A 57,663-nucleotide genomic window follows, 5' to 3' on the forward strand; every position below is an offset into this window, starting at 1 on the left:
CGACGCGCGACGTTGGGCAAACAATACAAGGAATTGCCGATTCCCGATTCCTGGTCCCAGTAAAGGAGGGGCTTCAGCAGGGCAAACATGTCGGTTCGCAGTGGTCCCTGCAAGTCGATTGTGTAATCGACATTAAGCCGACGTGGACTGGCTTAGGCTTGTCCAAGAAATTAGCATCCCGGGCGAACGAACACGGCTGCTTCATCAGGGAACTCAGGATGTTATGGAGACTTAGGAAAGGAACCCTATTGATGCGGCACACGAACAGATTGTGCTGACTGCATTTTGGATACCTATATATCTTACATTGAACATTGCATCAAATAATATTTAAAAAGGAAACAATCATTCGGTGAAGCACTTATGAGTTGTTTATTTTAAAAGTCAAAATTGTTTTTATAATATCTTTAACATGCGCTTCTAAAACTGCACTTTAGATTCTTATAACTCGAGTAATTTCATTCCGATTTAGACGTGGAATATCTTTATACATTTTTGGTCGAATTTTCTAATCACCTACATTCAAATATATATCTTTAGCGATGATCGAAATTTTAGGCCATTTTCATGTCCGATTTTTTGCTATTTCCAGGGGTTTCAGTACTGGAACCCAAATCTGCATTTCAAATTCTTATAACTCGAGTAATTTCATCCCGATTTAGACGTGGGATACCTTTTTGAATTTGTGGTGGACTTTTCTAAAAATCTGCATTCAAATATTGTTCTTCACCGGTGGTCGAAATTTTAGGCCATTTTCATGTCCGATTTTTTGCTATTTCCAGGGGATTTTGTACTGGAACCCAAAACTGCACTTCAAATTCTCATAACTCGAGTAATTTCATCCCGATTTAGACGTGGGATACCTTTTTGAATTTGTGGTGGAATTTTCTAAAAATCTTCATTGAAATATTTCTCATTAGCGGTGGTCGAAATTTTAGCCCACTTTCTTGTCCGATTTTTTGCTATTTCCAGGGGTTTCAGTACTGGAACCCAAAACTGCACTTCAAATTCTCATAACTCGAGTAATTTTATCCCGATTTAGACGTGGGATACCTTTATGAGTTTGTGGTCGCATTTTCTAATAATCTACGTTCAAATATTTATCTTTAGCGATGGTCGAAATTTTAGGCCATTTTCATGTCCGATTTTTTGCTATTTCCAGGGGATTTTGTACTGGAACCCAAAACTGCACTTCAAATTCTCATAACTCGAGTAATTTCATCCCGATTTAGACGTGGGCTACCTTTTTGAATTTGTGGTGGAATTTTCTAAAAATCTGCATTCAAATATTGTTCTTGACCGGTGGTCGAAATTTTAGCCCATTTTCATGTCCGATTTGTTGCTATTTCTAGGGGATTTTGTTCTGGAACCCAAAACTGCACTTCAAATTCTCATAACTCGAGTAATTTCATCCCGATTTAGACGTGGGATACCTTTATGAGTTTGTGGTCGCATTTTCTAATAATCTACGATCAAATATTTATCTTTAGCGATGGTCGAAATTTTAGGCCATTTTCATGTCCGATTTTTTGCTATTTCCAGGGGATTTTGTACTGGAACCCAAAACTGCACTTCAAATTCTCATAACTCGAGTAATTTCATCCCGATTTAGACGTGGGATACCTTTTTGAATTTGTGGTGGAATTTTCTAAAAATCTGCATTCAAATATTGTTCTTCACCGGTGGTCGAAATTTTAGCCCATTTTCATGTCCGATTTGTTGCTATTTCCAGGGGATTTTGTACTGGAACCCAAAACTGCACTTCAAATTCTCATAACTCGAGTAATTTCATCCCGATTTAGACGTGGGATACCTTTATGAGTTTGTGGTCGCATTTTCCAATAATCTACGGTCAGATATTTATCTTTAGCGATGGTCGAAATTTTAGGCCATTTTCATGTCCGATTTTTTGCTATTTCCAGGGGTTTCAGTACTGGAACCCAAATCTGCATTTCAAATTCTTATAACTCGAGTAATTTCATCCCGATTTAGACGTGGGATACCTTTTTGAATTTGTGGTGGAATTTTCTAAAAATCTGCATTCAAATATTTCTCTTCAGCGGTGGTCGAAATTTTAGCCCATTTTCATGTCCGATTTTTTTCTATTTCCAGGGGTTTCAGTACTGGAACCCAAAACTGCACTTCAAATTCTCATAACTCGAGTAATTCCATCCTGATTTAGACCTGGGATACCTTAATGAATTTGTGGTCGAATTTTCTAATAGTCTACATTCAAATATTTCTCTTTAGCGACGGTCGAAATTTTAACCTGGTTTGCGTGTTTGATTTTCCATAACGTCGATTTTCCGACAAGTCGGGAAGTAACTTTTTCTGATCAGTTCAAGACATGTATTGTTTTGTTTTGTATGTTATTTCAATGTTAATTCAGTGGAGTCTATTAAAGTAGGCTTAACGCAATCAACAGACAACGGTGGTGATTTTCTAACAGCTAAATTTTTTCGCTAAGGAAAAAAATCCGAGAGCACAATGATGTAGCTGATAATGAGGAAGTTGAGTCTAAGGAAGTTGCCAGTCAAAGGCGTCGATTCAAAAAAACAGAATAGGCTGTTCACGGACGTTATCCTGAGTTCCTCGAGATGTCGTATGAGTGTGCATCGAAAATTAAATTCACACTTTAATTCACAGTTGAATTCACGAGACCAAAACGTGTCCGCAACAAATGAGCAGCCACCGAGGCCATAAAAAACGGCTGGGAAAACGCGTACCTTCCGAAATCGGTTTCTGAACAAAGGGAAATCTTTGCGGAAAGGAAAACGTTGGGCATCATAATTCGATTGTCCACTCAAATGAAATCGAATGCACAAATCAGGAATCACATCGAGGGGAAGTACTTAGAGGGTGAAAAGTTCCCGACTCAGAAGGGATATGCTGCAGCTCCCGTTCCCAAGCAATAATAACAATAATTGTTGTGTTACTGCCTCGATAAGCATATTGCCACAGGAGTGATGGAGTGGGGAATGGCAGGGGACTCCCCCTAATGGACGGCCGGGAACTCCACTCAAGTGTTAAGTGTCAGATGCAGGATAAAAGCGTGCAGCGTGCAGCATGAGGCATGCAGCTCGGCAGGATGTTTGTGTGTTTGGCCTGTCCTCTGCGATTGCCAAACCCATCACAATCTCAATCGCAGCCCGGCCAGCAATCGCACTTTTAATGCATACTTCAAGGCAACTCGGGGCGTTGGCATTGGCATTGCCATCTCGATAAGGACCTCTAACAAATGACAGCCCGAAAATCAGAGTCCGTAATTTTGTTAGGCCGTGCGGGGGTGTAGCCAGGGCTCTGTTGACCCTTCCAAGGGGCATAGAACCAAAGTCAAGTTCAATTTTTGCAATGCACTTTAAATGTTATCTGAGCCTGCAGAACGGCAAGGACTCCGCAGGGTGGGAAAACGGGAGGGTTAGGGTTTTCAGGGGACAATGTGCCTGACGATAAGGATTAACCACAGAGTTGGGTTTATCCCAGCCACAAGAAAAATGAGTGGTTATCGAAAATGTGGGAAAATACAAGCGACAATCTTGTAAAATAACGAAATTACTTTTGCCACTATATATAAAAATATAAATGCATACCAATGATAAGAAACCAATCCTTAAATGTTTTTAATCCCAGAGAAACATTTACTTTTAGCATACTATTAACTAGATGTAAATAACTTTGGAATTACAAACAGGCGGGGCGATGGCCAAACAATTTGTCAACATTTATTCTAGATGGCATAATTTCCGAGTTAACAATTCCATCCGAAACCGAGGGGCAGCTCTCGAGCCAACGGGGATCCTATATCCTATGTCCTGACCAAGGACCTCTGCTACCCAGTTCAAAGTCTCGGAGTGTGTGTGTCTCATCCGCTTGCCATTGTCATTTAGTTAAGAGTTTCCTTAATTGCAAACATGTCATCCGGCCCCCGCCACTCCAGGCCTTCAGGATTTCGGAATTTCCAGCTTCCAGCTTCAGAAGAGGATGCAACAGTTGCCCCAGCAAAATGATGTGGAGCAGAAAATTGTGCAAACAGGACGCGGGAGGGCGGAGGATGTGGGGCGCTGGGAGGAGCATCTGGACGAGCAACTGTGTGTGCATCCTTGGCCACAGCGTAAATAAATAAACGCATATTTAGAATAACATTCGCCAAAAGCTCCCTCGGGAGGGGCAAACTCAGCCGGATGGGGGACGGTGGACAAAGTGAATTGCAATTGCGATTTGTGTTTTACCAGCTTGCCGCCCTGAACGGATTTGATAAAAAGTTAATCACATAAACTGCACTTGGCTGACTTCTCCCCCTCATAAATCCGAGTCACAGTACCCAGTCACTGTTACAGCAGTGACTCGTAGTACTCTTAGCACTCATAAATAATTGTCCAAAGCCCCAGCCAGATTAGCCGCCAGCAAGTTGTCACAGAAAGTTGGCTGGGTCGGTGTCAACTAATTGCCAGTAATTTGGTTTTGTGGCTCGGCACTTTCGCCCCTTCGAGGCTTAGAGCGGGATTTGGTGTTAGCTGGCAGTGTGTGGAAATTTATAATTGTCAAAAATCACATTAAAATATGGTAGAAGGTGTCTTACAAGCATAATTAGTTGGCCAAAAGTTAAGCGGACGGATTTGACAAGCTAAAGAAGTTTTAGTTGATAGCTTGGGAGTTTTAGTAACACAGTTTTCAAACTGATTAAATGGAGGATTAATTGAGTTACATTTATATAAGTTTTTCAGGTATAAATCAATAACTCTTTGGTATTATACTTAATGACTAATACCTCTTTTTTATATAAAATACAACTAGTACTTGACCTATTTAACACTTGATAAAAAAAACCTTTAAGAGCCCCATTTGTTTTTGCTTTTTTCTTTCCATTCAAACCAAGATTGATTAGCTGGCCGTACGAAATTGGTCCAACCAAAACTAAAGATCCACTCTCCAAACAGAACAATCACAGCCCATTAAAACCCTTCTCTTTTCCACTTGTCCATTCAAGACCCTCTGGTTAACAGGTTAATTTTACAAGAATCCAATTTTCTCCGGCGTTTCCTTTCTTTGATACGCTGCATTAAGTGCAATAAGCGCGGCCAAGTAACAACAAACAAATCTCTCACAAAATGAACCATAAAATTGTACTCAAGTCGGGCAGATAGAGAGTCTGAAGTTTCTGACAGACCATTAGAAGCCGGTCTGTCAGGTGTTTGGAAAAATATTAAGAAAAACGAAATTAGTGCAGGCAACCATTTTACGTTTAATGATGCTCGAATTGTATTTCTTTTACGAGAGATAAAATTCCAACTCTTAACGGATTGTGGCGATGGCCATTAAAATGTGAAGAGTCGTAAACTAAAAATTGGTAGTGGGCAGACGGACTGCCGAAGGGACAAAGGTGGGAACGAGTGGATCGCGTGGTAATTAGTATTAAAATGCATTAAAAAGAAGTTTGGGTGAAAAACTCACACAGTTCGTTCTCCGCTGGCCAATAAGTTGAGGTCGTAAATAAGGCCATAAAAATGTAAACCAACTACCAAAATGAAACTGTGGAAACTTAATTAGTTTCAGACGCTAACGGTGAACTTAAGGTTCCCAAAAGGTATAAGAAAAAACTGCAAGTTCCGAGCGATAAACTCCAAGTGATAACAATTAATTCTTTGGTGCTCCTCCGGGCTCTCGACTAATTTACGAGTGCAGCCTGTTGACATCTACCTTTTCGGACAGTTCGTTTAAAATGGGACTGGCATATAAAGCATTTTCGAGTGGCCATAAAACGATGACATCTGCGTGGGCGGAATCTTATGGGTTCCAGCGGAAGAATGCATTTCAAGCTCGATTGATTCGCAATGCCTGCCCCGTCCTCTGGTTAATTATATTCTACTTGCCGCCGCTGGGGAATTGCAAATAGCGAAATTGTGAATTGTTCGCTTCCTCGCAAAGGACCAGAACCTATCCCATCCTATCCCTATAGCCTGTCCCCTTTTTTGTCATCCCTAATCCCGGATCGAGCTGCACTGTAGGTGCACCAGGGGATAATCCTGACGGCCACAATGCGCTGACGTTTGTGCCAGAGCTGTTGACATGCAATTTGTTGAGTGTTCAACCCCACGGCACATCCTCTCTGCATCCCAGGACCTTGGTATACGGCATCCTTGGTCCTGGTCCTCAGTGCTCGATTCTCGCAACCTTAGTCCCCTATCCCAGGGGCGAACAATTGACATTGGCCCAGGCCAGGTGACAATGTGAGTCGTACTCGGTTCCTGATGCGGATGCGAGTGCAGCGACTCGAACTCGGCTTTGGATTTTGGATTTGCCCCCAGGCTTTGGCTTATTATTTGGGCATGTTTTTCCCATTTTTTGGCAATTTGTGTGCTCTATGCCGCTCTTGGATTTTTTTTTGACAAATTGAATACGTGATTTGTGCGGCTTGTTTGAGGTTTTTAAATAGCATAAACATTCGATGATAGCCAGAAATATGGAAAACTCAGGATCTCAGTAGTAAGTCTGAAAGATCTTTTCGGTATGAGAGCTAAGTTGGATTCAGCGGATTTTCTTTAAGTGGTTTATGGTAAGGTTTAAGGGGCCTATACATTATAATATTTTAAAGGAATCTTACTATTAGTCAAGTGGTTTATGGTAAGGTTTAGGGAATCTACGTATTTTTAATATTTTTAATGTATCTAACTACTTTCTAGGAAACCTTTTAAGCTGGTTTCTGCCCTCTAGCCAAGTTCTCATCTCTGAACTCCCCGAGGAGCTTATCCCACATCTGGTGATAAGGCTTCTTCTTCAAGCCTCCGCACCTCAAATCAGCCCCCAACTATTTACGACTTCATGTGCGATATTTATGAACTGTTAATTTGCTGGGCACACACCAACTGCAGCCACTGTAAATGGCCAGTGGAAAACTTAATTAATTGTAGCTAATGCGTTTCCCGACGAGGAAACTGAGGGCTCCAAGCCGCAAAAGTGAGCTGGACGCTCGGAGGACTAGAGATAGTAAGCCACGAGTGGAGGAGTCCTCGTGCAATTTAATAAATTATGAAAACTGCAGCATGTACAGCCACAGGCCGGGGGAGATGGAGATGGGTCAGCTGGGTGGCTTAAAAGTGAGAATTAAATAAAAGTATGTTTAATGTAATTTTTGAGGCAGCCAGCAGAAGAATCAGCCGGAAGCTGAAAGAACTGTGCAGTGGGAAAATATAGTTAGCAGGGGGAGTGGAAAATGAGTGGAAAAAACAACCTGCTGAGCTCGGTCAATTGGGTCAGATTAGAGGATGTTCCATTTCCCCATTTTCCAGGGCGAGAAAGTTAAGAGGTTGTTGGATTAGCGGCTTGGTTGCTTAAGAAAAACATGTTTATTTGAGAGATAACACCAGTTAGTGGATCATTTTATTTATTTAAAATTTTTAAAGCCCTAAGGTCAGGCTTAATTGCAAACTTTAATTCGGGTAAAGATGAAGATTATCTGCAGGCGCCTAAAAATATTATTCTGCTTGCCAGAAATAAGACCCAGAGCTTTAATGCCAAGTTAATGAAAACTTGGCAATATAAAACAAACATAAATGGGGAAAGTTTTATATAGTATATTTAAAGACGAAATACCTGGCTGGCCGAAACTGGCATTTCCACCCACCTCAAGCTCGGTCGACACTCAAAAACTCACTTGTTTCGCCATCGTTTGCGACTGCACTTCGAGGTGGAGGCCATCATTGGGAGATGGAAGCCGGGAACTGGGGTCCAGGACTTGAGCTGCCAGCTGCCATAATCATTAGTGGCAGAGTGCCAGGCGGGGGCCAGAGTCAAATCCCACCCACGCACATGATGCCTGATCAAATCACAACGCACTGCAGCACACGCTCGCCGGCGGAATAAAACATTTCCATGAGCTGACGATTTGACAGCCGGCAGTCGGGCAGCCGGGGAAAACGAAAAGAAAAGCTTTTGGCACTGCCACTTACCCAAGGAATGGAGGTAAGTTATGCGTAGTCGATGCTGTGTTGTTGGTTTTAAATTTCAAATGGCTTTCGTGCTCTTTTCCCGCGCTCCAAAAAAAAAGAAGGAAAAACCCACTCGCCGGGTAAACCTCCTCGAAAATACTCCAGAAAGCCACGCAACAACGAGTTGCATTCATTATACTCGCACACTCGTTTCCCCTCGAAATGCCATTCCGCCATTCGACGTTTTGGGCTGACTAATTTGCATTTTCAAGCCAAAAATGGCAAAAAAAAGTGCTACTTGACTAATGTTTTTGGCACTGGCTTTGTTGTTGCTCCCAGATCCACAGATTTAATAGGATTTTAGTTCATTGAAGTGATTCTCCAACACCACGCGCCATCAATGAAGAGATTTCCAAGTGGGGGTGCATGTGTGCATCGTATCTGCAGGATATGCGGATGTGGATGGGGATAATACTCTTTGATGCGTTTTGTTCCCTGCCATCCATTAATGAAAACGTACATACTGAGTGGGGTTTCCTTGGCCGGGGATGGGGCGAAAGTTTGCATGATTTGAGGATGGTTAATGCTAATGCAGTGCTAAAGAGTTCAGATTTATTTGTCAACTGCTCTCGTTTTCCTAATAGTTTTTCAATTTTGTTGTAGAAAATAAAATAAAATAGACATACAGCTAGAAGGCTAAAATATATTCCAACTCATAAATATTTATAAAATATATTTTTTACAATTCTAAAATTTAAATATTGAGGGAGTGCTGTTAATCCCCCATACTCTTTCTATCAAGCTGGCTCCTACAATCACATACCCTCTCAGGATGCCTGGGCACTTCTTCAACTTCAAGTCGACACTGACAGTTTAAGGAAGTTGGCTTTAACAGCATTTCCACGTGCCACAGGGCTCACAAAGATCCACAGCCAACGAAGGGCAGCCAGATGAGTTCTCGAGGGAAGAGGATCCAGAGTTGCTATTTGGTTTTGGTTGGTCTCTGGACTGTTTGTAAATTTATGACTTGCCGTTGGCTTCTAATGAGTTTGTCGGCATCACTCAGGGAGGTGGATACGTAGATAGGGACACTGGGAGAGGGCGGTGGCGCCCAAAAAGCAGCTTAGATCGGCGCGAGGGAGCTGGGTCGAGAGGTGAACATCGCATAATGGGTTAAAAATGCGTAAACGATTTCGGGCGTTCGTAAGCTTCTTAGACTTTTGCATGAGATTTCCCATAAATTGAGTGCCTGTGTATGGGGTGGTGGTGGTAGTCAACCTGCCCCGGCGGAAGTGTTTTGATTGATTTACACACGCACACGCTGGGGAATGTGGCCGAGTCCGAGATCTTTGCCTTTTCGGCCATGTGATGAAATTTGCCAGAACAGGGAGCCCGAAATGCGGCCGTATTTCTTCGACTTCCGGCATTAAGTGCACACTGAACTGATGGACAGCCGGCAAGCAGGCAAATTAATTAAGTGACGTTCTCGGAGAGTTTTAGCCGGGCCCTGTGGATAGGTCCGAGCTCCTCGGCTGGCGGAGCGGGGGTGTTGTCAAATTAATTAAACGCACACCAAAGACATCCAGTACATCCAACATCCTGCTCCTGCTGCTTTCTCCAGGCTCTGCAGTGGCTTTTGTTAAGCCTCGGCAATTTACACCTGTCAGTGTTGAGCCGGCATGAAGACAGACCATGTTTCCTGGGCTTTATGACTGGCCTGCCCGGCAATGCCAAAATGCCAAAATGTCGGAGAACTTCAAACTTGCAGAGGCGGAATCAGAATTCCCAGAATTCCGTTCTCAATGCTGTTTCACTTTCAAATCGCTAGTTTGGTTTGGGCGCCCTGCCAAAACCCTTTATTCAATTTCCTAATTGCACTTGATAGCACAGTTACCAACTTTCACCATAGTCAACATTTTTAACCCGATTTTCACGGCATCCGACCGAAGTCAGCAAAAATAGTACAGAAAATGCCAAAAATAGAAAAGGTCTGGTACTTCAAATGCTCTACATCACCTTAGGGCCATATGAATAATCATTATAAAATTAATTTTAATTCCTTTTGCACTAAAATAACTTATTTATTTGAAGGCAACAAAGTATTAAATGTTCAAAGAGCTAATGGCCTGCACTAATTCCAAAATGTGCTTTTGCAAAAGCATGCTTTTGGGCAATTTCCTGTTACCCCTTGGCAGTGTGGAAACACAAAATTTAAACACACAAAAATCCTTTTTGCTGACATAGTTTTCCATTGATCTGATGGCTTAGTTTGGATGCCTGGCAGCGGAAATTAGTGAGTTTTCCAGCGGCAATAGAGTGAAAGCGGGTGAAAGTGAGAGTGAGAGGAGCCGATGTGTGTGTGCCTTTCGCTCACTCCGATTGCCGGCGATGTGGCATTAAAAAGCAATTTTGCGGCTCAGTTTCATCGAAGGGTTTACCTTTAGCCAGTTTGCCTGCCTGCTATTTCGGGTCTCGGCTTTTCACAATATTCCCTTAGTTTTAGCTTTTTTATTTTCCTAGTATCACAGGGGATTTTGGCCAGTGACACTTGTAGGTGTTAGTTTTCAGTGTCGTGCTTTTATGGGTTAATGTTACCGGTGTGTCAACATGGAAATTGGTTTTCAACGGAATCATTTTGTTTCAAATGGTCTTGGGGGCTTAGGGGCAGTGTTTAATTGGTTGGGCAATGGGCTTACGTTTTAATGCCTTCGGGTGTATTCAAAACTGGTAACATTTATAGGGGTAGCTATGTAGTACATAGATTATACAAGCATAAATATAAGTGTTAGTACTTAAAATAATTTTACAATAATGTTATACCCAATTTGAAGCTTATAAATGGTAAGATATTCATTGTCATGTATAAAATTGACCCTATCACATATTTCTTAAATCATTTATCGTAACTTAAACTATAAAAAAAAATAGTTTAGTAACTTAACATGGGTAAAGCGTATCTTTTTTTATAAAAAGTAATCCAACTTGACCTGTGCTTAGTCACCCACTGCCAGCCCCCATTTGTAGCCACATATCTTGCTCCCCAGGTGAGCAAATGAAATGCTTGCCAAACTGTTCAAAGTGTTCCTGACTAATGCATTGGCACGAGAGCAGGTGGATAAATTGTCCTGTTGCCGCCTGTCCGTCGTCTGCTTCCCGTATCCTGCTGCTCCGGCTGCTCCTCCTGGTTAACATTGTCTGAAAGCATTTCCCAGTGACATGCAACCAAATTGCAACTTAAACGGGCAGCGGCGACGGTGGGAGGAGTGGCTGGAGCTGGTGCTGCTCATCCGGCGGAGGGCGTGACCACCCCCGGTTACAAGCTCCAACCCTCTGTTGTCTGTTCTATTTTGTATAATTTAGCGAAAGCGCCAGACAACGATGCGAAATGGCAGGGCGATGGGGGTGCGAACTTCTTTTTTAATGCAATTAGTGAATGCTGGAAAACATTCAAGACTCACACTCGCACACACACTCGTAGATGGCTCTAATTGAAGCTGAAAGGCGCTGCAAATGAAGTAAACGCCAAAATGTTGTACGAAAATTTTGCGACGTCTAAAATGCAATTACGTAATCAGCATTCACAGGCAAAAAGCTCAGGGGTTCCCCCATCCGGCCAGACATATGTATGGTCCAAGGAGAAAAAAGAACAAGTGAAGAAAACACAGTATCCGACTTAAAATCTATTTATCTCAAGTGGTTTGCACAAGTCCAAAATGAATGACTACGATAAGGATATTCCGGCAACTCCTTGACAACAATTTTGTTTGCTTGTTTGTCTGCCGCCCTTTCTTGTCCACATGTGTGTGTGTGTGTGTGTGTATTTTGGCCTAATTGAAAATTTGCATAAAATCAATTTTAATTGAAAATCCTGTCTTGGCCAGGGCAAAAAGTTAAGTGAACAACTCACTCGCTCCTCCACTCACTCGCTCAGTCACTCATTCAATCATTGGCCAACTGGGGCCAGACAAATATTGGCATTTGCCTTTCTGCCAAGATTTCCGATAAGCTTACAAATGCACACGGATATCCTTGTACAAGGCTTGTTTGCCAGCCGTATTTATTCATGCTGGCCAAAACTTAAGCATTAAAAATTGAATTAAAGCCTCAAGTTTGCCCCAAGATCCTTTTGACTCGGCCACTGCCTTTGGCCAGGCCTTTTCCGTCCGGTAGTTGGCAATTAGCAAAATTTCATTATTTAATTTATACATAAAGCAAATTGTCCTTCTCTCCGCCGGCAGACAGATAAATGCAGCACTTATCGCAGCTGTAGTTGCTGTTTGTCATCCTCGTTGACCTGTGCACTCGGGCAATTAGTTATTTAGTAGCTGCAATTGCCAGACTGTCGAAATTATTGGCCCTATCCCCGGGGACGGCCTCGGGGCATTGTCCATTAAGTGTAGAGCTAAGTGAATTTTTAATACCTTAATGAGTTGAATAATGAGAGCAGAGGTAAGCAAGACGAAGGCAGGATTGTTGGGCAAAAGGAATTGTACAGGTATAAAGTGGCAATGATTTATTCAGTATTTAAAGTAAGACTCTTTTTACAGTCAAATTTTGGTAAATGATTTTTCCTAACTCGATTAATCCTAATTACTATTCGAGACCTTTAAAGCATTTCGCATGCACTTTCGTAATGGATCACTCGGCTTTAAGAGCCCAACTATGTGCTTTCCAACCCATTTCAACCATCAGCAATCCACATCATCATCATCACGGGACGTATGACTTTTATGGAGCTCTCTCTTAAAAGTTCCTTCCCCGGGTCCCCAAAGGGACGGGACCCCTTCGTGTTGTCCATTGTTCTCAGCTGTTAGTTTAGTGCTCATGGGGCATGCCAAAAATGTGAATAATAATTTTATTTGCCTTTCAATTTGCATATACTCGTGTGTCTCCGGCAGAGCTTTTTTAACTCTGCGGCTTGAGGTTGTCCCTTCAACACGTCCCCTGGAGGTCCACAGGACTTACAGCTCTCTGGACTTTGCTCCTCGTCGGACTCCAATGCACTGAGAAAAATAACAACAAATAAAAAGAAAACAAGGAGTTATACAAAAATTAGATAATATTTAAAAAGCGTTTTTGTATGTAATTTGTAACAAGATGTTAGCATTAAATAAAATAATAATTTTAATCAATTTTTGTTTAAATGATAATACCTTATCTTCTTATCTTTAACTTAATAAAGTAGTCTTATCTTTTTTTAACCTAAAATGTATTCTATAATTCTCTCAGTGCACCCTTCACTTTGCTGAATACATCCCCCACCACCTCCTTTTCCACATAGTTTGCTTACAATGTAAGCTTCTGGGCAGTTTGACTTTTCGTCCATCAAGTTGTTAACATGTGTTGACCATGGGCGGGGGGTTGGTGGCTTGGCGGGGGGTTTTCGGGCGGCTTGGGTAGACGGAACTGGTGGACGGTGGTCAGAGCGTAGGTAGTAGTGCCGTCAAGTGTCTCTCGGTTTATTTATTCATGCACTTAGTGAGGCATTCAACGCTTCAGCTTCATTTCAGCCGGACCTTTCGGATGGATTTCTCTCTGCTAATTGCCCAGTCTCGCCGGACTCCCCCGGCCCACAGCTCCAGACTCCTTCTTGCCAATCAAAGCTCAAGTGTTGTCAGCTGTCCTGGCCAGCAGACGTCCTTCGGCTGTCCCGCCCCGTCCCAGCCAGGTCCAGGTCCAGGTCCAAGTCGAAGTCCCCGGTCAAATCAGTGCGTGCCATTGTTGTTTATCTTCCAACTGTTGTCACACCCCCTCCGAAACAACCTTCGCTTCCCCAGACCCCCCAGTCAAATGAAGCGTGTTCTTTGTATCTGCATCCCAGCCCCGACCTGCAGCTGAAGTCCAACTTATCGAACGCTTTGGCCAGTCAACTCCCAGGGACTTCCATGCAAATGAGCTCCGACTTGACTTCGATGAGTGGTTGTTGCTGTCGTCGGGGTCCCGGACATTTATTGAAAATGCAAGTGCTAATATTTGGACAACAAAAACCGTAACTTAATTGCGAAGTCATGTTTGTAGCTCGGAATTCGCCAGTTGGCCAGGAGGAGTTTAGCCATTGCAATGGACTCAGATTGCACGAATGGGTGCACATCGAAGAGAAATTTTTGGAATTTCCAGTGCTTAATTAAGTCAGACGAACTTCAGTTTCAGTAGGAACAGTCACTGCATGGTGTAGTATTTATTATAAATATTTACTGCAAGGGTTAAGCTAATTTAAAAGTTTACCTTTAGTTTAGCTAAGATACTTATATGTTACTCTAGATTGCTACAAGAAATCCTAGAAAATTTCAAAGAACCAAGGCGTCTCCCATGTCACCTGTCAATCATGGAAAGCCGCTAAAGGGATCTCCAAGAAATCCAAGCCCGACCATCTTTCAATGGTTTCACGGCTCCAGTCGAACCCATTAGCTTAGCCAAATGTCCTTTCCCACAGCGTAAAAAACGCAACCAGAAATCAAAGGCTAGACAACAAAAGAAGGTTGTCTTCCACAGACTAAATACCGTTACGCCCACAAATCACGCCCATCAGGCTAACCTCAGATACAAAAACTCAGATACAAAAACAAAACAGCAACAACACGCCAAATAAAACGAACCAGGAGTCGAAGCAGCAGCAGAAAAGAAACCGAAATTGCAAAAAAAATGACAGGAATTTTACAGGCAGTCAATTATGGAAGAGCCAGTCGAGGACAACACATAGATACGTACACTCAAAGAAATCGATATTCAAAAACAATTTAGAAATCTATAAAAATAATAGAATAAAAATAAGGTGGTATTATATTATGATAAGGTGGCATTTAATGATTCTTTCATTGCTGTCATAAGATTTGATAAAATTACACTTTCTTTTTATAGGTCCTTAAATTTACTTTAAGTATTAACTTTGAATAAGTTTAACCAATACAATTTTATGTATTTATATATCACCAGTTATTATTTTCAGTGCAGGAAAAGCTAAAACACAAGAAAAGCAAAAGTTGATATTGTTGCCGTTCCTAACTGATGTTGCTGTTGCAAGTGTTGCTGTTGTTCCTGTTGTTGCCGCCGTGGTAGTTGTAGCAACTTGTTGTTTTTGCTGGCGTGTTTGTAACCAAAACGCGCATTTTCCAGAGAAGAGAAGCCAAAAAAACAAAAAAAACTGGCAGGAGATGGAGGAGGTGGACAACAAGGCGGGGCAAATCGACATATTGACAGACTAAATGGAGTTGTGGGTTTTGAGTAGTAAATCAAGTTAGGCACTCACACCGGACACACACAGACATTTCTGTGGGGGACTAGACCCACACACTTGCCTGCATAAGCGAAAATTGCATGCCGCAGGGAATTTGCCCCTAAAAAATACAAAGGCACAGGGGTAAGTTGCTATGCATAAGGCTAATACTCTATGGTAACATCTAGGTAACCAAATATTTTCAAAAACATGTTCTAGGGATTGCATAATTATAAAATCTTAATTGGATTTCAGTTCAATTAAAAATGGTTTTTTTAAAAATAATTATACTTTAACACAGTGTGTACTGCATATTATCCCATGATGCCAGCCTATATCTAATTTATAAAATATAAGTATATAAAAACCTCTTTAACAAAAAAGAAACCATTGAAAATATATAATTTTAAAGTGCTAATTATTATAATTATGCTTCAAAGAATATTATTTTAATTTATATGTATTCCTAATTTGTAAATTTCTTTGAATTTCCTATATAGTTAGTTGACAAACCTCGGTAAAAATTCAAAGTACCTCAAAGTGGCTCGCCAAAATCGCAGACAAAAACCTTACAACAAGTTGGCCAAGTCAAAGGGGATACTTCCCGATCCAGTGGCTACCAAAATGTTTGGGGCGTTGCGGGTCCAGGCGGGTGGCCTGTCCGCTCTCGGATGCTCCCGGGACTGGGACTGGGACTGGGTCTGTGGCCTCAGCCCTGGCTTTTTGTTGTCTGTCAAGCGGAGTGGCCAAATATGGTTGTTAGATTGGCCAACAGGGCGGGGGCAATGGGCGAGGGGGCGGAACACGGCAGGAGGAGCCGGCGAGGCATTTGCATATTTCAGCTGCGAGATGTGTGTGTGTGTGCCGTCGTCTTCTGCTCCTCGAGGGACCTGTCTTCGGTCACTCTACTCTTTCGCTTGGTCCAACCTCCACTGTGTTTTGCTGGTCTAAAGGAGTTGTCTTTTTCGCCAGGGCCGTTGCCTTTTTGCCAGTTAGCCGGGAAATCAAAGGCAAAGTTCGTTTACTGCCAGCGAAGTTTGCTCGTCAATGTTGTTTGGGTTTTTCGCCCCGCGAGACAGCTTAGAATGGAGGATGATGTTGATGTTGCTCATTGTCTTTGGGCGAGCGTTGTGTACCCGCACATCCCCTGAATACAGCCCCCCGGGGGAGCGGCTGCCCTGTAACGATTGCTGTTTGCACGCAAATATGAAAATCACTGCTGCAACAGCAGCTACGGCTACATCGGCCACATCCCTACCCGCCACATCCATCGACAACATCGTCAATTGTTGTGGAAAATGTGTGTTTAGCCTGTAGACAAGGCTCCGAAAGTCCCACACTCAACTCGTCATCATCCTCTACACATCAGCACATTGGGGAATATTTATGCAAAACGCCGGGCCATTCCATTTCGATCCGACTATCCCAATTCGGAGGGATTCGGCGGGACAGGGCGGTGTATTCATGGTTCACAGTCACATTTGATCCATAAAACATGAGTCGATTTCGATTTGCGATTTAATGCAATCAGGTTGCTCGGTTCGAGGGGATTGGGTGGCGTCGGTGGAAAGCGGTTGCGAAATGTTTGCTGATAGACGGTTGTCTGTCAAAATGTGTGGCGAACAGCAATCGGCATTGTCTCCCGTGGCGGAGCAAGTGCAGCGGCATTCAGTGGAATGCATTCTGGATTAGGTATGTTGATCGTGGCCCTTTTGAATAGTGTGATCAAATGGATTTTATTAAAAGGTTGGCTCGGTATATGTGTGTAATTGCATTCTAGGTACTAGCAACACTTTGCTGACTAAACTTTATAGGCTCTTTTTTATGCCTTCTTTGAACCTGCTATAACAATGTGGTTGAGCCCTTTTTCCCCACCACATTCCCTGTTTGGTCTGCAGCCACAACGAAAATCCTTTTTGCCGTTTTGACAATAACTTCGTTAGCAACAAACCGACAATCACTCGACTTGACTGTGCCCTGTGCCCATGGGCTCCACTGTACCCCCGACACTCCATTGTCGACGTCCATTTAGCAACTTTTAATATGGGAGTGTGTGTTCATCTGGTAGTAAAAATCAACAGCTTCTTCCAGTGGAGTGTCTGGATGGAATGGACTTTGGTCTCTGATGTCGAACGCTCCTCATCCTAGGAGCCGGCAACCAAAAAGTGCAGCGAGCAATTAGGCAGAGGTCGAAAGAGCAGACTACACTGGGGGAAAAGAGCAGACCAAAGGGTTGGGAACATTACAGAACTATCTTGGAAGATATTTCAGATTTTTCAGGTTGGTTTTCAGTGGGACCAACTTTATAGTAATCAAAACATATTTGAACGAGTTCAAGATACAATGTACATAATAAATAATACAAGTTAAATAATACTTTTTCAAGTATTATCTATTTTTTTTGTATTTTGTATGTATTTTTAGATGACAATGTTTTTGATTAAAGACCTCTTTTTTCGACATATACCCCCCATTTCTAACAGTGCCCCGACTCCCCTCGATTTTTACCTCGAGTGCCTTACAAAAGTGTTCGCTCAACCTCAAGACTTGCACTCGCCACCCGATGGTAGTCAAATATTTCTCGGCATTTATTGACATTTGAGGGGCGTGGTTGTCTGCAAATTTACTACAAATTGGCAATCAGTGTTAGGTGGAGGAGCTGCTAAGTAGAAGGAGTCATCTTCGGGTTCATTTAGCGTCGAGTGGGTGATGTGCTATTGTTCCGGCACTTCTATTCCCTGCCGGTGGTTCAGGGTTCAGAGTTTAAGTGGCTCGTCTGGCTGAATGGCTGACTGGCTGACTGGCTGGCTGGCTGGCCAACGGCATCGTTACTCCCCGTACAAGTTTCCAATTTAATTAGACAAATTTTTAATTGATATCATATGGCCAAAGCCCCGCAATTGTCGGCGCTGCAGCCGACTGCCTGACTCCCACTCCTTTTCGGATCCCTGGCTTTCAAAGTAGCCCCCGAAAGTTTCCCCGTAGAACTTGTTAAGGAAATTGCGTTGCAAGGAGAGCGGCGTCAGAAAGCCGGCAGCTGAGGTCCTGACAGCAAATGCAATTATTTGCGTCAGCCAGTATGGAAATTCTGAAGCTGGAGCTGCAGAACTTCACTCGAAATGTGAACCGCTGCCCGGGGCACTCAAACAATTCAAGTTTGTTGGCAATCTCTTGTCGAGTGATTCCCGGCAAGGTGTGAGCATAATGGAATTTGAATGCACTCCAAGCGGCGGCAGTTGCGTTGGCAGCATGTTAACACAGTTGATAACTCGGTGCCACTCCGGAAAGTTGGCCAAGACAAAGGAGTATCAGCTTATTGTGCTCCTTACCAATTAGCTTAAAAATTTCTGGAAATTGAATTAAGTGCAGGATCTTCTTGCCACTTTGGGTTTCTTTGTAAAATGCAGGCGAACTTTATGGCTTTGATAAGAAGACTTGGGATATTCTGACTTTTCTGGTATACATTATCTACTAGTAAGTGATTCTTCATGCTTTATAAATTTAAATCTTATTTATTTAAAATTTCTAAAAATATTTAATAAAATTTTACGACCTTCCTGACCCCTATTATGTAAGATTCCCCGATAATCCATGGTAAAAACAATTTATGCTGCTTTATCCAGAAACTTTGCCAGCAGGTGCCCACTATTTAGCCGCCCTCTTCATTCCAGTCTATTTCCCCAGAAACCCCTTAAAGCGCATTTTAGTGTTAAGTAAACAAGTGCATAATTAAGGAGATTCTAAGCCAACAAACAGCAGAAACAGGAGCAAGGATGCCAGCCAGGCAGCAGGACACAGCCAGCATTTAAAAGGCGAGCCGGGAAATCCCGTCTCCCCCTGCTTTCAATGGTGGCTCACCGTTTTCGCCCCTTTCGTCCTTTTCGCCGGGATGTCAGTGACAGGCGATAGGCAAACACACAGGACCAGGACCCGGGCCAGGGGATATATATGTAGAGTCGCGCGGGACTGGCTGGGTAGATAATGTGCCTGCAGGTCATAATATTAATTGTTTTTACCGTTCAGCACTTAAAGGGGCCAAAGGGTTGTGCTTTGCGTCCACTTTACAGGGAAAAAGGGAGCAAAACATGGGGGCGGTGGGAACAAACAAAGTGGGGCCGTATTGAATGTCTTTGACAGCCGCTGGCACGCCCAAAAGTATGCTTTCCAATTTTGCAATTAGAAGGACGCGTGTGGCCAGGACATTGCTTTGATTCAATTAGCCGAGGGACCAAAGAAAATCAGGAACAGCAGCCTAAGCCACATCATCCAGGTCCTTCCACCGGCGCGCATTCCACCGCCGTTTCATTAAGCCGGCGAACTTCTATTAATTGAGCATTTGTGCGGCTTTCGGGGACTTCGACTTGGACTTGCTCTTGGACTGGGACTGCCCACAGCGCCACTTGTCGCCGCCAATTGCCGCCAGTTGACAGGCCCAGTTTGCCCCATCCCTCCACCCCCACTGCCGGCCACATGTCCACCTTTGTGTCAGCTACATTTCCGGCTTTGCCTGCGACTTAATTTGATTAAAAGTTTGCGGACAAACAAGGCATTCATCCCCCCAGAAGCCCCACCAAATAATTGATGAAAGTGGCAGGCCGCCAAAATCGGGGAAAACAAAGGAACTGGTTTCCTCATTGAACATTTTAATGATTTAATTGTCCCAACAATTAGGTGGCAAATCGCTGATGAAGAAAGTTGAGAGTTCCAGGAACAAATTGGAGGTGAACTCGCAGACAATGTAAGCCCAGGAATGAGCACTTGTAAAGCTAATTAGGGGGCAGTTTCAAGGAGGAGGAAGTGGAACCGATTAGGGTTCAATCAAAGTTTTTAGCCTACTGGAATTTGGAAAATGTTGACTTCAAGTAAACTTTGGTAGGCTGTTCGGTGGAGGAATTTCATTGTAATAGAGCTTGATAAATATTTTAGATTGATAGCAAAACTATATAAACTTTAAAGGAGTCAAATGCGTTCTTCTCCAATTGGGAAAAGCTAAAATTCTTAAAATTGTTGTAATATTTCTTGTATAATATTTAATATGCCTTAAACTCATGTTGGAGCGGAATATTTATTCGGAAATCCGAAATTTCAACTGCATACCCCTTACATTAAGTGCTTGATATCAACATTTTAGTAAGGCTAATGCCATTTAAATGTCGAGTAATATTACAGGATGCTCCCCTCAAGTCCCCACACGATTACTTGCCACAGCCACATATCCACATCCTCCTGACTTGCATATTCATGCCGTTGAAGTGGACTCGGCTTATAACTTTATGCACATGTAACTGACATTCAGGCAAGCGTCAAAACAAAAACTTGAGCGAAAGACAAAGAAAACTCCTGGCAAGACAGTGCCGGAGAAACCCCAGGATGCAAGAGCCAAGAGTGTTTGTGTTCTCAACTCTATGACACTCCAGGGACCCTCCTCCGGCGACCCATGGATGGCGTGTGGGGTCTGAGGATTTCGGGGGTCCTGTGTTCGTGCACGGGCTGCCTAAATGTCAGGAGCACAACAAACGCGTGTGCTGGCATGCTGGCCAAAGGGGAGTGGAAGGCACTGTCAAGAATTCAAATTATTCGGTACACAACTGAGAAAAAACCAAGGGAACTCTCCTCTTTGCCGCACTTTTTCGTGTGGCTTCGTTGCCATTACTTAATTGAATTGACTGCAAATACTTTCCTTTGTTTTTGCCAGGGATTTTTCTGGTCCCGAGTCGTTTCCACTCGCTTTTCGCCCGCTGATTACAAAGCGCAGCCAAAGGAATTTCTCATTATTGACCACAAAAGTCGTCGCCGGATCACCGCTAACAATGTCTCTGTTACAAATGGCATTCCACCCATCCCAGCCAATGTGAAATGGAATTAAAAATCGTTTGATGGCAACACTCGATGGCTAGATTAATGTAAAATCCGGTACAAGTCCGCAAAGATACTCGACTGTAGTAGAACTAGCAGCTGGGAAAAAATTAATTAAAATCCGAAAGCCATCGGGGAATCGACATCAAAGTGTTTCTTTGTCCCGGCTCCGGGTTCTCGGCTCCTGAGCAAATACCAAAAACTTCAATTAATGTAAGCAAATGAAGCTCGAATCATCCACGCTGACCAAGTGTCTGGAACCGTGGTCAGCAAATGAAGTCGGCTAGAGGTGGCAAAAGAGTTCGAGTTGGAGATACTTTATATTTTGTAGCCCCCATTCCCATTTCTAAAACTCATAAAGCAACACAAAGTGGGAAAGTAGAAAAGAAAACTCATCACTTGAGCTAATTTAAGCTAAACAAAAGCACAAAAATTTTCTCATTACATGAGCACACACATTTCATTTTCCGGCCGACCATAATTTTGCCCCATAAAACGTCAAATGTGGCACTTAAAGTGGCCCACGCCCCAAACGGATCCCCGGAATTGAGAATCCTGGCCAGGGGTCCCAGTTCCTGGTCCCGGTCCCACAGGTGTTTCGACCGCCCGGACGTTCTTCAAATTAAATGAAATGCGTAAAAATGGCAACAATTTGATTTTGTCAGATTTTCCGGGGGGAAAAGGACCCACTCACAGACGCAGATACACGGGGCGGATACTTGACAGGCATGGGAATGGGAATGGGTAGTTGGAGTAGGAGTATCGTAGCCGAGGCACGTAAACATCTCGGGATGGTCGAGCAACCCCCGAAACGCATGTTTTATGCAATATTACCTAGCCCACCCACAAGCCCCTGCTTCTCCGCTCCTCGAATTGCACGCGCTGAGCTCCCAAGTTGCTAATTTAAGTGTAATAATCCTCAAAGCCAAGGAAACGTGAGCCAATTTATATGCAAGCATTAGGGTAAGTATGGCCCTGGCTGAGAGGGGAGTGTGCGGTTGGGGGCACTGAGATATGGCAGCAGGTCCGTTTACCTGATGGCCAGATTTGTTCCAAATTACTGGGGAACTAGTTCGGTCAACTAGATATAGGAAAGTACCTTGATAGTTTTTATATACTCAATCAATTTGAGAAGCTGTCTAGAAAAATATACATATTATTCTACAGAAAAAAACTATTTTTAGGTTATATATAACGTTTCTGTCAAAAATATTATCTATTTTTGATGGAACAAACTAAAGCTGCGTAGGAATCCGTAGAAACTGCCTGCTCAATCGCAACATGTAGCTTTTAAATATTTCCACCGATTCACAGAATCAGCGTTCTAAACTAATGCCCAACTTTTAGCTCTATTGCCCATCTACATATCCCCTGGCTTTGGCTAATAATTGCTGAGCACACGTGGAGGACTACCAACCCGCAGACAATTGTTTATTGAGGCCCCCACCTTTGGCCCCCGCACTAGACCAAAAATTATGATGCAAACAACCACAACAAACAAACCCTCCCCCAGAAACCCCTGCGCCCAATTTTCGTTCGTGTCCGTTGTTAAAATAAATTTAATATTGATTCAGCTTTTGTAATGAGAAACGCGACAGCATCAAAAGTCCACTTAAAAGCCCACGGCCTAGTTGGATGGCGTAATGCTCTAAAGGATCGGGGGAGGAGAGCCCGGGGATGTTGTCCGGGTTACCCGGCTGTCAAATGTTGCTGTTGTTGCACTTTAGCTGCCCCGAAATTAAAAAGCATTTAAATTATGCTGATGACCAGAGAGAAACAGAGAATAATCGGCCGGGGGAGGACGGGGATGGGGATGGGGATGGGGATGGGGTCCAGTCCTTTTCCATGCCGTGGCATATCCACCCATTACATGACGCTGGCCTAGCCTTGTTATCCCTAACATGGGGCCATTTCATTATAATGCTTGTGGGTCCGGCGAGCAGACACCGAAAGCACTTTACACGTTTCGGCCGTGCCTTTCATTAAGTTTGGCATATAACATAAATGATAAACAAGGATGCGTCGGTGTGGCGGGGAGGAATTACGATGGAGTACTCAAATTGCACATGCGGAGATATGGGAAATTTTTGGAAAATTCTTACCACTTTATTAGAGTCAAGTGAAGGGTTAAATTCGGGTTCCGGATGGCAAACATTATGGGGATGGTGGATTTTCTAAATATTTCATAGATTTTCTTGAATTTAATACTTTTAGGAACCAGAAATATTTTTTTTTTACCTTTAAGCTTTAATAATTTATGTACCTGACAATTATAAAACTGTCTGCTGAATATTATAACTTGTTATTTCTTTTTTCAGGAGTTGGCAACTTTGCTCTTAGTTCTTTGTCAAAAGCATTCTCACTCCATACTTACGGATGCTTACTTTTCGAGCAGCTCATTAGGCTGAAGCCAAAGTCCTACTTTGAGGACTTGACAACGGTCGGCAAAGTGAAAGGACATCAGGTCTGCGGGTTTGTCGCTTTTAATTTTTCGTTTCGAGCATAAAGTAAATTTTAATATTTCGACCGCCTGCAGAGTCAGCCAGAAAAGAGCAAAGGGCTTCGAAATGGAACTATCCTTCGCTGTTGTGGCTCCTATTTTGATAAACCCCGGGCAGGTGAGGATTGCCACCCCTGCCACCGCCTCAAAACCCAACTCTCGACAGACAGTGAAATGGAAATCTGCCCAAAGTTCCAGAATGCAATTAATTTCAACGCCAAAACTCATTAATATCCAGCGAGGAAGGACACTCGAGCGGCTCCGAGTCCTTGGCAGCTACCTTTTTGTGTGTTAGCCCTTTTGCTATTTACCTTGGTTAATAATAAAGCAGCCAAAGGCGGCCGCCTCGTATTATTTTCGTCCACAAAGATGAAAACAAACTCAAACTTGTTGCTCGCCCAGAGCTTTTCGTATAAAAAATTCCGCCTCTACCTTTTTATTTACCCCTTTTTGTTTTCTCCTCTTTTTTCCTCTGTGAGCTTTCTTTGAGGCAATGATTTATGGCCAAAGGCCAGAAAGGTCCCGGCCAGGAAATGAAGTTCAGGGCATCGTAAGTAGTTTCGGAAGCGTCGGGCAAGCGCTGGAACTCCAAAAACCCCTGGCTGAAAGTGTAAAAACTCATCCGCATCCTTTCGCTTGGCACTCGTCCTTTGGCACTCCGCTGCTCGTTACCTGGCTCAAATTGAAAGGCTCGCGCGAAAGGATTCGCCGGAGAGTCGTCCCTCTTAGGCAGTTGGAAAAAAGTTTCATTGTTGTCCCGGGATTTGGGCAAACAAAATTAAGCAGTCTGCAAGTTTTTAATTAAAAAAGGACGAGCGACGTGTGCCTTAAGCGGCTGAGATGCGATGCGGGCCATCCCCCAGGGCTAAGAGGTGGGTAGGGGATATCTTTAAAAGCGAAACTCCTTTATATGTTTTCGGGATTAATTTATAATTTTTCTTAGCCTCGGGCAGTACTTGATAAAAGGATTTAATCTTAATATTAAGTAGGTTGCCCGGTTCCAAAAGGGTCAATCTTAAAGGAATTCTTCATATAAAATACCCCTTGCAAGAAGATATATATTTAAATCCCAGGCTTTGTGTGCATTTGGTGATTGCAAACAATAGTTAAATAGAGAATCCCCACCTGTAGGTCCCAGGTACCAGTTTATAGATACAAATTGCGTGGCCGTTGGCAGGAAATTTGTTTAATCTGCCAACAAATTGGCGAAGACACGCAATCCGCGGGAACCGAATCGCCAGTCGGGCCAATCGAGCGACTCGAACTGAGTGTTAAGCCAAAACTTGATGAGATGCAAATGGATTTGCGAGATAAAGAGCGAAGCTGCAGACGAGGTGCAGATGCAGACCGGAACGGGGCGAGCAGGGCAGGATCGCGACTGGAACCCAGTCCAGAGCCAGCTCCAGACGTTGGCCCGGTCCACGCCGGCTTATTATTAACTGTATAATTTAATGTGTAGGCAGGAAATTGATTTATTATCAACGTCGGTTAATTTTTTTCTCATTTTATAAATTAAGCAACTCCACAGCGCGCAGCATAAATCTTGCAACTATTCCTCGGCGAAAAAACAACGGCAAAAAGTAAATCACAAATTAAGTTGTTGGCTCCCACAGTTAACCAGGCCGGGCGAAAGGCCGTGGAGTAACAGGCCGAAAAAAGCAAAATAAAATGAAATAAAGCCAAACAGAAATAACGCCCGTCATGCGAAGATAAGGGCGGCTTGTTCGGGTGACAAACTCCACACTCCACGCCACGGGAGGATGACTGGCAAGCCGGCTGGGGAGGAGCAGGGGCAGGAGGAGCAGGCAGCCCGGGCCAGGAGTCATCCCGTCACAGTCACTTAATAATTTATCGCGCCTACTTTTTATATGAGTCTCTGCCACATCCAGCAGATACCCTAACCGGAGATTTAGCGAAGGTTAAGGGTAGACATATCTTTGACATGATATGACATGATACTCCGTTTATGCATAAATAATAAACCGAAAAAGTAGAAAGTCACGGAAAATCCTCTTAACCAAATTAATGCCAAATTACTTTTGGGATTCCTATGAATTTGCAGTAAATATACCAAAATACTAAATTGTTGTATTTTATTTATTTTTTATTCGTCTTTTTAAACATGTTTTTTCGACTATAACCATTAACTTTTAGAGTATCTTAGCTTCGACTCAAATGCATTCGATTTCCCCAGCCTTGTTTTATATTATCTTTGTATCTTAATGTTTTGCTGTTCGTCGTCGGCCGGGTTATCTGGGATTTTATCTGCTAGGTAGGCGCCTTGCCAAGCTGTGCAAAAAGGAATACTTGTGTAGGCCCCGACATAAAAAAGCACAAATCAAATGGGAGCCGAAAATGAGCCAGATAACCGGAGACAACTATATTAAAATACGACACAGATAAGGATTGAGTGCACAACAAGTTTTACCTTTTGAAATCTTAAGTGGCCTATCAAAAACTTAAGTAAAATTTAAGATTTATATATTTCCTATCTGCTCAAAAACTCCTGGTCAAAAATGACATCTGCCCCGGCCATAAAACCGAACCCACTTAACTTTCGGCTTCTGATCGATATGGCTCTTTATTGTTATTGTCGTTGTTGCCATTGTTACAATTTGGAGTCCGACAGGAAGGGAGTGCAGGGAGTCAGTGGAGCCGTGACAAGTTTCCAATTGCATTCCATCAAAGTTTCGTCAATTTTCGGGTTCAACAGCAAATTGCTATTAAATTGCCGCACAATTGTGAATGCCATAAATCGAATGGAATTGAAACCAATCGAATCGAAGCGGAGCGGACCGAGAAGAAGTGGAGTTCCCTGGGCTCCAGGTCCACTTTCAATTCCGATTCCATAACCATGTCCACGGAGCCCGACCAACTCCCACTCCCACTCCCGCAGAGTTTGAATTTAATGGCCTGGTTTTCCGCTTGGTTAACTCAATTTGCGTGGCTTCTTTCAATTAGGTTTCCGCTGTCTGCTTTGTTGGCTGCAAAGCTCATTTCAGTTAAATATAAAATTCGTTATTTGTTTATTTGTCGCCAATAGAAGCGAGGGGCCAGGGGGTTCCGTTTAAAGAGTTTTTATGGTCTTTCCGCTGAACTCGTAAAATAGAAATGTTAAATAGTGTTTTAATTTCCATTTGTCTGCCGCAAATGAGTTCGACGACAGTTTTTGGGCAAGTCTCCGAGGGAGGTTTGGCAGGTGCACTGCGACCAAACTCCGTTTTGGATCACGAAACCGAACCCATTTGCACCTGGGTGGCTCCATCGAGAGGTAACCCAAAACCCAAAGCGACACCGAAACCACTGCTGATCAATAATGAAGCGCTGATGAATCAATTAAATGGCATTTTGGCCACACAAACTTGTGCCCAGTGCAATCATTTGTCACACGGCCCATAAAGAAGCTGCCAGCCAATGCAGCAAAAGTCATTAAGATGTATCTCCTTAACCCTCATCCCGCGGGGAAGCTGGCCCAGAGCGATAAACGCGAAATTATTTCAAGCAAATAATGCGAATTTAATGTGACATCCGACAGGCGACAAGAGACTCGCCCAGGAGAAGGTCCACGAGTTTGAGCCGCCGCTCGAGCCAAGAAGCCAACAAGCCAATGAAAGCCAAGCGGATAGCCAAGCTCAGACAAATACTCGCTTACAAGCACTAAAATAAGTTGGCTGGTGAAAGGAACTTGAATACTCTTACTTAGACAACTAAAAAAATATAATAATATGGGACGTATAGAACTTACTAAACAACATAGTATTTTAGCCGATCCTAACTCATTTGGAATGAGATTTTACTTACTTATTTTGTATGTTATTATATCGTTGAACCTTAGGTAATCTTAAAAATTGTTTTTAATAGAAATTATATGAAAGGATTCTTGGTTCTTTATTAGTATCATGGTCTTAAAGGAGCCCCATCATTATGTTAAGAACTCATTAAAAAACATCATCACCGGCTGTAATATTTCCAAACAAGCTGCACTTAATCTTTTCCAATTTCATCCTAAGCTCCCCAATAAACCCGGCTTTCCCCTACCCCATCCAGATGAGGATTCTTGATACCTGCTGGCAATTTCCAGTCTTTCTTTTGTCCAGTTTGATGTGACACTTCCGCCCCTCTCACTTCTTGTAAAGGGGCAACTCGTAAAGTCCCATCCCCCAGAACCCTGACACACACCAAATGACGCATTATTGAACTGTCAATGGAAGTGACAAAGGGTTAACAGTGTCACCATGGAGTAGTTACCCATTTATTTCTGTCGTCCCTGCTTTTCCCGTTTTAACAACATAATGCGGGTTGCTTGGCCATCCTATACTAGTGGAATAGGGATGATGGGTAATAAACAAGTATGTACTTCTAGGACTATCCATTGCCAAACACCTTATTGAAAAAGGGACTTTATAAAACTATTTCTAAGTAAGAGAAAGCTTGAAATAGCCTCCATACTTTACCATATCATAAGCACTCTTTTTATCAAAGCATACCAACTATTCTCTGGAGCGTTACAGATATGCCACATGGGTATTCCCCTACTTTATGATGGGCAGAACGAAGTTCCCCAACTTTTGGACTGCATCTATTCACTTTTTCTTTCACTATCTCAGGGCGAAAAGTTTCTCCTGGAACTTTGGCTAATCTCAAGGCCCCGAGGCGGGCGAGCATTTCGTGCTGGCTTATTTATGGGATGAGATGAGATGGGCTGAGAGGCATCTCACCTTGCCTTCCTGACCTGGGCTTGGCCTGGGATTCTGCTTGGCCCGGCCGACTATCAGTGGGTCAGTGTCATCATCCGTGCCGCACTGCTGAACATCAAATGGCCGTTGGCCAATAAGACCCAACACATGGCCAGGGTGTGGGGACGTCTCGACTGTTGACCAGGTCTCGCTGCCTCATCTCTCGGGTCGGTTTCTGGATCTGAAGTGAGGATGAGACTGGGGTGAGGCTGTACTGGATGTGGAGATGGGGAAGACGGAGGTGCTCACGTCACTTTTCTTGTTTGATAAGGATCCGCAATCGAGAACGAAGACAGGGCGAAGGCGTACGGTCGAATATATTGGAATTTTATTATGCATGACAGCTCCAAAAAAAAGGAGAAACAACAATGGACACTCCCCCAATAACAACGGCAACAACAAGGAGTGTCGGGGCCCCCAGAAAACCCCCTGCCCCGCCGTCTTAACCCCTGGTTACCTGTTTGACAGCGGGTTGCCTCCGATGGCTGTAACCAAAATGCTTAGCCATGTGAGAAAAGATTGCGTTATTCATATTTTAATTTTACTTGTTTAAGGTCTGCCCATCATTTTTCTCTCATTTCTGATTATTATTTCGTGTTTGGAAAACGATTCTTGCATATCGATAAGGTGCAAAGGCGGAACGGCTGCTTTGTTGTTGGGCCCTGGGCCCAGGGTTCTTGTTCTGCATGTTTTGTGCATGATTATGTAATATTTTTTCGTGGCTGACCCGTCCAAGCGTTCTCCGAAAGGGAAACATCGATTTATATTTTGACAAATGATTTACCAGTGAGTTGACAGTTTTTATTCGGCTCTTTTGGGCTTGGGTTAATAAAGGAAACAACGAGGAGGCAACATGTATTTAATTAATTAAGTCGCGTCAAGATACAAAATCCTAGGGGCGATAAAAGAGCCAATAATTCAAAAAACATTAAGGCTTGTTGGGGATTAAAAACTGCTGATAAAAAGGTCCATACAAAAATGTTGGCAATCCAAAAAATTAATTTCAACCCGAATTTAAGCCTTTAGAAAATAGAGCTTTCATGCTTTTGAGTGGTTAACTAATGGAATCAGTTACCTCTGCTAATCGGTATATCAAATAATGAAAATTGCAGCGCAACAAAGGCGAAAATGGCAACATTTTTGTTGAATGAAATCACTAAAGCGGGAAAATGCAATTTAAAACGATTTTTTAGCAAATTACTCTTTATTTAGAGGTGGACAAAGGCAAATATTGAATTAGCGTATAGATGGACAGTTCTAATATTAGGAGGTTTTCAACTAGAAACTGCCAGTTGAGTGGAGATCGCGGTGGCAATCAAATACGGACTAAATTAAAATGGCAACTACATTTACCATTAATGGACAACCTTATACGGGTAATCGTGTATTCGAGTCCTTACTAGATCCTTTTGAATGCTCTCTTATATCGCAGTGAACCTAAGTGACCTACCGCCGGACATAACTTTGAATACTTTCATAAGGGAACACGCCCAGCTGACGGCCACGAAGTTCATGTGCCTGGAGGGAGGATGTGGAGCCTGCTGTTGCGCAGTTAGCGATGGGAAGAGTACCTGGACCGTGAATTCAGTGGGTCAAAGGGCAGCCAGATCTTACCAGCGCTAACTACCTCTCCCATCGACTTTCAGTGCCTCAAGCTGCTGAATACCTGCGCCCAGCTGGAGATCACTACCTGCGAGGGGCTGGGCAACCAGCTGAGTGGCTACCATCCGATTCAGAAGCGACTGGCCAAGATGAATGGCACCCAGTGCGGCTTTTGCTCGCCGGGATTCGTGATGAACATGTACGGGCTGATGGAGCAGCACGGCGGCAGAGTGACCATGGAGGAGGTGGAGAACTCCTTTGGCGGAAACATCTGCCGGTGCACTGGCTATCGTCCCATCCTGGATGCCATGAAGTCCTTTGCGGTGGACAGCAATATTGAAGTTCCTATGGAGTGTACGGATATTGAGGATCTTAATCTGAAGGCTCGAAACTGTCCGCAGACGGGAAAGGTCTGCAAGGGTAACTGCCGACAATCTAAGCTGATCTACGAAGATGGATCCCAGTGGTATTGGCCAAGTAACCTGGCCGAGTTGTTTGAGGCTTTGGATAATATCCAGGACTCGGATGAGTTCATGCTGGTTGGAGGTAACACTGCTCATGGTGTTTACCGAAGATCACCGGACATTAAGCACTTTATCGATGTAAAAGAGGTGGAGGATCTGCATCAGTACAGTACTGATAAAGAGAAGTTGACACTGGGGGCCAATCTCAGTTTGACAGAGACCATGGAAATCTTAAAAACCACTTCCAAGCAATCCGGCTTTGAGTACCTTGAAGCCCTGTGGAACCACATTGACCTGGTGGCCAATGTTCCCGTCCGAAATGTAGGTATGCTTTCGTTTTTACAGATCTTTTAATAATTTCAACTTTAGTCTGGAACATTGGCGGGAAATATCTGTACCAAGAAACAACATCCCGAATTTCCATCGGATATCTTCATATCCTTTGAGGCTCTGGACGTGAAGGTGATTGCCATGAAGGGTATAAACGACGTACAGGAAATGTCTTTGGAGGATTTTTTGGGAGACACCGATAGAATGATTCTGCTTAAGGCATTTGTGTTGCCTTCCTACCCCAAGGATACATATATTTATGATTCCTATAAGGTAACTAATCATAGAATATTTGAAATAATATAACTGAAAATATATTTCAATCTATAGATTATGCCTCGTGCCCAGAATGCGCATGCCTATGTGAACGCCGCTTTTCTCCTAGAACTAGATACCGATTCCAAGGTGAAGTCTGCCCGAGTTTGCTTTGGAGGCATTAGACCGGACTTCATCCACGCCACAGATATTGAAGATTTGATGGTGGGGCACAGTCCCTATGAACCTAATCTCGTAGAGCAGACATTCAGCAAGCTAGAGAACTTGGTCAAGCCGGATGAGGTATTGCCCGATGCCAGTCCCGCGTATCGATCAAAGTTGGCCTGTGGACTGCTCTACAAGTTCCTCCTGAAACACGCCCCCGATTCAGAGGTCAGTGGAAAGTTCAAGAGCGGAGGCGAGCTCCTCCAGCGGCCCCTCTCCTCGGGCTTGCAGCTTTTCCAGACCCAGAAGCAGACATATCCAGTGACACAGGCGGTGCAGAAGCTGGAAGGCATGATCCAGTGCTCCGGAGAGGCCACCTACATGAACGACACCCTGACCACTTCCAACTCCGTTTACTGCGCCTTCGTGGGGGCCACCAAAGTGGGAGCCACCATTGACCAGATCGATGCCTCTGAGGCTCTGCAGCATACTGGAGTGGTGGCCTTTTACACGGCGAAGGACATTCCCGGCACGAACACCTTTTGTGAGCCCAGTTTTGGTTACGAGGCGGAGGAGATATTCTGTTCGGGATTGGTGCGGTACTCAGAACAGCCAGTAGGAGTAATTGTGGCTACAACTGCTGACCAGGCTCAACGCGCCGCGAAGCTGGTGAAGATCAGCTACAGCAATCCCAGCACCGACTTCAAATTGATGCCAACTTTGAGGGATGTGTTTGCGGCAGAAATTCCAGATCCTTCTCGCATTATTCCTTTGGCTATTTCAAAGTTGAAACAAGTAAAGTTTTCCGACAAACCGGATTTGGAGGTGAGGGGCATCTTTGAGATGGGTCTGCAGTATCACTTCACCATGGAGCCCCAAACCACGATAATCATTCCCTTTGAAGATGGTCTTAAGGTGTTTTCGGCCACCCAATGGATTGATCAAACGCAGTCTGTAATTGCCCACACACTCGGAATGAAGGCCAAGGATGTGCAGCTACAGGTAATAAAGATTATTTTTCTGAATTAGGCTTTATTCATTGAGTAATCTTCATTACAGGTGCGCAGACTGGGAGGTGGCTATGGCTGCAAGATTTCCCGGGGAAACCAGGTGGCCTGTGCCGCCGCCTTGGCTGCCCACAAGTTGAATCGGCCAGTTCGATTTGTCCAAACTCTGGAGTCCATGATGGATTGCAATGGCAAGCGGTGGGCTTGTCGCTCTGAGTACCAGTGTCATGTTAAGTCGAATGGCAGGATCGTCGGACTGTCCAATGACTTCTATGAGGATGCAGGCTGGAATGCCAATGAGAGTCCTGTGCAAGGACACTCCACCTATACAGCAGCCAACTGCTATGAGTTCACGGATAGTAACTTTAAGTTATCTGGACATGCCGTCCTCACAGATGCCCCCAGTTCCACTTGGTGCCGTGCTCCGGGATCTGTGGAGGGCATTGCCATGATGGAGAACATCATTGAACATGTGGCTTTTGAAATCCAGAAGGATCCCGCTGATGTGCGACTGTCCAACATTAGCAAAAAGAGTAAGATGGCAACTGTTCTACCGGACTTCCTCAAGTCGAGGGAGTATTACGAACGTAGAAAGGAGATCGAAACTTTTAATTCCACCAACCGTTGGAAAAAGCGTGGCTTGGGGCTATCTTTAATGAACTTCCCAGTAATCTACATAGGTCAGTTTCCAGCCACAGTGACCATTTACCATGTGGATGGCACCGTTGTGGTCACCCACGGGGGCATTGAAATGGGTCAGGGTAAGTTAAAGTTCTCGAAAAGCTTCCTAAAAGGGTTTAAGATGTTTTCCCTTATAGGTATGAACACGAAGATAGCCCAAGTGGCGGCCTATACTCTGGGAATCGATTTGAGCTACGTCAAGGTGGAGTCCTCGGACACCATCAATGGGGCCAACTCGATGGTCACTGGCTATGCCATCGGAAGTGAGAGTGTCTGCTTTGCAGTTCGCAAGATCTGCGAGACCCTAAATGCCCGTTTGAAGCCGGTGAGAAAGGCCAGGGCCACTTGGGTGGAGACCGTGGAGGCGGCCAATGCCCAGCTGATCAACCTTATTGCCTCGGATCACTACAAAACCGGGGATATGCAGAACTACCATGTGTTGGGACTGGCTCTCTCCGAGGTGGAGGTCGATGTGCTGACCGGGAATATTCTGATCAGGCGGGTGGACATCCTCGAGGATGCTGGGGAGAGTCTGAGTCCCTGGATCGACGTCGGTCAGGTGGAGGGAGCTTTTGTGATGGGCCTGGGCTACTGGCTCAGCGAACTGCTCATCTACGAGGGCGACAATGGGCGACTGCTGACCAACCGCACCTGGAACTATAAGCCACTGGGGGCCAAGGATATTCCCATTGATTTCCGAGTGGAACTGGTCCACAATCAGCGGCCCAGTGGCTCGGGATTCATGGGTTCAAAGGCCACTGGGGAGCCACCTTGCTGTTTGGCTGTCAGCGTGATATTCGCTTTGCAGCAGGCCCTCCAATCAGCTCGTCAGGATGCAGGACTTCCTCGGGAATGGCTTCGCCTGGGTGCTCCCACAACTCCAGAGACCTTGCTGCTAAATGCCGGCCACCAAGTCACCGAATTCAAGCTGAAGTAGATATGTATCAAGAACCCTATATTGCTATTGTAACATATCCAACAAAATAAATGTATGTATGCAATCTATTGAATAAAATATTTCCCAGCGAACTCAAAAAATTATATAGTAAATCAGATTTCTTAATGACAAATTTTAAGTACAAAAAACCAATTTTTAGGTTTAAAAAGCTTTGAACTTGTATTTCTACATTTTATTCATGATGAATATCATTCAAAAGCTTCATTATCTGGTATTCGCTTGAAGTTATTTAACACGCAAAGCTTTTAAAATTATTTATTTATTTTGAAAGCTGTGAGAATGGGAGAGTAAAAACATACATAAACGAATAGTTTTTGCCGGCCGGCTACTCACTCTCTATTTTTTCTAGCACTCTCTTTTTTATTTTTAGTATACACGTGATTTTCATTTGCCTGTTTATTATTGTTGTTATGGTGTTTGACGAAAATTAAAAGCAGATTAGCATGTCTCTCTATTTTGTACAGTCATTATAAAGGTGAACAAGGCGAGAAACCATTGAACGACCAGTGAAATTATTCGCATAAGCAATCGAAATACATTCACAATGTAATCAGAGTTAATTTTTGTCAGCACTGTAGCTTCTTCATTCACAAATCATGAAATGCCCTAGAACTGAGTAGGGTTTGTGATTTCTGGAGTAAGAAAGAAAATAACAAAAACTAAAAGCTAAATCATATCCTACTGTTTTAAATGTTTTTTTAAATTTTTTTAACATATAACTTTCTTTAACTTATCTTCTTATGTATAAGTAGGGTATTCAACGACTTCCTATGCCGCAAGTGTACCCCTTCAGTTTTTTTTTTTGGCTATTTGTGCAAATATCGTGACTACTTCGCTGCTGCCAAAAATTTGCCGACGAATTGGGTGGCAAAGCAACAAGCAAAATTCAACGCCGGCAGTTTTTTATTTTATTTTTAATTTTTTGCAGGCAGCGTTTTTTTATGCGGGGAGCAACCAGTCCACAATCTGCAATTAACGTCGATCGTCAAGCCTGAAAATCTACTCAAATCGTTGTTAGCTCACCCGAAGTATTCGTGTGAGTTTGTGTGTCGAAACTAACTTTTGTTTGTTTACGGCTGCCGAGAAAATTGCATTCTAAAAAACGGAGAACCGAGCCGAAGACGCGATTTTTCGATCAGTTGAGCAACGACACTCGCAGCGACCGGAGCCAAAAGTGAGCAGCAAATGGAAAATAGTGGAAACCTTCTGCCAAAGTCACAAAACTAATTGAATTATTTATAGCAAACACTTCAGCAGCTTGAATTGACATTTGAATTGTTGTTGCCCTGTTATTGTTGAGCAAACTGGCAGAATGACTACGAAATTCACAATCAATGGGGTGCCCTATGCAGGTGAGTGGATGTAATCAAGGTATCGATTAAGAGGCAGAGCAAATAGTGATGTAAAAGTCAAAGTGGTACTAAAAAGATAGTTCTTCAACTCATAAATTCTTTTAAGGTTCTGTGTTGCCTTATAAATACGTAATAATCTATAGCTGGGTTAGTTATTGTTATTAAAGGGGGTGTTTACTATCTGAACGTTGTGACGCTTCGACTTATAATCGTATCATTAGTTCCGCTAAATCCGCAAAATTAAAGGGCTGTGCAGCTCGAATAAAGTTAAACAGAAATTACATATATTTCGGCATCCAATAACTGGTAAACAAATTAGAGTGCACATCCCATGGCATTGTTCATTGTTTTTTAACGAGCTCAAATACAGGTTTCTGTAATTAAATATGTATACTTTTTTGCACACGAGCTTTAATCATTACTTCTCCCAACCGTCTTTTGTTCCACAGTGAATCTAACTAACCTCCCGCCGGATATTACCCTCAACACCTTTATCCGGGAGCATGCCCAGCTTACGGCCACCAAGTTTATGTGCCAGGAGGGAGGATGTGGCGCCTGCATTTGCGTGGTTCGCGATGGAAAGCGCAGTTGGGCAGTCAATTCGGTTTGGAAAGATGCAATACCCATCAATCGATCCCTAATGACTCGCCTCTTTCCAGTGCCTCACCCTGCTGAATACCTGCGCCCAGCTGGAGATCGTGACCGCCGAGGGATTGGGAAACCAGCGCACCGGCTACAATCCCATCCAGAAGCGGCTGGCTAAGATGAATGGCACCCAGTGCGGCTTCTGTTCACCTGGTTTCGTTATGAATATGTATGGCTTATTGGAGCAGAACGACGGCAAGGTCAGCATGTCGGAGGTGGAGAACGCCTTTGGAGGAAACATTTGCCGCTGCACTGGCTATCGTCCCATCCTGGATGCCATGAAGTCCTTCGCCGTGGACAGCAACATTGGGATTCCACCCGAGTGTGCGGATATTGAGGATCTGAAGCCGAGGAACTGCCCAAAGACGGGACAAGCCTGCAGTGGCAGCTGTCTTCCTGCCAATTTGGTTTACGAGGATGGAAGTCAGTGGCACTGGCCCAAGAATCTTACCGAACTCTTTGAAGCCCTGGATAAGGTCAAGGATTCAGAGGAGTTCATGCTGGTGGCTGGCAATACGGCTCATGGTGTTTATAGGAGATCCCCCGATATCAAGCACTTTATCGATATTCACGGAGTGGACGAACTGCATCAGCACAGCTCTGAGGGGCAGCAACTGAAACTGGGAGCCAATCTGAGTCTCACCCAGACCATGGAGATCATTCGCACTACTTCCAAGCAACCAGGCTTTGAGTACTTGGACATCCTGTGGAATCATATCGATCTGATTGCTAATGTTCCAGTGCGAAATGTAAGTTGTTTTATTTTATTGGTATAATCTTATTGGTATAAAATTTCTATTTTTTTTTACAGTCTGGTACTTTGGCGGGAAATATCTCAATTAAAAAGCAGCATCCTGAATTCCCTTCGGACATCTTCATATCTTTCGAAGCTTTGGATGTCAAGGTGGTAGCTGCGAAAAATGCCACTGAAGAGAAAACAATGTCCCTGTCGGAATATCTAAGCACGAATGATAGAAAGCTTTTGCTCAAGGCATTTATACTTCCTGCCTATCCCAAGGATAACTACATATACGACTCCTATAAGGTGAAATTAATATTAAAACCTTTTTTTATTTTCATAAATAAAGTTCCTTTCTACAGATCATGCCTCGTGCCCAGAATGCCCATGCCTATGTCAACGCAGCTTTTCTCCTAGAATTGGATACCGATTCCAAGGTGAAGAAGGCTCGAATTTGCTTCGGTGGAATTCGACCAGACTTTGTCCACGCCTCAGTCATTGAAAAATTACTGCTGGGTCAGAGTCCCTATGAAACCAATCTGGTGGAACAGACCTTCACCAAACTGGAGGATCTGATTAAGCCCGATGAAGTGCTCCCGGATGCCAGTCCCATCTACCGCTCCAAACTGGCCTGCGGCCTGTTCTATAAGTTTCTCCTGAAACACGCTCCCCAAGCGGAGGTGGGTGAGAAGTACCGAAGTGGAGGACAGATCCTGCAGCGCCCCCTCTCCTCTGGGTTGCAAGTCTTCCAGACCCAGAAGAAAAACTACCCCGTCACCCAGGCGGTGGAGAAGGTGGAGGGCATGATCCAGTGCTCGGGAGAAGCCACCTACATGAACGACGTGCTGACCACTTCCAATAGCCTGCACTGCGCCTTTGTGGGCGCCACCAAAGTGGGAGCCACCATTGACCAGATCGATGCCTCGCAAGCCCTTAAACAACCTGGAGTGGTAGCCTTCTACAGTGCGAAGGATGTTCCAGGAACGAATACCTTCTGTGAGCCCAGTTTTGGTTACGAGGTGGAGGAGATCTTCTGCTCGGGATTGGTGCGTTACTCCGAACAACCAGCTGGAGTAATAGTGGCTCTGACAGCTGACCAGGCTCAACGGGCCACAAAGCTGGTAAAGATCAGCTATAGCAATCCCAGCCCTGACTTCAAGTTGATGCCCAGCTTGGGAGATGTGTTTGCCTCTGCCACGCCAGATTCATCGAGGATTATCCCTGTATCTAAGACCGAATCAAAGAAGATCAAGTTCTCGGATGAGCCTGAGAAGGAAGTGAGGGGCATCTTTGAGATGGGTCTGCAATATCACTTCACCATGGAGCCTCAAACCACGGTGGCCATTCCCTTTGAGGATGGACTCAAGGTGTTCTCAGCCACTCAGTGGATGGATCACACCCAGTCTGTGATTGCACACATGCTCCAGGTGAAGGCGAAGGATGTGCAGCTGCAGGTTCGCAGATTGGGTGGTGGCTATGGCTCCAAGATATCCCGAGGCAACCAGGTGGCCTGCGCCGCCTCCTTAGCTGCTTATAAGCTGAATCGCCCAGTTCGCTTTGTCCAATCCCTGGAGTCCATGATGGAGTGCAATGGCAAGCGGTGGGCCTGTCGCTCCGACTATGAGTGTCATGTAAAGTCCAACGGCAAGATTGTGGGCCTGAAGAACGATTTCTATGAGGACGCTGGCTGGAGTCCCAACGAAAGTCCCATCGAGGGTCACTCCACCTTCACGGCCACCAATTGCTATGACCTCACTGGAGATAACTTCAGGAACAACGGCAATGCTGTGCTCACAGATGCCCCCAGTTCCACTTGGTGTCGTGCTCCGGGATCCGTAGAGGGTATTGCCATGATGGAGAATATCATAGAGCATGTGGCCTTTGAAGTCCAGAAGGATCCTGCTGAGGTGCGACTGGCAAACATTCCGGTGGGCAATAAGATATCCGAACTGCTTCCGCAATTCCTGGAGTCCAGGGAGTATAAGCAGAGAAAGCAGGAGATTGAAACCCATAATGCCAAGAATCGCTGGACGAAACGGGGTCTGGGACTGGCGGTCATGGACTACCCCATTTTCTACTTTGGCCAGTACCCGGCTACAGTGGCCATCTATCATGTGGATGGAACCGTGGTCGTAACCCATGGAGGCATTGAAATGGGACAGGGTATGAACACAAAGGTGGCTCAGGTGGCTGCCTACACCCTGGGAATCAATTTAAGCTACATCAAGGTGGAATCTTCTGATACCATAAATGGTGCCAACTCCATGGTCACCGGCGGAGCTGTGGGTAGTGAAAGCCTGTGCTATGCCGTTCGCAAGGCCTGCGATACCTTAAACGTTCGTTTGCAGCCGGTGAAGAAGAAGGATGCCTCTTGGGTGGAGACGGTGGAAGCAGCCTATGCCAAGTCCATCAACCTAATCGCTTCCGATCACTACAAGCAGGGTGACATGCAGAACTATCATGTTTATGGTCTGGCCCTAACGGAAATAGAACTGGATGTGCTCACTGGAAACAGCCAGGTCAAACGTGTGGACATCCTGGAGGATGCTGGAGAGAGCCTCAGTCCGTACATAGACATTGGTCAGATCGAGGGAGCCTTTGTGATGTGTCTGGGTTACTGGCTGAGTGAGCAGTTGGTGTACGATCGCTCCACCGGTCGCCTGCTCACCAATCGCACTTGGAACTACAAGCCGCCGGGTGCCAAGGATATCCCCATCGACTTCCGCGTTGAGCTCATCCAGAAACCGAATCCCACTGGAGCGGGCTTCATGCGGTCCAAGGCCACTGGAGAACCACCCTGCTGCCTGGCGGTAAGCGTGGTATTTGCCCTGCGACAGGCCCTGGAGTCAGCCCGCCAGGACGCGGGACTTCCCCGGGAATGGGTGCGCCTGGGAGCTCCCACCACTCCGGAAACTATGGTGGTCAATGCCGGACACGAGGCAGCGAGCTTTAGGCTTAAGTGAATTATCAATTGTTTGGGTCTTTTTACATCTTTTATACACATTTTTGGAATATCTTTTATATTATGTATTATATTCATTACACGAATAAATTATAAAGGCCTTGTTTGCCTTCAAACTTGCACTGAGTTGGTTTTTCAAAATAAAATCAGAGTCAAAGATACCAAATCAATAGAAGTGCATTTTTAAAACGATTAAAATGTTAATATCATCATGCATTTTATCGTTATTACGTGACTTTTATAACTGTCTTTGATATACTTTTATTATCGTATGAATGATTACTATTTTTCTATCACAAAAAAATATGCAATTTACGAAAATCTTGTAGCTTAAATGTTTAAACAAATCCCTGTGAAATTTTAAACAATCAATAAATTTAATGTTGTTTAAGTTTTCTTTCATATGCTCTTTTTGTTTTTTCACATTGAATTGGGAGAACATCAACTAGAAAAATTGTGGAAATTCGCACCGCACTAAATTTCGCTCAGTGTGCGGTCTAGGCGGCACTTTAATCTACTCGAACCCGTTTATCCTAATTAACGGGTAATCAGGTTTCAGCAGAGCTTTGAAATAGAAACGCTTGGCCAGAAGAGCCATTCATTCGACCGACGACTCTGCAGCGATGAGCATCAAGTTCAATGTGAATGGACTCCCCTACGAGGTGCAGGCGGCGGACTTCGCCCCGGACACCACCCTCAACTCCTTCCTCCGGGAGCACCTGCATCTTACGGCCACCAAGTTCATGTGCCTGGAGGGTGGATGCGGCTCCTGCATCTGCGTCATCCGCAGACGCCACCCGGTCACCCAGGAGGTCCAGTCCCGGGCAGCCAACTCTGTAAGAAGACTTTCTCCACGATTTAATAGAATCGTAGGCATCAAAGTATATGTTGCCCACCCATTTTACAGTGCCTGACGCTTCTGAACACCTGTGACGATGTGGAGATCATGACGGATGAGGGGCTGGGCAACCAGCTGAGTGGCTACCATCCGATTCAAAAGCGCCTAGCTCAGATGAATGGCACCCAGTGCGGCTATTGCTCGCCAGGATTCGTGATGAACATGTACGGATTGCTGGAACAGCAACGCGGGCAGGTGAGCATGTCCCAGGTGGAGGATGCCTTTGGGGGAAACCTCTGTCGTTGCACTGGCTACCGACCCATCCTGGATGCCATGAAGTCCTTCGCAGTGGACAGCACCATAGAGGTTCCCCCCGAGTGCGTAGACATTGAGGACTCCTTCGAGCTTCTCTGCCCTCGGACAGGTCAATCCTGCAAGGGCAGCTGCTCGAGACCTCCTCTGAGGGATCAAGGTGAGGGAGGAAGCTCCTGGTACTGGCCCAAGTCGCTGGCAGAGCTCTTCTCGGCCCTTGGTCAGGTGAAGAATGGAGAAGCCTATATGCTGGTTGCTGGCAACACTGCCCATGGAGTCTACCGGCGACCCAAGGACATCCGACACTTCATCGACGTGAACGTGGTGCCCGAGCTGAAGCAATACAGCATCGAGGCGGATCACGTGCTCCTCGGTGGGAATGTCACTCTAACGGATGCCATGCAGGTGTTCCTGCTAGCCGCCAAGAGGCCCGGATTCGAGTATTGCGCCCAGTTGTGGCAGCACTTCAACCTGATTGCCAATGTGCCGGTGCGAAATGTGAGTAGAGCACACCATAAATAAACAAAACTCGTTTTGGCGCTTGAAAAAGACAAAGATTGGCGAATATATTAATTGTCTTGGCACTCAATACTCTTTCTTTCCATGATTTATAGTAATTTAATCAATGTTTATTTATTCTTATAATTTTAGAATATTATATTTTGAAGTTTCCCTAAAACACAAACCAAAAATTTTAGTATTTTGATATTTAAACGTTATCACTCTTTTTCTCCAGTTTCTTGATAAAACCATGCAACTCTTTAGGTGAGGGAACATTATAGCTTAGAAACTCATTTTACTTTCACAACAAAGATAGTAAATCAATTTAAGTAGCAGTAAACACTGAGAAAAATATCTTAATAATTAAAAAAAAAATAATATATTCAATGCAAAAAAGATTTAAGTTACAATGGCCTTGATTAATAATATAGTTCTACATTTTAATAGAATGGCACTTTGGCGGGAAACATAAGCATCAAGAAGCAGCATTTTGAATTTCCCTCCGATGTGTTCATCACATTCGAGGCGCTGGATGTGCATGTCCTGGTCTACGTCAATCCCAGTGCCCAAAGGGTGATGAGCCTGCTGTCGTATCTCAGCGATACAACCTCCAAGCTGGTGCTAGGTGGCTTTATCTTAAAAGCCTATCCAAAGGACAGATTTCTATTCAGATCTTACAAGGTGGATAAATTAATTAATTAAAAGATACAATTTTCTAGCCATTCTATAAATATTAGATTTTACCAAGAGCCCAGAATGTTCATGCCTATGTGAATGCGGGATTTCTCATTGAATGGCAGGATCTTCAGCGCAGGATTGTGGCCTCCGCTCGCATTTGTTTCGGAAACATCCGTCCGGATTACATACACGATGACCTAGTGGAGCAGCTACTCCCCGGCAGGGATCTCTATGACCCCGCCACAATTGCCCAGATCTTTCAACAACTTCCAGCTAGCCTTCAACCCGAGGAGCGGCCACCAGAAGCCTCTCCGGAGTATCGTCAAATGCTGGCGTGCTCCTTGCTCTACAAGTTTCTGCTGGCCACCGCACCCAGGGAGCGCGTTCGAGAAAGATATCGCACAGGAGGTTTGCTTTTGGAGAGACCTCTATCCTCGGGCAGCCAATCCTTTGAGACCATCAAGAAGAACTACCCGGTCACCCAACCTGTGCAGAAGTTGGAAGGTGAGCCTTGAAAAGTTTTGATAACTATATGTTATCATTCATTTTTTCCGCATTCATTGAATTTTTTAGGTCTCATCCAATGCTCTGGAGAGGCCACTTATATGAACGATCTGCTGACCACTTCGAATTCTGTGCACTGTGCCTTTGTGACCGCAAAACGTGTTGGGGCCACCATCGAGCAGATAGATCCTTCCGCTGCCCTTCAGTGTAAGGGAGTTGTGGCTTTCTACTCCGCCAAGGATATTCCGGGCTCCAACAACTTTGTTCTAGTGGATCAGTTTACCCCGGAGGTGGATGAGGTCTTTGCTGCTGGACAGGTCAAGTACTATGATCAGCCTTTGGGAGTGATTGCTGCTCTGACCCATGATACAGCTGTCTATGCTGCCACTTTGGTGGTGGTCACATATGCCAGGGATCAGCGGAAGATCTACACGACCATGAACCAAGTTCTGGCCGAAAAGCAAACCGATCGGATTGTATGCCTTAAAAAGGAAATTAAGGATCCTCTCAAGTTGCCTCCTCTGGCACCTGGCGATGTCCTTGGACGAGGCATCCTGGAACTGGAGTCGCAGTACCACTTCACCATGGAGCCACAAACAACAATTGTGGTTCCCTTGGATAACATCCTGCAGGTGTACTGCGCCACCCAGTGGATGGATGCCACCCAGGGAGCCATTGCCCACATGCTGCGCATCAGTGTGAATTCTGTTCAGCTCCAAGTTCGACGAGTGGGTGGCGCCTATGGCGCCAAGGTGACTAGGTGCAATTTGGTGGCCTGCGCTACCGCCTTGGTGGCCTCCAAGCTGAGAAGACCTGCCCGGTTTGTCCAGACCATCGAATCCATGATGGAGACTCTCGGCAAACGATGGGCTTGCCGATCGGACTACGAGTTTCGAGCGAAGGCGAATGGATCCATCATCATGTTGACCAACAATTACTACGGGGATGCTGGTTGTAATCTTAATGAGAACGTGGTGGACTTTCTTACGCTGCCAATTCTGAGAAATGTTTACAACCTGACCGATTCGAACTACAGGGCCCAAGGCAGCGCCATCAGAACAGATGCCCCCAGTTCCACTTGGTGTCGAGCTCCTGGTTCCGCAGAGGGTAAGTAAGAAAAATTCTTAATTTGATAAATATTTGATCTAAAAAATTCTTTTCCCCTTATACAGGAGTTGCCATGACGGAAACTGCTTTGGAACATATTGCCTTTACCCTCCAACTAGATCCTGCCGATGTTCGCTTGGTTAATCTTATGCCGGGAACCAAAATGGTGCAGCTGCTACCAAAGTTCCTGGCCTCCACGGAGTACCGTAAACGGCGCGACCAGATTAATGTATTCAACACTCAAAACCGATGGCGCAAAAGAGGTTTGGGATTGGCTCTAATGAGCTTCCCGTTAAACACTACCGTGGCCTTCAACTATCCCGTCACGGTGGCTATTTACCATGAGGACGGATCGGTGGTGATCTCTCATGGTGGAATTGAGATTGGCCAGGGTGTCAATACTAAGGCGGCCCAGGTGGCTGCCTTCGTACTCGGAGTTCCTTTGGATCAGGTACGAGTGGAGGCGAGCAACACGGTCACTGGAGCCAATTCCATGTTGACGGCCAACTCGATGACCAGCGAGATGATTGGACTGGCGGTAAGGAAAGCATGTGACACTCTGAACCAGCGATTGGCTCCTGTGAAGGAAAGACTTGGACCTCGGGCCACCTGGGTGCAGGTGCTCCAGGCGGCATATCTACAGTCCGTCTTTCTCATCGCAACGGAGTCGTACAAGTTGGGTGACATACCCAACTACAACATCTACGGACTAAGTCTCACCGAACTGGAACTGGACATTCTGACGGGCAACCATCTGATCCGCCGGGTGGATATCCTGGAGGATGCCGGGGAGAGCCTGAGTCCACACATCGATGTAGGTCAAGTGGAGGGCGCCTTTGTAATGGGCCTGGGCTACTATCTCACGGAGCAGCTAGTCTACGATCGTCAGACCGGACGAATCCTGACGAACCGTACCTGGAACTACCATCCTCCTGGGGCCAAGGACATCCCGATCGACTTTCGCATCGAGCTGCTGCAGAAGAGTCCCAATCCCGTGGGATTCATGCGGTCCAAGGCTACGGGGGAACCAGCTTTGTGCCTGGCTGTCGGAGTGCTCTTCGCCATGCAGCACGCCATACAGTCGGCCAGGAAGGATGCGGGTCTTCCCAGAGAGTGGGTGCGGTTGGGGGCGCCTACTACTCCGGAGACGGTGGTCCTGAACTCTGGAAGCCAGGTGGAATCTTTCGTTTTAAAATAATGCAATTTTTGTGACTTATACCCATTGGGAGTTCTGGTAATCCGATGTATTTATTTTATAATATAGCTTCATTTCAATTAGTTATAAAATATTATTATTAATACTCATGAAACCATAATAGAACCCTTAAAGGTTTGGGGATATTTTAATAAACATAAAAACCATATTATATTTGAAATTCATTAGACCCAGCTAAAAATGCAACTTACTCTTTGAAATATTTCGTCCAGTGTCAGCTTTGATAGCATAACTCAGCTTGAACTCGTTTAGCCAAATTATCAGGTAATCAGGTTTCAGCAGAGCTTTGAAATAGAAACGCCTTACCAAAAGAGCATTCCATTCGCCATACGACTCCGCAGCGATGAGCATCAAATTCAACGTGAACGGATTTCCGTACGAGGTGCAGGCGGCGGACTACGCCCCGGATACCACCCTCAACTCCTTCCTCCGGGAGCACCTGCATCTGACGGCCACCAAATTCATGTGCCTGGAGGGTGGATGCGGCTCCTGCATCTGCGTCATCCGCAGACGCCACCCGGTCACCCAGGAGGTCCAGTCCCGGGCAGCCAACTCGGTAAGTGACTTTCTTCAGGCAATTAAAAAACCTGTGCGAAACAAGTTAGCTTCATTTAACTACTTATTGATGATGATTAAAAGTAAGATGAACTTTCTTATGGAACATTTAGTTATCATAAAATGTGTTTCAGTGTCTGACGCTGCTCAATACGTGTGATCAAGCAGAGATCTTTACTGATGAGGGACTCGGCAACCGAGTGAGCGGCTACCATTCCATTCAAAAGCGCCTAGCTCAGATGAACGGCACCCAGTGCGGCTACTGCTCGCCAGGATTCGTGATGAACATGTACGGATTGCTGGAACAGCAACGCGGGCAGGTGAGCATGTCCCAGGTGGAGGATGCCTTTGGGGGAAACCTCTGTCGTTGCACTGGCTACCGACCCATCCTGGATGCCATGAAGTCCTTCGCAGTGGACAGCACCATAGAGGTTCCCCCCGAGTGCGTAGACATTGAGGACTCCTTCGAGCTTCTCTGCCCTCGGACAGGTCAATCCTGCAAGGGCAGCTGCTCGAGACCTCCTCTGAGGGATCAAGGTGAGGGAGGAAGCTCCTGGTACTGGCCCAAGTCGCTGGCAGAGCTCTTCTCGGCCCTTGGTCAGGTGAAGAATGGAGAACCCTATATGCTGGTTGCTGGCAACACTGCCCATGGAGTCTACCGGCGACCCAAGGACATCCGACACTTCATCGACGTGAACGTGGTGCCCGAGCTGAAGCAATACAGCATCGAGGCGGATCACGTGCTTCTCGGTGGGAATGTCACTCTAACGGATGCCATGCAGGTGTTCCTGCTAGCCGCCAAGAGGCCCGGATTCGAGTATTGCGCCCAGTTGTGGCAGCACTTCAACCTGATTGCCAATGTGCCGGTGCGAAATGTGAGTATAACTGGATAATTTTTGTGAGTAAAGGTAAATAGTTCCCTTAACAAGTTTTTACATGTATTTTCAACAAGAAACTAATAATTAAACCAACTGAAGCTAACGTAAACTCTTTTTTATTTATTTGGACAGAACGGCACCCTGGCAGGCAATATTACCATTAAAAAGGAGCACCCCGAATTTCCCTCCGATGTTTTCATCACATTCGAGACTTTGGATGTGCATGTCCTTGTCTACGAAGACCCTAAAAGTAGCAAGGTTATGAGTCTGTCGTCTTTCCTCATCGACACCACTCCTATGCTGGTAGTGGGTGGCTTTATCTTGAAAGCCTATCCTAAGGATAATTACCTTTTCGGATCGTATAAGGTGAGCTTTTTAGGCTCTACTTTTTTATGTTTTCTTATTATAAGTGATTTCTTCAGATTTTGCCGAGGGCGCAGAATGTTCATGCTTATGTGAATTCAGGTTTTCTGATTGAATGGCAAGATGTTCAGAAAAAAATTGTTCGCTCTGCACGCATTTGTTTCGGAAACATCTCGCCAAGTTTCGTTCACGCTGAGAAGCTAGAGAATCTTCTTTCAGGCAAGGATCTTTACGATCCCACCACAGTTGCACAGATCTTCCAGCAACTTCAAGCTAGCCTTCAACCCGAGGAGCGGCCACCTGAAGCCTCTCCGGAGTATCGTCAGATGCTGGCCTGCTCCTTGCTCTACAAGTTCCTGCTGGCCACCGCACCCAGGGAGCGGGTTACAGAAAGATATCGAACTGGAGGTTTACTTTTGGAGAGACCTCTATCCTCGGGCAGCCAATCCTTTGAGACCATCAAGAAGAACTACCCGGTCACTCAACCAGTGCAGAAGTTAGAAGGTGAGGTTTAGAAAATTAGTTGCTATTATGTATTCCTTTTTCTATTACTTACGTTTCGTAGGTCTCATCCAATGTTCTGGAGAGGCCACTTATATGAACGACCTGCTGACCACCTCGAATGCCGTGCACTGTGCCTTTGTGACCGCAAAGCGAGTTGGAGCCACCATCGAGCAGATAGATCCTACAGCTGCCCTTCAGTACAAAGGCGTGGTGGCCTTCTATTCGGCTAAGGATATTCCAGGAGTAAACAACTTCGTCACTCTGAATCTATTGACCCCCGAAGCCGAGGAATTATTTGCCGCTGGAAGGGTCAAGTACTACGACCAGCCATTGGGAGTGATTGCTGCCCTAACCCATGATGCTGCTGTCCACGCTGCCACTTTGGTGGTGGTCACATACGCCAAGGATCAGCGAAGGATCTACACAAATATGAATCAAGTGCTGGCCGAAAAGAAAGCCGATCGTATCGTGTGCTTAAAGAAGCCGGACCTCGAACCTCTGGAAGTACCCCTTGCCCCGGGCGATGTTCAAGGAAAGGGCATTATTGAAATGGGATCCCAGTATCACTTCACCATGGAGCCGCAAACGACGATAGTCGTGCCATTGGATGACATCCTCCAGGTGTATTCTGCTACCCAGTGGATGGATGGCACCCAGGGAGCCATTGCCCAGGTGCTTCGTGTGAGCGTGAACTCCATTCAGCTCCAAGTAAGACGGGTTGGAGGAGCTTATGGTGTTAAGGAAACAAGATGCAATTTCGCGGCTTGTTCCGCCGCCCTGGTAGCCTCCAAATTGAAGCGCCCCACTAGGTTTGTGCAGACCATCGAGTCCATGATGGAAACCATTGGCAAACGATGGGCTTGTCGCTCGGATTACGAGTTCCGAGCGAGGGCCAATGGATCTGTCATCATGTTGACCAACAACTACTACCAGGATGCTGGCTGTAGTCTTAACGAGAATGTCGTGGACTTTTTGACCCTGCCAGCCCTCAAAAACGTGTACAACTTGAATGACTCTAACCTGAAAGCGAAGGGCAGTGCCATCCTAACAGATGCACCCAGTTCGACTTGGTGTCGTGCTCCTGGAACAACAGAAGGTATATCATATTCAGAGAATTTAGTATTATATTTGAAATTACTCAATCACTCCATAGGCATTGCAATGACGGAGACCATGATGGAGCATATAGCTTTTACCGCCCAGCTGGATCCAGCAGATGTTCGTCTAGTTAATCTGGATCCGGGTAGTAAAATGGTGCAGTTGTTGCCAAAGTTTCTGCAATCCACAGAGTACCGAAAAAGACGAGAGGAAATTGATCAATTTAACGCCCAAAACCGATGGCGCAAACGAGGTCTGGGATTGGCTCTAATGAATTTCAGACTGAACACCACCATTGCTTTTACCTACCCCGCCACAGTGGCCATTTACCATGAGGACGGATCGGTGGTCATCTCGCATGGAGGAATAGAGATCGGTCAGGGAGTGAACACCAAGGCGGCTCAGGTGGCTGCCCAAGCGCTCGGGGTTCCCTTGGAACAAGTGCGAGTGGAAGCTAGCAACACGGTCAGTGGAGCCAACTCCATGTTGACTGCCAACTCGATGACCAGCGAGATGGTCGGATTGGCGGTAAGGAAAGCTTGTGACACTCTGAACCAGCGACTGGCTCCGGTCAAGGAGCGACTAGGTCCTCGTGCCACCTGGATGCAGGTGCTCAAGGCGGCCTACTTGCAGTCCGTATTCCTAATCGCCACGGAATCGTATAAGTTGGGTGACATACCTAACTACAACATCTTCGGCCTAAGTCTCACCGAACTGGAGCTGGACATTCTGACGGGCAACCATCTGATCCGCCGGGTGGATATCCTGGAGGATGCCGGGGAGAGCCTGAGTCCACACATCGATGTAGGTCAAGTGGAGGGCGCCTTTGTAATGGGCCTGGGCTACTATCTCACGGAGCAGCTAGTCTACGATCGTCAGACCGGACGAATCCTGACGAACCGTACCTGGAACTACCATCCTCCTGGGGCCAAGGACATCCCGATCGACTTTCGCATCGAGCTGCTGCAGAAGAGTCCCAATCCCGTGGGATTCATGCGGTCCAAGGCTACGGGGGAACCAGCTTTGTGCCTGGCTGTCGGAGTGCTCTTCGCCATGCAGCACGCCATACAGTCGGCCAGGAAGGATGCGGGTCTTCCCAGAGAGTGGGTGCGCTTGGGGGCGCCTACTACGCCGGAGACGGTGGTCCTGAACTCCGGAAGCCAAGTGGAAGCATTCGCTTTGTAACGATATGTGGATATATGGATATATTTCAGTTTATTTTGGGATAGTTTTGAGGGTTTTTGGCAACTATATTTGGTGTAATGAGCTCTTTTTATATTTTTTAATTGTGGTTTCTTTTTCTATGTTTACTATATATTTTTCGCATATTTCGTTATAAAATACAACTATTAAAAAAATAAGTTTTATAATTTCCTCTTTTTTAATTAGTATACCTGAATTATAATTTTATATATTAATTTGATACAACATTATAAGGCCACTCCCTAAGCGTTTATATAAAGGTTTACACAGAACGTTCCCTAGAAATACAATAACTTCTAAAAACTATACCTATAGCCTCCATTGAAAGTTATGTTTGTGTGTTTGCAGAAAGCTTTCGGCTCTTTCAGTTTCAATTTCAGTTACTCCCACTCCCCTTATTCCGAACCACAATCTTAAAGTTTTTTGTTTAGAAAACTGGGCAAAACAAAATCGTCCAAACAAACGTTTACTGATAAAGCTCTCCGATCCCAGAGAGGAAAGTATATAGAACCGGGCCTCAGATAACACTTCGGAGTGCTGTTCCATTATGATCTAATGCCAAATGGCGAGCGGAGCGGAGAACATGGTAGTTAAGAGCGGGTGCATGTGAACTTGAACTTGGGCAGGCGAGAATCTCTTTCGGGGCCCGGTGAACGGGTATATATGGGACTCCGGAAGGGCCTAGCCCACAGTCGCTCGGAGATCGGCGAGGAAATCGCTCGAAACGGACAAGTGGACTCGTTGCCTCATATGGTGAAATAGCAAACATAGTTTCCAGAACCACCTACCACCCAATATTTTCTAAAACACCGGCGTCAATTGAAGGCAAAAAGGCTGCAGTTAATTTCACAACAATATTACCGACGGCTCTCAAGTGATTCGAGGACTTATATAAGGCGCAGATAATGGCTGGAAGAATTACAATCAACGGCACTAGCCATGAAGGTATGCGTGTGGGCAATTAATTGCCACTAGATAGATGGGGATGGCTGTCATCTATAAGATTCTAGATTCTACAGACAACGAACTGGAACGCCATTTCGACTACGAAATACCTGCTAGTTAGACATTATGTGGTTAATTTTGTTTTTGGGAAATTATTTAATTGTTATGACCCTGAGATCAGGCCTTTTTTTGCTGGAAAGAAAGTGAGTGTCGTGGTGTTTCAATATAATTTTTTAAGCGACAGTAAGAATGATAATGCAATAATTATATCAAAGATTTCTCTTCAGGCCAAACTGACTTAAAGATGTTTGTATTCTCTCAGTACTACGACATTTAGTTGATAACACTTTAATTGGCCTTCAAAAAATTGGCTTTGAGCTCATTAACCTGAGAAACTGCCATAGCTGAAAATAAATTTCAAACGACGTAGAATTCTGTAGGTATTGTAATTTACAACAGTTTAATGAACTAAAATAATTTACAAATATTTTTCATATTTATATAATGCACAAGAAAAGCGGAAGTCATTGAGCTACAGTAGATATTAACAAACAATGTTTGACAAGTTGTCATGGTATAAACTGCCTGATAAGATAACACCCCACTGATTCCATCGTTTTTACCACCCCACCTAGTTAATCTGGCTGCTATGCCGGCGGATATCTCGCTGAACACCTTCATCCGGGAGTACGCCGGTCTGACGGGCACCAAGTTCATGTGTCAGGAGGGCGGATGCGGCGTCTGCGTCTGCACCCTGAGCGGACTGCATCCGGACACCGGGGAGCCGCGCACCTGGGCGGTCAACTCGTGTCTCACCCTGCTGAACACCTGCCTGGGCCTGGAGGTGACCACCACGGAGGGATTGGGCAACAAGCGGACCGGCTACCATGCCATCCAGCAGCGACTGGCCAAGATGAACGGCACCCAGTGCGGCTACTGCTCGCCGGGAATCGTGATGAACATGTACGGCCTGCTGAAGTCCAAGGGCGGCAAGGTGACCATGGCGGAGGTGGAGAACTCCTTTGGCGGCAACATCTGTCGCTGCACTGGCTATCGCCCCATCCTGGATGCCATGAAGTCCTTTGCGGTGGACAGCAACATCCAGGTGCCGGCCGAGTGCATTGACATCGAGGATCTGAGCACCAAGCAGTGCCCCAAGACAGGTCAAACTTGCTCGGGAAGCTGCAAGAAGCAGCAGCCCAAGGGCAGCCAACTGTATCCGGATGGCAGTCGCTGGAGCTGGCCAGAGAATCTGGGGGATCTGTTTGGCGCCCTGCAGGGAGCGGTCAAGGAGAAGTTACCCTACATGCTGGTGGCTGGCAACACAGCTCATGGAGTCTACAGACGTAGTCCCGACATCAGGGCATACATCGATGTGTCCGGCTTGGCGGAGCTCAAGGGTCACAGCCTGAGCTCGGATAAGTCTTCCCTCACCCTGGGAGGCAACCTGAGCCTCAGCGAAACCATGGAGCTGTGCCGCCAGTTGGAGAAGACCAAGGGCTTCGAGTACCTGTCCCAGGTGTGGCAACATCTCGATTGGATCGCCAACGTTCCAGTGCGCAATGTAAGTCAATTGGGAGTACTCTTATCACCTGTAAGCCCTCCACGCTTATCTAATCAGAGTATCACCCCATGAACAACACCTTGAGTACCCGTAGCTTATCAACCCATTTCGCATTAACCCAGGCCGGCACCTTGGCTGGCAACCTGGCCATCAAGCATGCCCACCCGGAGTTCCCCTCGGATGTGTTCATCGTCCTGGAGGCCCTCGATGCCCGTGTGATTGTCCAGGAGGCGGTGGACAAGCAGGAGACTGTGAGCCTGGCCAGCTATCTCGGATCCTCCATGGAGGGAAAGATTATTCGTGGCGTGGTGCTATCTGCTTATCCCAAGGAGCGTTTTGCATTTGATTCCTATAAGGTGAGTATTTGCTGTAATTTGTAAGAGGTACGATATCATTTCTTATCAATGATAGTGCAGTCAAGAGGTATATTATCTGCCAGACATTCTTAAATGCTTGTAAATACTCCTTAATTCAAATTGTTATATAAAAAGTAATTTAAAACTGTTACGATGGTTAATTTTTTTTATAGACAGATACCAAAATTAATTTAATTTATTTCGTATACAGATCATGCCCCGTGCCCAGAATGCCCATGCCTATGTAAATGCTGCCTTCCTCGTGGAATTTTCTGGAGACTCCACGGTGAAGTCATCTCGCATTTGCTTTGGTGGAATCCATCCAGAATTTGTGCATGCCGCGGCCATTGAGCAGTTGATCCAGGAAAAGAATCTTTTCGAGAATGGATTGGTGGAGAAGGCCTTCGAACAACTCTCCACGCTGCTCCAACCCGATGCAGTCCTTCCAGATGCCTCTCCAGCGTATCGTCGCAAGTTGGCCTGCGGACTCTTCTACAAGTTCCTCTTGAAAACAGCAGCTGAGAGGAAGCAGGGCTTGGCCAGTCGATTTGTGTCAGGAGGTTCTATCCTCAAACGCCCCGTGTCCAGTGGCCAGCAGAGCTTCGAGACCTTCCAGGAGCACTACCCAGTGACCAAGGCCACGGAGAAGCACGAGGGTTTGATCCAGTGCTCCGGTGAAGCCACCTACGCCAACGACTTACCCACCCAGCACAACCAGTTGTGGGCTGCCTTTGTGACCGCCAAGAAGGTGGGTGCCAAGGTGACCAAAGTGGATCCGCAGCCAGCTCTGGATCTGCCCGGTGTGGTGACCTACCTGGATGCCAAGGACATTCCGGGACCAAACTACATTGGGCCCAAGGTCAGGGATGAATTCTTCTTTGCGCAGGAAGAGGAGCTCTTCGCCACCGGGGAGATTAAATTCTTTGGCCAGCCCGTGGGCCTGATTCTAGCCACCTCCAATTCTCTGGCCAATCGGGCTGCAGAGTTGGTGAAGCTGAGCTACGAGGGAGGAGCAGAGGAGGTCCTGCCCAGCTTGAAGCATGTGCTGGACAAGGTTGGATCTGAGGCTGGCAGTAATAAGAGATTGGAGCAGAAGGTCAAGTCCACCATCGATGTCCTGGAGTTGGAGGAACCCTTCGATGTGAGCTCTTCCGGTCAGCTGGACATGGGTCTGCAGTACCACTACTACATGGAACCCCAGACCACAGTGGTGCTGCCATTTGAGGGTGGTTTGCAGGTGTACGCGGCCACCCAGTGGATGGACCTCACCCAGGATGTCATCGCCAATGTCCTGAATGTCAAGAGCAACGAAGTCCAGGTGAAGACGCGTCGCATTGGTGGCGGATACGGTGGCAAGGCCACTAGAGGCAACTTGGCGGCCGCCGCAGCTGCTTTGGCTGCCCACAAACTAAACCGACCCATTAGATTCGTCCAATCCCTGGAGTCCATCATGACTACACTGGGCAAGCGATGGGCCTTCCACTGCGACTACGACTTCTTTGTCCAGAAATCCGGAAAGATCTCCGGCATTGTGAACAGATTCTATGAGGATGCTGGGTATCTATCCAACGAGTCTCCCATTGGCCACACTGTGTTGCTCTCCAAGAATTGCTACGAGTTCAGTGATAACTACAAGCTGGATGGCTTCCTGGTCTACACGGATTCCCCCTCGAACACTCCCTGCCGTGCTCCTGGCTCCGTGGAAGGCATCGCCATGATCGAGAACATGATCGAACACATTGCCTTCGAAACCGGACTGGATCCTGTGGATGTGCGCTATGCCAACATGCTGCCGGCTCACAAGATGGGAGAGATGATGCCCAGGTTCCTGGAGAGTACCAAGTACAAGGAACGCAGGGCGGCGGTGATCGCCCACAACAAGGAGAACCGCTGGCACAAACGAGGATTAGGACTGTGCATCATGGAGTACCAGATTGGATACTTTGGGCAGTTCCCCGCCACAGTGGCTATTTACCACAGTGATGGCACCGTGGTCGTCTCCCACGGAGGCATTGAAATGGGACAAGGTGAGTGGACATGACACTTTTCCCAAGAGCCAATCCTAATCTATCTTATGTTCCCAGGCATGAACACCAAGATCTCGCAGGTGGTGGGTCACACTTTGGGCATTCCCATGGAGCAGGTGCGCATCGAGGCCAGTGATACCATCAATGGAGCCAACTCCATGGTCACTGGAGGAGCGGTGGGTAGTGAAACCCTCTGCTTTGCCGTACGCAAGGCCTGCGAGACCCTCAACCAGCGGTTGGAACCTCTGAAGGAGGAGCTTAAGCCCCAGAATTGGCAGGACCTCATCACGGAGGCTTACAACAGGAAGATCAACCTCATAGCCAGCGATCAGTGCAAACAGGGCGACATGGATCCCTACTCCGTGTGTGGCCTGTGCCTCACCGAAGTGGAGTTGGATGTCCTGACGGGCAACTACATTGTGGGTCGAGTAGACATCCTGGAGGACACCGGCGAGAGTCTGAACCCCAATGTGGACATTGGCCAGATCGAAGGCGCCTTCATGATGGGATTGGGGTACTGGACCAGCGAACAAATTGTGGCAGATCCCCAGACAGGCGAGTGCCTCACGAACCGCACCTGGACGTATAAGCCGCCAGGAGCAAAGGATATACCCACGGATCTGCGCATTGAGCTGCTGCCCAAGAGTCCTAATAAGGCGGGCTTCATGAGGTCCAAGGGTGAGTTTGTTAATTAAAGCCCGCCTGAAATAATCCAACTAACTCGAAATCCTTTCCCTGCTTCTAGCCACTGGAGAACCAGCCATCTGTCTGTCCATCGCCGTGGCCTTTGCCCTGCAGCAGGCTCTACAATCAGCTCGCGATGACGCTGGCGTTCCAAAGGCCTGGGTGACCCTCGCCGCCCCGATGACCCCCGAGTACCTGGTCCTCCACGCGGGTACCGAGCCCAGCCAGTTCAAGCTGAACTAAGAGGAAATCCAGTTCCTGACCGTGGGACATGGCACGTGGCCGCGATGGGAACGCTCCGATAAGCACGCCAAGATAACCTGCACTTACACCCCCACTTAACCTGGACTCTAAACCCTAGACTAGCCGACATTGTGTTGTGTGCACAATAAATTAAAAACTTATCCAACGTTTAATCCAAATGACATTCATTGCTGGCCAGCCGACGGCCTGGGTCAACAGAAGCCCCTGTCCAGAGCTCCAGGCACTCGGAATTTACATTTTTCCGGCGACCGGGGCTCTTTTTAATGCTTAACACCTCAACACCCGGGGACACACCCCGCCACGACGAGCTCAGCTCTTCATTAATTTTAACATAAATTGTTGTATAGAAATTTTATGCCACGCGGAGCGTTAAGTGGCGGAAAGTGGGGGCGGGTCGGGACAGGAGTTGCCTTGCGGTTGTGGCAAAGGGACAGACGGACAGGCAAGTCTAATGGATTTTTTAAATATCACCAACTGCTGTGAACTTAATGAGCACATCCCTAACACGACTGTTCGATTGACACACTCCACAAAGGATGTGCTAGCTTTAATCGAGGCAGTTGAAGGTCTCTGGGGTTGATGTGAAATGGGATACCCATATTTTCTAATTGTATCTTTCTATCACTCTGATATATGGAGTTTCACTAGAAATTATGGTTACCAACATATGCTACCTGTAAAATGATTTTCCATTTTCTTTTCCTAGAAGAAATGGATACTCTTATAAAAAATGTTTAAAGTGTTTCCAATAAATTGGCGCAGTTCCCTCAATAGAGCCCACACTTGTTAATCAGAAATGGAGCTAAGCTGGTTGAATTTCGTAATGCTGCTGAAATGGTTTCACCTTGGATGGGGCGAGTTTATAGACCTTTGCGAGCTGCCCTACTGCGGAGCCAATAATTTAGCCTGCAATAATCCATCTGTAAGCAAATAACAATTGATTTTTTAATAGAGGATCCTCAAAAATGATAAATTTATAGAAATACAGTGTCATGTGTCCGCCAAATGCCAGGACTCTCTCCATGTCGAGGTACCGAAATGGCCTGCTCAACGCCTTCAATGAGTTTCGCAACTATACGGCCAGTGGAAAGCAAAAGTATCTCAAAGGAGCTGCTGCACGCATGTGCCGATTGAGTTACTCTACGGATCTGGAGGACCTAGCCCGAATGGCGGTCATCACGTGCTCCGCACACAAGTTCTGCCTGAGCTCACCGGAGTTCTACTATATAGGCACCAGCCTAGGATCCACTTACTACCTGGGTGGTTTAAATGACTACGAGGATCTGGAACTGATGCTGAGAACCATCCAGGACTGGACCAAATATGCGGATTATATCAACATGAAAATGGCTCTCTATATGCCGAGTACTTTGCATAAAAGGTGGGTTGATTGTATGACTACCTTTGTGTTATAAAGTATATATCATTTCAGTGGAGCTGCAAAAGCCTTACTCCTGATGACAGATCGGAACACCCACGTGGGCTGCTCGGCAATGCGATTCACCGTGAACTCCGTCCACAACTTCATCTTCGTGTGCGCCTTTAGTACGGACATTTTCGTGGAGCGACCCATTTACCGGATGTCAAGTAAACCGGGAAGTGCCTGTAGGCGGTTGGATCCCATCTATTCAGCACTCTGTGCCGTTGGCGAGAACTACGACAACAATAAGCCCCTGCCCAATGCAAGGGTCTTCCAGTTGCCCCTCGACCTATCCAAGGGTCGACAGTCTTATGTTCCTGCCACATAGACCGAGCTTTAAGTGAACTTTAAAATTCGCACAGCAAAAGTTAGTTTTCGTGTCTCCCTTTTTTTCAGAGGGCTGATGGCCAGACAAAAGTACACGCCCCTGGATAGCCAAACATAAAATCTGAGCACAAAAACAAATAGTTAACACCCAGACGTGGCCATCAAAGGGGGTGGAAGGGCAGCAGGAACAGACATTTCAGCGCAGCCTCGATAATCACAGGACACATTTGCATATAAACACGCTTCCGGGCTGATGTCCTTCGCATGCAAATGAAAACATTAGCGAGGCACACGCGCATCCGCATCCGCACTCGCATTCGCATCTGGGAGATGCAGATACAGCTACAGATACAAATGACATTCGTCGCTGTCGCTGCTGCTGTCGCCTCTTCCCTGCTTAAATATATATTTCAATTAAAATTTTACACACGAATAAATGCAAAGCCACGCCCAGCCCATTAGATCCGCTCACTCGTCCCCGGACCAAGTCCCATTTGCAATCCCCTCCAGCTCACATCCGCGGATGCTCCGCTGGCGGTGTCCAACTTGTGTCGCTTGTTTATGAGCGTCTGAAGGCCACGAGAGCAGACAGCAGACACGGACATGGCCATAAAACGGTCCCGCTTTACTGGAGGGAGTACGAGGAGGTCCAGATACAGATACGGATGCGGATGTGGATGCGGATGGGGCACAGGGATCAGTGCATTCCGGGTGGGGCGCCAATGGAGCATGCTGCTGAATGTCCACGGAATTATTCAAAAGCTTCGCAGAGGAGACAGCATAGTGGATGCAATGAAACGATGAGTTTGGCATGGTGACAAGATGAACTGGCTGTCCCAATAGGGGCAATCGTGGAAATACAAGAAAATTTGGCAATGGCATTTCCATTTTTAAGATCTGCTTACGCACTAGTACCTAAGTATACAACT

The 57,663-nt window shown here is 45.7% G+C and overlaps 6 protein-coding genes across 6 annotated transcripts; all 6 read left to right on the forward strand.

The window, feature by feature from the left end:
* Nucleotides 1-29,546: 29,546 nt before the first annotated feature.
* LOC108026028 (uncharacterized) lies at nucleotides 29,547-33,730 on the forward strand. The gene is made up of 7 exons (XM_017096719.3): nucleotides 29,547-29,606; nucleotides 29,663-29,817; nucleotides 29,877-30,617; nucleotides 30,666-30,899; nucleotides 30,957-32,048; nucleotides 32,106-32,814; nucleotides 32,872-33,730. Exons 1-7 carry the CDS (start codon nucleotides 29,567-29,569, stop codon nucleotides 33,669-33,671), a joined length of 3,771 nt encoding a protein of 1,256 aa, XP_016952208.1. The 5' UTR covers nucleotides 29,547-29,566; the 3' UTR covers nucleotides 33,672-33,730.
* A 979-nt stretch (nucleotides 33,731-34,709) lies between these two features.
* LOC108026363 (uncharacterized) lies at nucleotides 34,710-39,512 on the forward strand. Its single transcript, XM_017097279.3, has 6 exons — nucleotides 34,710-34,866; nucleotides 34,935-35,044; nucleotides 35,494-35,648; nucleotides 35,704-36,438; nucleotides 36,501-36,734; nucleotides 36,791-39,512. Exons 2-6 carry the CDS (start codon nucleotides 35,005-35,007, stop codon nucleotides 39,389-39,391), a joined length of 3,765 nt encoding a protein of 1,254 aa, XP_016952768.1. The 5' UTR covers nucleotides 34,710-34,866; nucleotides 34,935-35,004; the 3' UTR covers nucleotides 39,392-39,512.
* Nucleotides 39,513-40,013: 501 nt separating this feature from the next.
* Nucleotides 40,014-44,528, forward strand: LOC108026092 (uncharacterized). The gene is made up of 6 exons (XM_017096792.1): nucleotides 40,014-40,226; nucleotides 40,298-41,038; nucleotides 41,489-41,722; nucleotides 41,779-42,223; nucleotides 42,293-43,330; nucleotides 43,396-44,528. The coding sequence occupies exons 1-6, from the start codon at nucleotides 40,014-40,016 to the stop codon at nucleotides 44,526-44,528; spliced, it is 3,804 nt and encodes a 1,267-aa protein (XP_016952281.1).
* A 327-nt stretch (nucleotides 44,529-44,855) lies between these two features.
* LOC108026084 (uncharacterized) lies at nucleotides 44,856-49,281 on the forward strand. Its single transcript, XM_050889082.1, has 6 exons — nucleotides 44,856-45,102; nucleotides 45,236-45,976; nucleotides 46,112-46,345; nucleotides 46,402-46,846; nucleotides 46,908-47,942; nucleotides 48,000-49,281. Exons 1-6 carry the CDS (start codon nucleotides 44,890-44,892, stop codon nucleotides 49,127-49,129), a joined length of 3,798 nt encoding a protein of 1,265 aa, XP_050745039.1. The 5' UTR covers nucleotides 44,856-44,889; the 3' UTR covers nucleotides 49,130-49,281.
* Nucleotides 49,282-49,824: 543 nt separating this feature from the next.
* LOC108026311 (uncharacterized) lies at nucleotides 49,825-55,139 on the forward strand. Its single transcript, XM_017097198.3, has 6 exons — nucleotides 49,825-50,092; nucleotides 50,728-51,656; nucleotides 51,779-52,012; nucleotides 52,224-54,039; nucleotides 54,097-54,717; nucleotides 54,785-55,139. Exons 1-6 carry the CDS (start codon nucleotides 50,053-50,055, stop codon nucleotides 54,964-54,966), a joined length of 3,822 nt encoding a protein of 1,273 aa, XP_016952687.1. The 5' UTR covers nucleotides 49,825-50,052; the 3' UTR covers nucleotides 54,967-55,139.
* Nucleotides 55,140-55,745: 606 nt separating this feature from the next.
* On the forward strand, nucleotides 55,746-57,187 carry LOC108026076 (tablysin 15). The gene is made up of 3 exons (XM_017096774.3): nucleotides 55,746-55,909; nucleotides 55,968-56,368; nucleotides 56,420-57,187. Exons 1-3 carry the CDS (start codon nucleotides 55,784-55,786, stop codon nucleotides 56,733-56,735), a joined length of 843 nt encoding a protein of 280 aa, XP_016952263.1. The 5' UTR covers nucleotides 55,746-55,783; the 3' UTR covers nucleotides 56,736-57,187.
* Nucleotides 57,188-57,663: the final 476 nt, after the last annotated feature.

This window comes from Drosophila biarmipes, chromosome 3R (genome assembly GCF_025231255.1).
Source record: "Drosophila biarmipes strain raj3 chromosome 3R, RU_DBia_V1.1, whole genome shotgun sequence".
Taxonomy (NCBI): Eukaryota; Metazoa; Arthropoda; class Insecta; order Diptera; family Drosophilidae; genus Drosophila; species Drosophila biarmipes.

Coding starts and splice junctions, on each gene's coding strand:
- LOC108026076 (XM_017096774.3), top strand. CDS start 55,784: ATGGAGCTAAGCTGGTTGAATTTCGTAATGCTGCTGAAATGGTTTCAC. Junction 55,910..55,967: donor TAGCCTGCAATAATCCATCT/GTAAGCAAATAA, acceptor ATAAATTTATAG/AAATACAGTGTCATGTGTCC. Junction 56,369..56,419: donor CCGAGTACTTTGCATAAAAG/GTGGGTTGATTG, acceptor ATATCATTTCAG/TGGAGCTGCAAAAGCCTTAC.
- LOC108026084 (XM_050889082.1), top strand. CDS start 44,890: ATGAGCATCAAATTCAACGTGAACGGATTTCCGTACGAGGTGCAGGCG. Junction 45,103..45,235: donor AGTCCCGGGCAGCCAACTCG/GTAAGTGACTTT, acceptor AATGTGTTTCAG/TGTCTGACGCTGCTCAATAC. Junction 46,346..46,401: donor ACCTTTTCGGATCGTATAAG/GTGAGCTTTTTA, acceptor TGATTTCTTCAG/ATTTTGCCGAGGGCGCAGAA.
- LOC108026311 (XM_017097198.3), top strand. CDS start 50,053: ATGGCTGGAAGAATTACAATCAACGGCACTAGCCATGAAG. Junction 52,013..52,223: donor TTGCATTTGATTCCTATAAG/GTGAGTATTTGC, acceptor TTTCGTATACAG/ATCATGCCCCGTGCCCAGAA. Junction 54,040..54,096: donor AGGCATTGAAATGGGACAAG/GTGAGTGGACAT, acceptor TTATGTTCCCAG/GCATGAACACCAAGATCTCG.
- LOC108026028 (XM_017096719.3), top strand. CDS start 29,567: ATGGCAACTACATTTACCATTAATGGACAACCTTATACGG. Junction 29,818..29,876: donor GTACCTGGACCGTGAATTCA/GTGGGTCAAAGG, acceptor ATCGACTTTCAG/TGCCTCAAGCTGCTGAATAC. Junction 32,049..32,105: donor CCAAGGATGTGCAGCTACAG/GTAATAAAGATT, acceptor TCTTCATTACAG/GTGCGCAGACTGGGAGGTGG.
- LOC108026363 (XM_017097279.3), top strand. CDS start 35,005: ATGACTACGAAATTCACAATCAATGGGGTGCCCTATGCAG. Junction 35,045..35,493: donor CAATGGGGTGCCCTATGCAG/GTGAGTGGATGT, acceptor TTTGTTCCACAG/TGAATCTAACTAACCTCCCG. Junction 36,735..36,790: donor ACATATACGACTCCTATAAG/GTGAAATTAATA, acceptor TCCTTTCTACAG/ATCATGCCTCGTGCCCAGAA.
- LOC108026092 (XM_017096792.1), top strand. CDS start 40,014: ATGAGCATCAAGTTCAATGTGAATGGACTCCCCTACGAGGTGCAGGCG. Junction 41,039..41,488: donor CCAATGTGCCGGTGCGAAAT/GTGAGTAGAGCA, acceptor ACATTTTAATAG/AATGGCACTTTGGCGGGAAA. Junction 43,331..43,395: donor AGCTCCTGGTTCCGCAGAGG/GTAAGTAAGAAA, acceptor CCCCTTATACAG/GAGTTGCCATGACGGAAACT.